This window comes from Furipterus horrens, unplaced genomic scaffold, assembly GCF_987537825.1.
Source record: "Furipterus horrens unplaced genomic scaffold, mFurHor1.1.pri manual_scaffold_4, whole genome shotgun sequence".
Taxonomy (NCBI): domain Eukaryota; kingdom Metazoa; phylum Chordata; class Mammalia; order Chiroptera; family Furipteridae; genus Furipterus; species Furipterus horrens.
In genome coordinates this window covers 177012103-177084191 of record NW_028327174.1, presented here as the reverse complement: position 1 = coordinate 177084191, position 72089 = coordinate 177012103, and the positions used below count along the sequence as shown (strand labels likewise).

The 72089-nt window shown below is 40.5% G+C and overlaps 1 protein-coding gene across 1 annotated transcript; it reads right to left on the bottom strand.

Moving 5' to 3' along the window:
- Positions 1 to 14001: 14001 nt before the first annotated feature.
- Positions 14002 to 62812, bottom strand: TGFBR1 (transforming growth factor beta receptor 1). The gene is made up of 9 exons (XM_090274487.1): positions 62608 to 62812; positions 40265 to 40510; positions 36953 to 37183; positions 31854 to 32084; positions 25801 to 25968; positions 24988 to 25144; positions 22999 to 23123; positions 21796 to 21926; positions 14002 to 18431 (listed from the first exon to the last, which is right to left on the bottom strand). The coding sequence occupies exons 1-9, from the start codon at positions 62693 to 62695 to the stop codon at positions 18306 to 18308; spliced, it is 1503 nt and encodes a 500-aa protein (XP_090130613.1). The 5' UTR covers positions 62696 to 62812; the 3' UTR covers positions 14002 to 18305.
- Between the last annotated feature and the right edge of the window lie 9277 nt (positions 62813 to 72089).

Genomic DNA, 72089 nt, shown 5'->3' with positions numbered 1-72089 from the left:
AAGTTTTCCGAGGTATAATATAATCCCAGTTGGTGGTCTTGAGGAATCTGGCCTGTAGGATGTTCTAAAAAGTGTGACCTTTGACATGTGGGCAACACTGAGCCACTGACGAGTGTGACATGATAACATATGAGTTTAGCAAAATCACTCTGGCTGTAGGGAGGTAAGACTGCAATTTGTCACAGCTAATGTAATGGCAGTGGGAAGACAGAGACTCCTTGGAGATTGAATGTGTGGGGCTGAATGATTAACTGATTGATTGGACATGAGAGATGGGGGGAGGGATAACTCCTGTGAGCATGGCAATACTTCCAATGAGATGGAAAGTCCTAGGGGAGCAGCAGACAAGGGGAGGAAAATGAGCTCATTTAGAACGTGGTGAGTGTGCGATGCCTGTAAGACTCCCAGGTGAGATGTCAACCCGGGGGCTGGACATGGACTGGATGCTCAGGAGTCAGATCTGGGCTCAATATAGAGTCAAGAGCCATCTTCTTCTTCTTCTCCATCATCATCATCATCATCATCATAATCATCTAGTTGGTAATGGAAGCCACCAGAGTGGCTGGGGATGCCCACGGAGAAGGCACGAGGACCAAAGAAGGGGCTGAGGGAACAGGCAGAAAGAGATGCCCACCTGCAAAAGGAAGAGAGGTTTCTCAGAAGCCAAGGGAGAAGGAGTGTCAGGAAGGAGGGAGAGAGTGATCCATAGAAAATTTCGCAAAAAATAAATAAATAAATAATTTAAAAAAAAACCCAAATCAAAACCATAATTCCTGGACTTAGTAACAAAGAGGCAGTTTTGAACTTAGGCGCATGTGAGAGCAGGTGGGAGATGAGGATACGCAATGGGTCAAGATGGCCGTTTTGAGAAGCGGGCCACCAGGATGGAGGTGGGTGCTGCAGCTGGAGCGCTCTGGGGGAGGTCAGGGCCATTCTAGGATGGAGTCACATGAGAGTATTCCAGCGGAAGGGAGGCATCCAGGAGAGTGAAAGTGTCAAGTCAGAAAGGAGAGAGAGAAGAGCAAGATCCCTAAGAGGGCACAGCTCAGAGCCCAGGTTGGGTGCTCAGGGCACCTCTACAACTAAGGGGCAGCCCAGGGACAGGGAGGCTGAGCCTCAGCACGGAGGAAGGGAAGGCAGGCAGCACCCACTGATGGTCTGTATTATCTTGGGGAAGGAGGTGATCAGGACCAGGATGGACCAGTTAGGGCCTAAAGCCAAGTCAGGAAGCAGTATCACAGTCACTGGAATGGAAGGGAGAGAGGCGGCCTGGGCCTCGTGAAAGGACTGCAGGCAGGTGGAGGCCCAGCGCACGTGACAGAGCTGCCTCCTGACCCTGTGACCTGGGCATCGCTCTTCCTTCTTCTCAGCTTCAGTTTCCCATATAGACAACACGATTATTTCCAGGGATCTCTAAGGACCCCAGTCCGTGAGGACTTCTTCAAAGCGCAGTTTTACTTAGTGTGCTTTTTATAACCTGAAGTGCTGGGGCAAGGGCTGGGGGACAGGGGGAGCGAGAGTGGGTGGAGTTCAGGAACACAAGGTGAAGTTAACAGCCAGCCTCTCAACAAGATCTGAATGCACAGTGTTTCCTGTTAATTAATGGCTTCTTTTGAGGTTATTAAGTTAGACTGGGTAGGTGTGTGGCCTTTCTTTCTACTGCCCTTCCAATTAACAGGCACTTTGCTTGGTAAATGTTAATTTAGAGTAATTGGGCGTTTGGAAGAGGGAAGTGCAGGCAGGGGAAAACAATGATCCCTTGACTGTAGGTTAATTGCTAGTAAGTGTTGTTCCCGCAGCCCTGGTTGCTGATGATTAATGGCCTCGCCAGGCTGAAACCCCAGAGGGTTGGCAGAGGCCTCGGCAGGCTTAACCCCTCGGTGACTGAGATAAAGGCAGAGAAAAGTCACAGTGGGTCTTGGTGGATTATGAGCAAGGCTTGTGGTGGGCTCCTGTCCTGTGAAACAGGCCAGTGGGATCTCTTCCCACTACATGTTATGAGAATCAGGTATCCATCAGGATAATGATGGCAAAAATGCTTCATTCCACGGATACAAAGAATAGCTAAATGGACCAGTGATTATCTGTTCTCCGTCAATCACTTTCAGCTCAGTTAACCTGTACCAGTCAGCTGGATGTGTCAAATTGGCCAGGCTACAATCCCCAGGTACTCAAATGCTAATCTAAGTATTGCTGTGCAGGTATTGCGTAGATGTGGTTCAAGTTTATAATTAGTTTGAGGGGGACTCAAGAGTTGGAAAATTTTAGTTTAGGTAATAGCTAATAAGCTTAGTGATCAATGTATGTAAAAAGCTGTTGTTTCAGGAACTGGAGATGTGACCCACCTTGACTCCAGGAAACCATAGCAGTTCCACCTTTGTGTCTCAGGGGGACCGCAGGCAATCAGGATGGAATCCAAGCTATTGTGCTCCAGGGTGAGATGTCTGCTGCCCAGGGCACAGATGAAGGGATGCTGCAGCTTTTATCTGATTAACTTTTTCCCTGAATTCCAAACCCCTTACCTACACTTTTCTTCCCGTTGTAAAAATGGTGGGTTTAAAATGGAATTTAAGACGGTTGGTTAGGGCACATAACCTGCCATCTTATCAGATCACTGGCCATCTGAATAAAACACCCATAAAGATTCAGTGCCCGTCTCTGCTTATTGGGTCAAGTAGTGACAGGCAGCATGAACGCCGGCTTTTCTGATTTCAAGCTGACTCTGAGTAAGAGAAATTATCCTAGGTAATCTGAGTGGCACTGATTCGAATAAGTTGAAAAGCTTTAAGAGTGAAGTTGAGGTTTCCCTGAATAAATAAATTCCACAGTGAGGAAAATTTGGAAGACACAAACTTCACGATACTCTGGTGGCCAAGACCCTTCCCCCCCCCCCCCCCCCCCCCCAGGAAGCAGTCCCAGAGCCCCTCAGCTTCTTTCTATTTGCTCTGAGACTGGTCCCAACCACCTTACACACAAGCCTCCCCTCCCTCCACCAACCTAGGTGGATTCCTGGCTCCTCTCTTCTTTTTGGGAAGGGCAGAGAGTTCAAAGGAGATGCTGTCCAATCCCCAGTGCTTTCTCTCACAAGATCAGTTCAGGGCACTGGAACCCACCCTGGGGACATGGCAGTGGGGGAGGGGAAGAGAGGCAGAGAGAAGAGAGACCATTCAAAAAGGCCTTCAACAATCAGCTGTATTCTTCAGCTGAGATACCTACTTTCAGGGAGTCCATAGTTAGCACAGGACTATGGGCGCACTGCACAGCCACCGGAAGCAATTCCCGGCGTGTAGAGACCCCAGAAAGATAAAAGATGGGAAAGGAATGAATTTACCAGACCTTCTCACAAGGAGATTAGGCAGCGTGGCTGTAGCATTTCAATAAATCTCTTTAGGTGGGGAGAATTGAATCCTTTGAGGGACTTGCTTGAGTAAGACACTGTCTCAGGTGGAGCGAGTTGGCTTTCGTTTTTCTGAAGGGGTAGAGGCAGAGCTCAATTTGTCAGCACAGAAGAGAAGCTGAGCTGAGAGCCGCCACCAGCAACCCTCCTTCTCCAACAGAGCCTAGCCTCTTCTTTAGAGAGGAGCTGTTCAGCACAGCACCGTTTAGGTAAAAACGGAGAGGGGGCTACAATATGTATGTGTGTGTTTTCATGTGTATGTGTATGTGAATGTGTTACAGAGTGGGGGTATCCAAAAACCCCCAGAGCCTGCAGGTTGGGGATGGGGAAAAGGGAACAGCTTTTAAGATGCCTTTGCATGATATGGCTAGAAGCTTAGTATCTCAGTTATGCAAATGGCTTTGGTTCTTCCAAAGCCCCAAGAAGATGGGAGGAGTTTTGACCATGGAATGGTGCAGAAAGAGCATACAGAGCCTGCGCAAGGTTCTGTGAATGGTCAGAACTGGTTACCGTGCCCACTGCCTCAGAGGACGCAGTCAGGGGTTTAAAAATAGGCAGAAGACATTTTAGCTTAGCTGGGATCTCCATGGGGTTTTGAGAAGGGAGAATACCATGGGGCTTTGAAAGGGCAAAGGGAGAACCATGCATGATCCAGTGCAACATGGCATATGTTTTCCTGGACTGTTATATGAGGGCTGATGAGATCGTACTCCAGATCCTGAAAGAGGTAGTTGAAATAGATAAGGGATGGGGAACTTCTGTGCATGTTTTTGGCTTCTAGCCTTTTGGGGAGCAAGGGAAGTGCTGGGTCCTGTGGAAGAATAGGGCTCTGGGCTGAAGTGCTCACTGTCCTCCCCAGCTTGTAATATTGCAAATAAAGACCTGTTTTCCTCAACACTAGTTGTTGGGTTTTACACAAGGCGCCATGTGAAAGAACTCCCTTCCGCTCTGTAACAAATGCTCTCATGCATGTACCTATGTGTTTGTTCATCTATGCAAGAAAAATCCCTGCAAGGATCCAGTAATATGTTCTCATTAGTTACCTCCAGGGAAGAGGACTGAGTAGCCCAGAGATTATATCAGGTGGAGACCAGATAGGCTGCCATAAGAAGTGACCGCAGGATACAAGGCTTTAAACAAGGTAGCATTTCATCTCTCTCTCACATGCCAGGACTGGTATAATGGCGACAAAGTGGCAGGGACCCAGGTTCCTTCTGTTTTGTTGCTCAGCCGTCCCTACAGGGTTGCCCTCCTCAGGACGGACAAGGATGCCCCCCCTCCCTTCCCCGATTCCCTGCAACTGCACTCCAGCCAATAGGTAAGGGGAAACCCAGGAAGCAGAGGCTCATCCTTGCCCTTTAAGTGCTGAGCAGGCCGCCTCTGCTCACCTACCATTGGCCAGAATGCAATCACTTGGCCACACCTGGGAAGTGTCCTCCTTAGCCAAGCAGTCAGGAGCCCAGTTAAAATTTGGGGCTTTTTAAAGGAAGAACAGGAGAATAGAGATAAGAGGACAATTAGTAGTATTTATCTGAAATAGAATGAAAGGGATAGTTTCACTTTATCGCTCTGTCTTATACCTTTTAAACCACATGAATTAAGAAAAATATTTTAAACTTAAAAATATACTGTATTGGAAGTCAGAAACTGAGCACATACATCCACCTCTCCACTATACCACAGGCCCATTAGAATAAAATATAAGGTTTTAAAATATATATATACTTAAATTATATAGTGCTAGAAAACCAGAGAAGGGGCCAGCAGACCAGAAAGTCTGAGAAAATAGGGGAAGCCAGAAAGTAGATGGGATCAGATTGAGAAAGACCAAAGGTAAACCACAGCCCCAAATACCAGCCCTAAGAACTTCTCTTCTCAAGGTAACTCCAGAAAAACTGCAAACCCAGTGCCAAGTAACAGAAAGCAAGTATAGGCCACAGGGCAATCATCAGAATAATCGAGCAAAGAGTATTTGCGTATTCACAGTGACTGGGCCCGTGGGGCTCCCACCTTTTCCCTCCTCCTACCCCTTAGAATACCCTCAACCCATAAGAAGCACCTTTGCCTAGGACCCATAATTATTTTCCACAAAATATGGGTAATCTCTCTAGGAAGGGATCCTAATATGGATGTTGAAACTCAAGAGAGAAGTCAAATAGAAACTCAAAATTGCTCTAGACATTTATGCCAGACATATAGGGAGAAGGGGAAGGGGGGATGGCTTTGCTCAAGGGGAAAGCATAGTATAGTGCTCTCATTCGTTACTTAAGCCTCTCCTCACATCCACAAGTGGCAGGTGTAGGTGGGCATCCCCAGGCTGCAATCCAGAGGTGAGCCTGCTAACATGGCCCCACAGCCTATAGGAGCTTGTAGCCAGCCCTTCCCTCTTAAAGGGGGACGTCCGTCTCTCAGAGAAACAGGACTTACTAGCTATCTAGACATATTAATCCAGTCCTTCACTTATGAAAGTGGATGAATGGCCCTCCGTGGCCATACATTTGAGGGAAACCAATAGCATGAAAGAGGTAAACAAAGATAAATAAATAAAAAGAGCCATCCAGGAAAAACAGGACACAGTAGGAAATATTCAAGAAGAAAACTGAGTATCTTTGGAGAGATTTGAGAGGATGTTTAGCCTCTGAAACGAGGGCTAACTGCCATTGAAAAGGGAACCATCATGAATTAATTTCAAGAAATCAAGAAATCATTTCTGGGAATTTTAAATGACTGTCAAAATTAAAAGAAAAAATTCAGCAAACCGAAGGAATAATAGAATGGCCAAGACTAAAAACCAGACTTGTTATCTGGAAGTCAACAAAACATCCTGAAACACAGGGAAACCACAAAGCAGTGAAAAAGGAAAGAAAAGTCCAGAGACAGAGGAAAGTTCCAAGAGGCCCACACCCATCCCTTCCACAGGAGTTTGAGGAAGAACAAAGAGAGGGGGTTAGAAACTTTTTCTAAGCTAGGGGAAAACGAACATCTTCAGATAAGCCCACCAGGTACCAGGCAGGATAAATAAAAACAAGACCCAAACCTAGACACTTGTAGAGATTGCAGAACCCCAGGAACAATGAGACTCTTAAGAAGCTTCCAGAAAGAAAGAAAAAAAAAAAGGTCAACTACAAAGTAATGAGAATCTGACTGACATGACTTCCCAGCAGAAGTCCTTTTAAACCATGCCTTTAAAATTCCAACCACCTAATCTGGAATAAGAATTTGAGGCTAAATTATACTCCAGGCCAAACCAGCAATCAGTAAAGGGGAAGATATTTTCGGCTATGCGGAGAAAGCCGTGCGCTCCAATTTACAAATGTACTTGAGCAGAGCCAAAGGAACCTAAGAATGAGATTTCAAGGAACATGAAATTAAAACAAACAAATAAGGAACAGTGATAGCAGGATAAAAGTGAGGAAAATAAAAACAAAATTGAAAGATAGCTTTGGACCATGACGATTGTGGGCTAGGGTTAAGGACGTGGGATTATCTTTATTTCTCTATAGATCTGACCACATTTTGTTCTGCAGTGACTAGTGCTTCCATAACCACAATACGGTAAATGCTATTTTTATTAGGTTTAGGTATTCAGAAGTTCGCCTAGAAGACTTGACTATAGTTCTGGAACAGAACCTAGATAATGTAAACCGTCAAAATATGTTGCCGTGGAGGAATGCGGGTGATGGAGAGAAGCAGAACAGGGAGGTTGCAGAAGAACATGAATAACATGACCCCATTCACATGTTATATGTATGTTTCATGTACACAGTAAAACAGCTGGAAATTTTTCATTCACTTTTACTTTCTCCACTTCCACATCGTATTAGATATTTTTTTAGTGTTTTTTTTGTTGTTGTTGTTATAAGCATGATCACTTTGGTAATTAAAAAAACTTTAGGATACTAAAGAGTTACTTATTTATGAGCCTGCTGAGGGGTTGTAGGGTTTTGGCAAGGCCCCGAACAACAAACTGATTGAGTTTACATTTCGTGAAACCCATAATCTCAGGCTAGACAAAAACCTCAGCTGTTCTAAAGCTGATAAAAACAAAACAAATAGCAAAAAAATCCACCCACCTACCCCACCCCCCCAAAAAAATCAAGGGAAGATCAACACTGCCATCTACTGAGGATTTCTTGGAGAATAGACTGAGTTGGGAAGGCTTGTTTTTGGTTTATAAATAACTTTGCCTTTTGAGAGTGGCACAGACCGCGAATCTGCAGTATCTTCTGCCAGCAGCAGGGATCACTAGCAGTATACATAAGAAGTCAGGATCGCATGGACAGACGCTTGAGGAAGCATGGGCAACAGTTCACCCGGTCAAGAACTGACCCAAGGGACATGGTCTCCAATTTCCAACAGAGCTGAGGTGGGGCAAAGGCTTGGCGTGTGGGACCACTGAAGAGGTGACAGGGTACCAGAAAGAACCTTTTAGTGAGTATTGCTTTCCAAAAATAGCTTGTCCCCTGCAATAGTGAACACATCCCTGGTCTCTGAAAACAGGTGAACAGGCCGTGTAACCCTCTGTCCTGGAAGTTACAGAAAAAAGTGTCTGGGTTTCTGAGAAGTTAGTGCACATGGCTGTGGCATTCAACCAATGTCCTGGAATGACTCCGATGTAGCCAAGGTACCCACGTCCAAGAGGAACAAAGCTGAATCTGGTGTGCCACCCTGCCGAACCCAGCCTGTTTTTAGCAAGCACGGATTTGCATATCACACTACCCACCCTTAGGACACACTCCTTAAAAACCCAACCCCTGCCCTGGCTGGTGTGGCTCAGTGGATTGAGTGCTGGCCTGCGAGCTTGGGGTTGTGGCCTGGGTCCCCAGTTGGGGGTGCGTGAGAAGTAACCATACATTGATGTTTCTCTCCCTCTTTCTCCCACCCTTCCCCTCTCTCTAAAAATAAACAAAGAAAACCTTAAAAACAAAAAATACGCTCTGAAATCTAATAAACCAAATTCTTGTTCTTTTTAAAGTGAAAGTTGAAAAGACCAACATCCCAATAAGATCAAAGCAGACTCCATTTACTTACTGGTTAAAAAAAAAAAAGAGAGCAAAAAAATATATACAGTAGTCCCTCTCTATATCGCAGTTCACTTACGGCGGCCTCACTGTATCGCGGGATTTTTAAAAATATTATATTTAATTATCGCGGATTTTTCACTATATTGTGGGATTTTGTGGTATTGTATACTATGTTGTTAAAGTTATGTAGGTTTAAGAGTGTAGAATATGTTTAAGAACATAAGTAGTGTTTATAAAAGTGTGGAAAAGGTTAATAAGGGACTGGGAACGGTTTATAACTATGTGGGAAGGGTTAATAAAGCCTTAAAATATATATAAATACTAAAATAAATGTAAGGTTCCTTCGCGGATTTTCACCTACCGCGGGGGGGGGGGGGTGTCTAGAACATAATACCTGCGATAAGTGAGGGACTACTGTATATTGAATTACAAATTTAGTAGAACTGAAAAGACTTCCAAAATCTGATTCACTGAGCTCAAACTGGGCTGAGGTTAGGAATGTTGTGTTTAAGAATTCTCAGTGTTTTCATTTGGAAGGGTAGTGCAAGAAATAGAAGTGAATGATATGTACAGGGTTTGTTATAAAGTCAATGCTCAATACATACTTATTGAAATGGTAAGCAATATTCTTTCGCATTAAATAATTTCAATCCTAAAGTCCCAGACTTTCATCTTACTAAAAGGTGCTGGGAAAAAGGAACAAGTACTCATGGACATGGAGGGAGGGGGCTAAAAGAGAACTAAATAGTGGTGGAAAAAATACAATAAAGAATAAATTTTTTTTTAAACGTGCTGGGTTCTAGGAAGAGCCCACTGTTTTTTTACACGACATTAAGTATGAGACAAATACAAACTAATAAAAGGACAGTAGACGTAGTAAACGGAATAAGTAAAAAAAGAATCAATAGGGAAGCCAGAGATTGGTTGGGCAGGGAGTTAAGATATAAGGTCTCTAAGAAGACCTGCAGGGAAGCTGGGGGCTGAAGTGCCTTTGTAAAAAGCTTGCAGGCCCTCCATTTGGAGTGCCAGGGTGAAAGACTGCTTCCGTAAAGCAAATCCCCAGCTCCATAGCGACATGGGCAGATCAGTTAATGATCATTTAGGATTCCTTTAACTGGATGATCATTCACTCAACAAGCTCTTCCCAGGACCTGCTCTGAGCCAAACCCTGAGCTGGACAAGAGGTTCACAGAAATGAATGAGAGGTGGCCCTGCTTTGGGGTCTTCATTTCCAGCTTCGGAGGCAGGCCTCAGAACCATTCAAGGGCACAATTTATATGCGGGCCTAAAAGGAAGCATGTGCATGATACATGGCTTCATAGAGCTACACAGAGAGGACTCCACTAAGACATAGTGTCGTGCTTCTGACGGGGCAGCACAGCCAGGCCACACTCTCCAGAAGACAAGGGACCAGCAGGGTCAGCATCTACATTACTCTTGGAACCTATTTTGTTAGTCCTACATGAGGTGTTTGGAAAGGGGAAGTGTGACAACACCTGCTTCCTTCAAGGTGAAGAGGGTGAGTCTTATAAACCCCTTAACGGGGTTAAAATGGGAATGACGTGTAATTAGAGGATGAGCTAGTTATTTGGAAACACTTCGGGGAATCAGAGCTCTAAAGGAAACTGACAGGATGCGTGCAGGGTGGAGGAAATGGCATCTGAGAGGGTCCTTGGGGGTGATGCAACTAAGCGAGGCAGAGGAGGGGGAAGGGCAGGTCCGGCAGCCCGCAGAGCCTGAGCAAAGGGGCCAGAGGTGTGCTGGGACCAGAGGGACAGTGATTCAACACGACTGGGGGGGTGGGGGTGGCGTGTGCTGGGTGGGAGGAGTGGTAGAAGTGAGGTGTTTTTATTTAACAGATTTATTGAGGTATAATTTACATACTATATAATTCACCCATTGTATGTGCACAACTAATGATTCAGTAAATTCATAGCTTTGCATCTATCACCGAAAACCCAGTGCCCATTTGCAGTTTTCCCATCATGTTTATTTTACTTTAGCATAATGGTTTGGAAGCACATCCGTGTTACAACATATAATAGTAAGTAGTCCATCCCTTCTTATTGCTGAATAGTAAACCACTGAATAAATAAATATAACACCTTTAAAAAATCAGTTCACCAGCTGAGGGACATTATGATTGCTTCCATTTTGGGCTATAATGTACAATGCCTCCGTGAACACTCACCTTCAATTCTCCTTGGGGATGTATGTTTTCATTTTTCTTGCATCAGGGTTGCCATATTTGGCAAGTTAAAATACCAGACTGCCAGTTAAATGTGAATTTCAGGTAAAATTTTCTAGTACATATCATGCAATATTTGAGACATACTTATGCTAAAAAATTATTTATCTGAAATCTAAATTTAACTGGGCATCCTGTATTTGACCCGGCAATCCTATTGTGTGTAGATATATAGAAATGGAATTGCTGGGTCACATGATAGGTTTATATTTAACCTTTTAAGAAACTGCCCATTTGTTTCCCAAAGAGACTGTACCACTTTATACCTCAGCAATACTTGAAGATTCTAGTTTTTTCTTATTCTCACCAACACTTGGTATTGTTTATTATAGCCATTCTAGTAGATATGGAGTGATTTTTTCATTGTGGTTTTAATTTCACCAGTCGTCGGCAGCCGTCCGTCTCGATAGACGATGGTGTAGCTTCTTAAGGGTCTATCTGCACCGCCGAGAATGGCTGTGCAGTCCGACTCGGGAGTGACACGGTATCTGTCTCCTCCCGTGTTGGATCGACATCTTACGATGACGCTGAAGTGTCCTCTCCAGTGAAGCTGAAGCTACAGAGCCTGGGCAGGGTGATATGGAGGGTCTGCTGTTGCCCATGCAGCAGAGCCCCCCCTCTCTTCGCAGCTGAAGGGCCCAAGGGAAAGACGGAGTCAATACAGCTTGGCTTCAGGTGCGCCGCAGGAGTTGCCGGTGTTGACTACAACGTCAAACCGCCTTAGGGACTCCGGCTCCGGATTTTCTGTCGGGGTTTACTCCCTTGGCCTTTCCCCTGAAGAGGTATGCCGCAAGGCAGCGGAGGTTTTTTGGGGTCAGAGTTTTCCTTCTCTGATGTGCCCTGACTGGAAGATCGAACCAGCGACACTTAGCTCGCAGGCCGACGCTCAATCCACTGAGCCAAACCAGCCAGGGCTAATTTCACCAGTAGTCTTTAAGAAATTGTGTGTATTATCCATTCACATCTTCTTGAATAAATGTCTTATCAAATCTTTTGGCCATGTTTTAATTGGGTCACTTGCCTTACGATGTTCTCGATGCATTCTGACTAATCAGTCATGCATCAGATATATGATTTGTAAATTCTGTCTTTTGCTCATCTCTAAACAGTGATTTTAAAGCCTAGATTTTAATTTTGATGAATTCCAATTTATCAAATTTTTAAGTGGATTTTGCTTTTGGTGTCACATTGAAGTCTTTGCATAACTCAAGGTCATGAAGACCCCCGCCCCCCTTTTTTTTTTGCCATATTCTTCTTTTATTTTTTGCCTTCATTTGGGAAAGCTAGTTGTATCCAAACCTTGTAATGCTCCCAATTCATTATATGAAGCTTCCTGAAAGTATTGCAATAACCCTTAAGCACCCAGTCTCTTCATTGCTCTCGAGTTAGAGATCCCAAGCAGGCTTTAAAGTTAGATGTAGGAATATCAGACACGCTAGGGCCCATTGGGGAGAGAGGAAATTCACTCTGCAATTTGCAGGCCCTCCCTCTGAGTCACGACCCCAGGAGCTCAGCCTTTGGGAGCTCGCTGAAGGAGCTTCAGGGCAGCAGGCGTCACCTTCCCTACACTCCTGGAGGCCAACAGCTGGAAAAGGAAGCAAAGATCTGAATTTGGCACAGAAGAATCTTCTATGATTGTACCCAGGTACCCTCCCTGTTCAGGAACCAGAAAGGAGTGCACATGCAGGTCACCCATAGTGTTTCAGCTCTAGGTATGTCTGCTGCATACTGGGAACACCTACATTGTTCAGCTTCCCAGGCTTTATTTTTCTTCCCTCTATGAGGAAAGAGAGATGCTTGAGGTCTCACTGTCCTCAAGACAGAGGTGAACACTAAGACTGACTCTGGGGCTTGGCCAGCAGCCACTGGTCTCCCAAGCTATACAGCCTCCCAAATTAGAATTCCCAGGGCACATGCTGAGCTCTACCTTCTGGGTGAAAGCTCACAGGGAGAATGGCCAGTGAGGAAGAAGAGAATACCCCTGAGCCTCCCATGCAAAACCTGCCCTTTCTGGCCTCACCCTCAATCAAATCCACACCCAGTTCACTTTCAGGCGTTCCCTAAAGGAAGGATTGCCAGGCTCCTCTCAGTCCTGGGTACCCTCCGTAGGACACCTTCCAAATGGCCAACACCTGTCCTAGTTGCAATAATCAGGTGAGATGCAAATAAAAGCGCTTGGACAAAACTCAAATGCTAGGTCAATGACAAGCACAGTCATCTCTCACATCTGGATTGAAGTCTCAGAAGTGCATTTAACCCTGGCCGCTGTGGGTCAGTGGATTAAACGTCAGTCTATGAACCTAAAGGTCACTGGTTTGATTCCCGGTCAGGGCACAGGCCTGGGTTGCGGGCCAGGTCCCCAGTAGGGGGTGTGAGAGAAGCAACCACACATCGATGTTTCTCTCCCTCCCTTCCCCTCTCTAAAAATAAATAAAATCTTTAAATAATCATAATAATAATAATTTCACTTTTTCCAATAAAAGTTTTACAGAGGTGCCTTCTTTATTATAAAGAAAAAAATCCCTAAATCCAGTCTTTGAGTTGAAGTGACTAGTCTTCACTGTGAGAGCAAGCTAATCAGCAAAGCTTCTGCCAGAGTCTGCCAAGGGTCTGGGGCACCTCCTCTAGCCGAGTGCTCACACTCAGGACACTAACTGTTCACACCTACTCTGGGGGAGAAGGGGCTGGTTTCTGCAAATAAGCCCATCCTCACAAATCCTTAAATCAGGAAAGAAAAATACTCTTTCCTTTGAGTGTTGTGGAAAAACTTTAAAAATCAAAATAATACCACTTTAACACAAACTTAGCAAATACAGGACCACCTGAGTAACCAGAAGCAAAGCAGTTCACAGAGAGGCAGGTCCCATCACAGCCACTGACAGCTCCCAAGGCCCAAGCACGGGAAAGAAGCACTGTGCCCCTGGGCAGGTGAGGAGCACTGCACCTCTGGGCAGGGGAGCGTTTCTCCAACATGTTTCAATATTGTGATTTGTCCTGGGCAGTATCCACAGATTCTAGTCTCTGACTACAGCAACCAGTTTCTTCTTCTTAAGCTTTATTTATTAATTTTTAGAGAAAGGGGCAGGAGAAAGAGAGGGAGAGAAACACCGATGTGAGCGAGAAACATCGATCAGTTGCCTCTTGTACGCATCCTGACTAGGGACCAAACCCACAACTCGGGCATGTGCCCTGAGTGGGAATTGAACCAGCGACCTTTTGTTTTGTGGGACGACTCCTAATCAACACACCAGTCAGGGCTAGAGCAACTACATTTCATAAAAGCATGGCTCACTCTGATATACACATTTTATTTTAAATGATGCCACTAGCACTTGGGGAAAAAAGTAATTTATTTGCATTGTTTTCATTTTTCTACTGTAGTGTTAGGACTTAACATAAGTATCACTCTTCTACTTCCTATTTACAGTTCATTCAGAATATTACTACAAAGACAATATACATATTTTAAAAACTCATGGGGAACTGCAGTTTGTTTTTCTCTCTTCTTTAAGGTTTCTCAAAATCATTCAACTTAAAGAAAAATTTATATGGACATTTTCTGTACACATCTAAAAAGGCAGAGATTACACTGATAAAGCCAAAAGGATTTTGCACAAATACAATACAGAAAACAAAGTACAGATGATATTATTTGGGGCACAAATATAAACAATACAGTACCATTTGAGTAATGTAGCAACATAATACTCATACTTTACAGAAATAAAACTGCAAACCTGGAGAATGCTCTGACAAATATTAAACATATATACACAATGAGGTAAATGTACCTTGGTCTCTTGAGAGGTAATTTAAGTTTAAAGCAATTGACATTTTGAAGCATCTCCTTGACATACAAAGAAACATCAAACACCCTATTCCATTGGCACAATGTGAAAGAAGGATATCAAAACATGGTTCATGATATTCATTCACAAACCTTGTTAAAAAATAAAAACAAAGTCACTGAAATTCTTTTTAAGCTTAACGAAACAGGTTGAATATTATTAACCACCTTTTAAAAGTTTGCAATTACAAATAAGACTGCATAATGGGATTGAAAAGTTTAAAGGTAGTGACCATCCTCAGAATGTCCCAGAAGCCCCGCATTCCTAGACAGAGGACCCGAGGGTGTTCCGGTGTCCTAAACAGAGACAAGAAGCTGCAGTCTATATCCACAGCTATTCATAAGGACCCCAAAACGGTAAGAATTGACATGCTTTGTCAAGTTGTAAGAGAACCATAACTCAGAATCCCCATCATCTCAGAGCCAGAACACCACTGTGGTCAAGAGGGCAAGAAACAAAAACACCAGCTGACTTACAATCGCTCTTTCAGTGCAAGGATAAAAGTAAACTTTTATCTAATGGGACACTGATTCTGTTGTATATTTTAATTAGCACTTTGCCATGTTGTTTTACAAAATATTCTCCATGTAACAGTCCTCAGGTGTAGAGGGAAAAATGGAAACTCGTACATAAATTGCAAAATGGCCAAGTGACCACTTACATTTTGTAATAAGAACCGAAATTTGGAGTTCTTTACGGCCATGGCATGTGCACCGACTCAAGGCACTTCTTGAGCACTATTATTACAGCAGAACTACAGGCTCAGCTCTATGGACCTTACCCTGTCCTACAGGGGATACAACTGGCCACTGCTTCTGGCACGTCTTGCGCGACCTTGTCAGCCAAGGCTGGAGTCACTGAAGGGAAGCCAGCGGGGCCATCATCTGCCCAGTCTCTACATTTGGAGACCCCTCCCAACAACGTTCAGTGAATCAAGGAAATGCAAGTATGTCCCACCACTTCCACCAACCATTTTGCTCTAGAATCAAAGGCAGCTATTCAGTCAAAAGGCTGTTGGGAGGAGGGCCTGGGGGCAGGGGAAGGTCGCCAAGGCTATGGTCTCTGAGTCAGGGATCAGCAGGAAGACAGGCCCGGAGAAACAGGGCGAAAGTTACTAAAGGAAGGGCCAGGGACGTGTGTGCTCCAGGGATGCAGGTCACACCTCCCCCATCCCCATTCCTCTGGTGTACTGACAAAATGGATGTGGGCAGGTAGTTCAGCCAAGCTGAATCTTGGAAGGTGAGCATCTGAAGTCAGGCAGTATAAACAAAGGCCTGAGTTTCTAAATGACAAAATTAATACTCTAATCAAATTTAACAGTGGTTGATCTATTTCATCTTTTAAATTAGTTTCATTTTCAGTATTAGCCAATTGAAGTTTGTCAAACTGTCATTAGCCAAAAAAGGAATTAGCTGCAGTAATACGTAACCTAATTTAGAAGTAAATTCCAACGTTTTAAAAAATTCCCTGATTCATCAAAAGTGCATTTTATTCACTTAAGTATAATTGTAACTCATTCTTTGATTTAATAAAGAACATCTTCAGCAAAAATTGATTACCTTATATGAAAGTAAGAAATCATATATCACAACTTTAAATCAGACAAGAACTTTTGGTATGTTCTTAAAATTATATAAAAATAGTTTTAGTGATAAAATGCATTGGTCCCCTGGATTTCATAAAGAAGATCTGGTAGGCTTAGAAATGGCAAAGGAAAAAAAAGAAAAAGAGTGCTTAATCACAGAGCTAGAGATTATTAACAGGAAATATAACACAGTTATAAAAACAAACCTCTCAAATTCATATATTTGCTTTGATGAAATCATGGTAACTACAGAAAAAAAACTCAAATTTGGAGTCAAAATATTAACCTCTAAGCACATTTTCCCCGTGATGTTCTAAACACGTAACACTGACATTAAGTTCCTATGTAATGCTATTCTTTCTAAAATTACTTTGGTTTTAAGACCATTTAGTCTTTCAAATTGATTCTATGAATAAGAGATAAGACGTTGTCAGAGCGCAGCTCAGTCAGTGTAAATAGCCACTATCTCTTACTGACCTAAATACTGTAAAGGTTACTCTGACCCTTTCATTGGGAAACTGATAGCACTATGACATCACTGTCTTGCCTCACAGCTAAGATAGTTTGCCCCTCAGAATAAGATCACAGTGATAAAGAAAACTCAGAAAATTGTAAAAGCCCTACAAAGACTTTTAGCACTGGAAGTAAAACCCAGTTATTATAAGCTAGTTTCAACCTAATGTGAGAAGACCGTAACCGGTTTATTTTAAACATTTAATCTGACCAAAAACATCTGTAAATGGAGAATCTATATGCTTTAGCTACCACTCTTCCAAATATCAAGAGTGGAGTGAACCTATTATATAACCATGTAAATTAAGCAGTTAAAATATCTGCACACAAGAAGGAAAGACTGAATTAAAAGCTGCCTTCCTCAAAATGTAGTGAGACCTCAAAACCACACTAAATCTAACCTCAGTTACAAAGACAGAAAATCTGTTGAACAATGACTCCTAGGTAACAAATGTGACTCTTGCACACCTGTTATCTAATCAAAAATTATTAATTACCATCACCTTCCTAGAAAAAAACCTAGCATTTAACATTAACCATATTCTAACTTTAAATGTAATTCATTTCTTAAAAAAATAACACTGTCTTTGATCAGATAAAGAACAAAAAGGCTTATAGAATGCCACACAACTTTCACAAGCAGCTAGACACATTTTCCCTTTTAGAAAAATTAGTCCGTATGCTACAAATTTTAACTTAAAGTACTAGAAGCATCTAGAGGGACACTCGATGTTTTTTAAAGTATACTCAGATGACACAACTAATATGCAAAAACCTGATGTGAGACTATTCAAAGATGGCTGTGGCAACAATTTACCAGTTAATGCCACTTCATTTCCTTAGTGGTTAAGCACACTCTGGTAGGAGAAAGGCAGTTTCAAAATGGAATACCAAATGACATACCACAACACCTCTTCTCAAAAAACAAAACAGAAAAAATCTGGGTTACCAGATAAGTAAACGTTTTGAATTGAAACACTACAGGTTTTAACAAGCACAGGCTTTAAGCAATTCTACTCATGTCCATTAGACACAGAAGTGGCACTTACTGGTATAGTACAATCCCATTTTGAAGGCATGTAATGTTCCGAATATGTGAAAGAACAGTAATAGTATATAAACCACAACTGCATAAATTATGTTCCTCACTATCATATGAGGTCATTTTTAGACTCAAGATAAAGTTTTATAAGTGTTAGTTTTAAGATCCTGAAATTTATAGAACAGTACATTCAAAGTCTGAATCAAAGAAACTCTTTAGTGGTTCAGAATCTTCTGAGAATGTACTAACCAGGAGTAAATCACTTTCTTTAAAAATAAGAAATGCTTCGTATAACTTAGCAATCCACCTCCTTTACCCTAAAAGATGATCTTCAGCACAGCAGAGTTACCTAAAGTTAAGACCAGAATCATCTTTTAAAAAAAGTTGTATTAATAAAAAATAAAGGTAGACTACACAACATCTTGTAACTGTCCTGGGAAAGAAGAGTTCATAGTGCACAGAAAGGACCCACGTGGCTGTTTCCTGGGTCCAGAGAAATCCTGGGAAGTTTTAAATTGACCTTATTAACTGTTGCGAAAGGAAGTGATATCCTTCTATTCCCTCTCAGTGAGGTAGAACAATTGACCTCCCAAATGAGAACCCAGGAGCAGATGTGAAGAGGAGCAGAGTTCAGGCAAAACCACAGAGTTACATTTTGATGCCTTCCTGTTGACTGAGTTGTGACAAAGTTTTCTTAATCCGCAAAGCTGTAAGCCTAGCCGCTCCATTGGCATACCAGCATTCTCTCATGATTTTAGCCATTACTCTCAAGGCCTACGAGAAAAAACAAAATAATAATAATAATAATAATAATAATAATAATAATAATAATAATTAATGCATGCACCACTTTCCATTGATCTGGATAAGAATGTTTACCTGAAAGTTTTCTTTCTAAATGATGTATACATAAGTTTTCTTAATTTTTGTATGTGAGCATTATCTGTAATACCACATGACTAGAAATAACCCAAACTCCCACCAACAAGGTACTGGTGCCGCCAGCTAGAAAGCAGAGACATAGTGACGTACTCAGCAGACCTGAAAAGGCCGAAGCCTAAGCCAGAGCTGTGTAAGGCAGAGAAGGAAACTGATTCACACTGACACCCCACCTTAAACTGAGGAATCAACTGTGTCAAGTATCCTAGAGTGAAGTTTAGGTGAAAAATAGAGGCATCAGCCAAAAGAGTGGGAACCCCAGATACCTGCCCCTGCCCTACCCCAGCAAGACTAGAGGTTTGCATCTGAGAGTGTTAAGAGAGAAATTTCTGACTTGGGGAACACAGACGAGAAAGTTCCATACTGACAACACACTAAATGTGAACACGGTAGGCTTTCTCCATAAAACACAGGCAATAACATATACATACGCCTCCAGGCAAGGGACTAGAGTCTTCCCTGGGGAGTGAGCAGCCCATGAGGAAAGACCTGAAGGGACAGACGTCTGTGGTTCGCCAAGGAAGCAACCCGGTCAGATCGCCTTCAAGATCAGTCAGAAAGCTCCACTCAGCTGCATGAAGCTTCCTATAGGCTTTCACTGCCGTTTTCAAACAGAGTATGACTGGTCAGACATCTTGGAAAAGCATATAAAACGAGAAGCTGACACAAACAGAAAAAAGCAACTGAGAGAAAACAGAAGCCGTACACAGAGAAAAAATATTAATATTCTCCGAAATCCAAGAAAATATGGTATTGGATTATCATCAACTGCTTTTTGTTTCTTGCTTGACCTTGAAAAGACTTTACAGAAGTGGGAGATAAACTTGACTTTTAAAAAAAGAAAAGAAAAGCTGATAAACCTCTCAGAAAGTGGAGGAAAAAAAAGCAAAGAAGGTCTAATGTTGATAATCAGATTGGAAATAAGAGAGTAAAATGAAAGAGAACCAAAGAAATATTTCAGAAACATTTCTTAGATGTGAATATTTGTTTCCAGATTAAAAAGGACAAAGTTCCCATCACAGACATATATTCATTCAACAAACATGTACTGAGTGCCTACCATGTACCAGATGCCATCTAGGTGCTGGGGATACGGCAGTGGGCAAACAGACAAACTCCCTGCTCTCAGTAAAGCTTATTATATTCTACAGCAGCGGCCACCAACCTTTTTGACACTAGAAACTGGTTTTGTGGAAGACAATTTTCCCACAGATGGAGGTGGGGATGGGGACGGCGGGGGGAGGTGTGGGGAGACAGGAGGCAGAGCTCGCCTCTCGCTGCGTGGCCGGCTCCTAACAGGGCACAGATCCATACTGGTCTGAGGCCCGGGGACTGGGGACCCCTGTTCCTGAGGGCTAAAGCATGAGATTAATAAGAAAGCCAATCATGCAGGCTGCCAGCAGTAAGCACTGAGGAGAAACATCACTTAGGGAAGGAGATAAAATGTGCCAGGCACAAAGGATGGTATTTTAAATACATGGAGAGGTAACATCTCACTGACAAGGTAGCACCTGAGCAGAGACCTGAAGGAGGGGAGGAATTAGCGAAACAGGAAAGTGTGAGATCCAGGAAGGACTCACCACACAAAAGAGGCAAAGGGAATCCCAGGACCAAAGGTGAGGGACAGCCCGAGATGAAAGCGTACAGCTGGCTGAGTGAGCAACCAGTCTAGACTAGAAAAGGCCAGAAGGTTCTGTAAGGCACTTCTTTAGTCAGTTTCATATTCTTTTTTTAAAAAATGGGTTTCAACTATTGAGAGGAGATTTATAAAACCCTAGAAAAGTGAAAACATGAATTAGTGAGAAGTACACAGAAAACTAACAATATGGAGAAAAAACAGAAGTGACAGTGCTGGAATTAATTCCGAATAATATGATAGTAGCTGCAAGCTGCATGTATGCTCTTAATGTTTAGCTGCTAACTTTACTCATGCTTAAAAAGCCATCTACCTGTTCAAGAATAATCTGCTGTAATTATTGAGTGCATAAATACTCAAGTTTGTACTCTGCAATATTCAGATTAAATTTTTAAAAGACAAAAATCTAGCCCAATTCATTTATTAAACATACCAAGTCTTTGCACACATGAGATGTACTGTATCTAGGCCTAAGTACATGATTTTGTTGGAGGTAGCTAAGGAGCTCTCTTGATGTCAAAGGTTCTACTGAGTTTTACACTATTTTTATTTTATTTTTTTATCCTCACCCAAAGACATTTTTTCATTGCTTCTAGAGAGAAAAGGAGAGAAAACCATCGATGTGAGAGAGAAGCATCGATTGGTTGCCTCAAGCACATGCCTGGACCAGGGATCACACGTGCCCAGACCAAGGTGGGGTACCGAATCTGCAACCTAGGCATGTGCTCTGACTGGGAATCGAACCCTCAGCCCTTTGGTTGCAGGATGATACTCCAATCACTGAGCCACACTGGCCAGGGCTGAGTCCTACATTATTTTAAGATGTAAAATCAGCTACTTAGTGGCTAGCTTTTTATTCCCCCTAAAGCACAAAATTTCAAATCTGGAGGGAAATGCTCTGGCTCACCAATATTATAATTAGTAACAGCTAGCAATTAAAGTTAAGACTACACAGAATTTGTCTGATGAATTCTTTAAATTTACAACTATAAATACATTTCTAAACCTTTTTGTTAAGAGCTAGGGTTGAGAAGCTCAGACATTGCTGGGAAGCATTTTCCCCAAATTTCTGGTGAATGATCATACAGGCAAACAGATGAGTAAGATATAAAATCAGCGGAACCATCTTCATCATCATCTTACTCAAGGCTCCTCATTTTACAAAGCCACATCAGAGAACTGAAGTGATTTCCCCAAATGTCACTCTGAAACAGCATCCAGGCTCAGTCTAGAACACGTCTCCCAGTTCCCGTCATCCCTCATCCCACGATTCTGGGCCATCCTGACTGAAGGGAGGTGGTCATTTAAAAGGCAGGTGCTCTGGTTATTGGCAGATCTACACACTGTTCTGAAAGCCACTGCAAATATACTTCTTGGCCCTTTCAATGTGCTTAAAAATGAACATGAAAAACCAATTTGTTTTTTTTCCCCCAAATGGTTTAATTGCCATGAAAAAGAAAAGGGAATTCCTATGTCTGTTATTCTTAAAGAAAAGTAGCAAATTTCCACTTACTAAGCAGAAGCAGTTTAGAAAACTGCACAGTATCTAAAAGAAATACTCACTTCACAGCTCTGCCATCTGTTTGGAATATTTGGCCTCAACTTCTGTTCACAAACAACCTTTCTCATTTCTTCAACTGATGGATCGGAGGGTACAAGGTCATAATAAGGCAGCTGGTAATCTTCATGAATTCCTATATTGGTTAAAAAAAGAAAAAAGAAAATCTATTTTAAAGAATTTACTCAGATAATGCCAGGCCATTCTTTGACCAAACGGGAAAGAAGCACTTGAGCATCTCATTACAGGGCCCCATCACTCAATCAGGTAAGTGGAATGGGGCTCACGGCCGGTTCTGCCTCATCCACATCTGTGTCAACAACCCCCCTCCCTGAGGTGGTACTGGGCTCATACCCTGAAAGTAGATACTACTGTGGGATCATAAAGGCTATTCTAATGATGGTGAACTAGGAGCTTCGAGGACTAGACCGACATTTCCCCCTAGAACTCTCATGTGTAAGAACTGAGTTTTTCTTGTGAGGGCACAAGCCTCTCACTTGGTACAGGGATACACCCTGTATCACTGAGCTGTGAATCCTACAAGACAAGCCTGACGTGCAAATATCTTCCTCTACTTGCCTCTGTCAATAACCTGTCCTCTTTGCTACAATGTAGACATACTCTGTCCCTCACAGCCCAAAAACCTGAGACCCTGATCTCAACCAAGCATGGGCCCCCCAGAATAAGAGCCTTTCTCAAGGAAACATCCTAAGTGCTCAATCTAAAACTAAATTTAAAAGTTAAAACAAACTTACTTTAAAAAGTAATGTAATGGCTGTGTGACTGTACCGTACACTGTATACTAATTTCCCGGTTGGAGAAAATAACCACAATCTCAGGAGGGGAATCAGTTTGACCCAGGTTTGTGTTAGAAACAGCTTCCTGGGTGGCCACCCAAGTACCCATCCATTCTAAATAACTATATTTCAAGATAATAGAGGGTTTGTTTCTGATGCTTTCCAAGAATCAAGTGGAAACAGAAAAAGAATACACTAGGGTAAACTGTGCATCAGGATAAAGCGTGTCACATTGTTTTTCCTCACTACAGGTTTTAGCTCCTTTCTTTTCTTTGGCACTCTCCTGATCACCTGAACATGAACATGATTTCAGACTGTTGATGTGTATAATTTTACTCAATAAAAGGAAAGGCAATTCTGTTTAACATCTCTGTTCATGATAAGCTGTGGAAGAAAGGGGGAGAAACTCACCACCAATGGAACACCTTCGGGCTATTTCCCAGAATACTAAGCCCATTGCATAGATGTCAGCACGCTTGAAGGATTCAAAGTGTTTCATATTTATGGAATCATCTAGAACTTCAGGGGCCATGTACCTAAAAAAGAAGTCAGTATTTTATTTTATTGAATGGTGGCCATATGACTACTGAACCGTTTCATAAATTTTCTTTTACCCCTGAGAATTAAAAATAAAAGATTAGTATCAACTTTAAGACTTTTTTCCTCCTTCAGCATGGTTCTGTTGGGTTTTTTTAAAATGACTCTTCTTATAGAAATGTTCCCAAAGTACATAAACTACAAAGTGAAAAATCATTCCGTTACTAGCACACTGTTAACATCTGATAAATATGCTTTCAGACGTCTGTCTGTGCATACAGATACAATATTACATAACTGAGATCACAATAATGTCAACTAAATCCTAACTGCTATCTGCCTTATGATCTTAGTTTCCTTTGAAAGCCACAGCTAACAATTCTGTTATCAAATTTCCTAACATACACCACCTCTTTTGTCACATATTCTGCAGGGACCATATATTTCTTGAAGTCTCCTCTCTAAGAGAGGATAGAAGATAAGGCAAGGACAAATTTCAGAGAAGAAACTAATAGATTAAAATGAATGCCAGTCCTCCTATTGATGTCACATTGTGGAGTCCTAAAGGTTTTAAAACACTAGTAAGGTTACAGATTAGGACCTACAAAGATCTGCAAGGAAAAAGAAAGAATACCTGCAGCAACCACTGTCCTAGAACCCAGAGCTGAGAGTTCTGAGAGTCCCTGTTGAATCCGAAAATCCTGAATGCAACTTAGATAGACTAAAGCGTGGCTCTATCCAAGGCCAAGGTAGTAGTCTGAAAATATGTTGTGGCACCATGCTGTGATACAGAGCGAGCCTGTGTTCACAGGTTCAAATCTCAGCTCTTCAGCTTACCATCTACCCATAAGAGAGGTTGGCCACATTACAAAGCCTCCACGAGGAGCATGCCTCATCTGTGAATGGAGTAATGACACCCACCTAGTCAGATGCTTTTGCGGACTCATGGATTCAACAAATACTTACTGAGGCCCTACTATGTACCAGGCACTGTGATGGATGTTGGAAATACAGACTGCTTCCAAGCAGCCTGAAATCCAATGGAATCTACAAATAAATGGACATTTACACCATAACGTGTTAAGTGTTTCAATAGTCCAAGTTCAGCGTGCTATGAGAGCTCTTGGCAAGAACACCTAACAGTCCAGAAAAGCCTTCCTGTGAAGAAGAAAGAGTGTGTACAAGTTAGGGAAACAGTAGGGGAAAGTAGGCTTTAGGATACAGCACAGGCAGAAGTCCTAAGGAAGAAAGAAAGGTATATTTTTGGGAAATGAAAAATAGTTGAGATAGCTACAGTATGGCATTTGAGTTGGGCATTAAACAGTATATAAAAACTCATTAAAATGACTGCCACATAGCCCTTGCTGCTGTGGCTCAGTGGACTGAGTGTCAGCCTGCAAGCCAAGTGTCACTGGTTCGATTCCCAGTCAGGGCACATGACTAGGTTGCATGTCAGGTCCCCAGTTGGGGGCGCGAGTGAGACGCAACCACATGGTGATGTTTCTTTCCCTCTCTTTCTCCTTTTCCCTCTCTCTAAAAATAAAATAAACAAACAAATAAATAAATAATTTACAAAAATAATGACCACCACATAGTAGGTACCCTATAAACATTAGCTCCGATTGCTATTATAGTGAACATAACTAATGATACCATCTTCTGGAAGGGCCACCTTTCATCCACAGGAATCTTTTAAAGTCAGGTAACCTTGGGTTCAGAGCAGGCAAAACTGTAAGATTTTCTACCTGTGGCCAATCCAATAATAGTTTGAGTTTCAGAGGAGATACGTATATACAGGTGAGAAGGACAAGGAGAAGAAATTGCTGTCATAACATATTAAAGACTATTTATTTGTGAGTGTACCTTTTTGTTCCCACTCTGTGGTTTGGAGCAATATCAATTGTGTCTGTGGCTGAATCATGCCTTACTGCCAGTCCCAAGTCTGCAATACAGCAAGTGCCATTCTTTTTTACCAAAATATTTTTTGATTTCAAATCTCTGTGAGCAATGGCTGGTTTTCCTAAAAACAAACAAACAAACAAACAAACAAACATAACTGCTTAAAAGGTAATACCAATCACAATTCTTACCGTTAGATTCAAGTCTCTTCTCCTGTCCCAGTGTCCAAGCATTTCAGCCCACATCACCCACAATACCTGGGCTATAAAGTAACAACCTCGAGTGAATCAGGGAATAAGTGGATCATCCCTGGAGCATACAGTTATTTTAGTATCTGATATCCTAAGAATCACAGCATAAAAATTTCATAACCAAAATTTAGTATTTAATTTTCAACTGTAAAAGGTTCTCATGCAGTCTCATCTCAAAGTTAAATATAATTTTGTCAGATAGTCAGATAACATTTATATAGCATGCTAATACTTACAAAGCATTTTCACATTTCATTTGATGCTACACATAAAAAATACATTCTCTTAGACCTGAATTCTAAAATCAAGGTCCTCAAAACTCACAAGTAGGAAACTGAACTCACAAAAACATCAGTGCTGTTACAATGACTACAGGATCTCTGAACAAATACCCATATTCCTAACTCCATCGGAGATTTTCAAAAGATAGCATCTCCAATTAGGTTGACTTCTTGCAAAAGTTTTCTGAATAGACACTAGATCCATGGGAATCTGAAGCTTAAATCACAGGATTGCTTCAAGTTACCTTGGGTACCAACAATCTCCATATGAAGATGGGCAAGTCCACTGGCTGTGGACAGAGCGAGCTTTATCATTCCTTCCACAGTAACTGTGTATCTGTTCAAGTAATCAAAAAGGGATCCATGCTCATGATAATCCGACACCAACCACAGCTGAGTCCAGGTACCATTGTCTGCAAAGCACAATAACAATATTTCAGATGGGCTGTAGAACATTTACAACTTATTTGTTCAAAAATTTTCACTTTACTCTCTATCCCGAATCCCAGCTGCAATATGATGGAACTTTAAGTTTGTACATATTTCCTTGATATTTTCTTGTATTTTCAGTTTGTCTTATACTTTTCTGTACGTATCCTTTTGATCCTCAGAGTAATCCCCCTATTTATGAGATAAGGCTGGATGACTAATCCCCTTTAAGTGACAAGGAATCATAGTTCAAAGATGGTAACCTTGAGTCTACAGACCGCGGCAGAGCTAGAAACTCCTTAGTGCCTCGGAAAATGCCTGGTTCAGGTTAGGTGCTCAATGGTTGTTTCTGGAAGGATAGAGGGAAACAATGAAGGAGGGCGGCAGGAAAATGAGAAGTATCAGGACCCTAGTGTGGTCACAGTGGGAATGGAGTAGTCTGGAATAAAACTCAGAGTGAGATTTAATGAAGAAATGCAAGTTGTAATGACAGACTCGGTATATAATTCACAAAGATGCCAGACTCCAGGGTTTCCAGCTGAGAAAAACAAAACAGTGGTATCACTGACAATGTGGGGAGTCTCAGACAGGAACTGAAATGTCAGGAGAAAAAGCTGGGACTGAACCCCGTTTTACATACATAAGGTGATTTTGAACCTCAAAAACCAGGAATGCAGGTGCCAAAAGTTCACTTGTAAGCTGATACATGAATTTGCAATATGTTTTTCCATAGGAATCAAGGTAAAGGTTCTGTCTAGGCTGGTCCACAAAAGCCTATTTAGACCAGAAGTAGCTGGGAATACAAGAAAAACCATATGTTTCATGAAATTGTGAAGAAAAAAAAGTATTACGATACTAGGAGGCAGTACAATTCAGTAAAGATAGCACCCTGACGTCATTCTGACCTGACCTGCAACCCAGGGGCTGTAATTGACTCGGTGACCTCAGGCAAGTTTCTTAACCAATGAGCCTCCGTCTCCTTTTACGCAACAATACCTTACGTTCCAATACCATTAAGAAGATTTAAAAAATAGAATAACAGATTTTTTTAAAGCATGTAGTACAATGCATGGGACATTAGGACTTAAAATGTGCTGCTTCTTTCCTCATTAGTTATAAAACCAAAGAAAAAACCCAAATTGATCTAAAACAACTTTTATATTTTAAAGGTTGTTATCTGAAGGAAAGCAACTCTGATTAAGAGATTGAGGAAGATGTTTTCAGAAGATTCTGGAGTGGACTTCTGAGTCCCTTCGAAAGGATTTAGAGATTCATGATACTAGTTCTTTAAAAACTTGTTCTTCATAAACAGATTCTGTTCAAACCTGTACCTTTCCTTCTCCTTGAAACAGATGCATCACTAGCTCTATCTGCCTGCTTATTAACTATGATTGAATTCTGAAAGGCTCACAAATATGTAAAAAATTAAATAGGAACACAGGCGGATGGAAGAAAGATTTTTATGAGGTAATTGAAAAGAAAGGCAGAAGGAAGAAGGATATGCAAGAGTCTGCGCAGGTATATAAAGGGCTACCTGGGTAGAATTAGCTAAATCAGGAGGATTAAGATACAGAAGGGAATTGGGATGGAGGAGCTAGGGAAGAGCCAGCAAGGTCAGCTAGTTCCCATGGTGACCAGCAGATGACAGCACCAGCTTGGTGGCTGCCTGAGCATATTCAAAGAGAAAGCTCAGGGCACAGCAGCGGGGAGCATGTGTGTCAGTGTGTTTGCGACTTGAACATATGCCTGAAATATGCTGGGCGAGGGTGAGGTTTGAGCCTCAAAGTGCAGATTTGAAAGTCAGTACTACAATAGAGTTTGAAGCCACAAATGTAGGTAAGTTCTTTAAGGGAGCAGTTACTACTTGTAGAATTAGATCCTTCATAGAAATCAGTCAGGAGAGTTTCAGAAAACAGACAACTATTAAGAAATCGAAGTCTAGAGTCACAGAACACAATAAAGGTTTTTTACAAACTGGAGAAGCTAAATGATGTCAAAGACAGATGAAAATGAGAACTAAGGACTTGGTCAGACTAGGATCACTGCTTTTGTTTATGTTTTTTTTTTTTTTAATTCATTTATTGTTTTTCTATTACAGTTGTCTCACCTTTTGCCCCATTGCTCCCTCCTCCACCCACCCCTTCTCCCATAGTCAATCCCTACCCTGTTGTCCAAGTCCATGAGTCATTTATACTAGTTCCTCAACTAGACCCTTCCCTTACTTACCACCCACCCCACTTCTCTTCTTCCTCCCATCCCCCCTACTTTTGTTTATGTTTTGTTTTAAAATTAAGTAACATGGAAGTGGTAGCAGCCACTGATAATCACTGCCTATATCCATCACCGACTCTAAGTCACAAAAAAGAGAAAACCAAACATTATTATATGTCTCCTGACATGATACAACAGAAAATATACGATAGGAAATATTTTCGGGAAACCAATAAAACGTATTCAGTCTTAAATTCTAACTACCAGTTTTCAGATAATACAAGGGGCAACTTCAGAGATACTACAGGCCTTGAATTAGCACAATCCAGAATGTGGTAAGCCCTACAGAACAAACAATCTAGTTTCTTCAACAAATAAACTGTAATAAGAAAAAAGAAAAAAAAAGATGGAGAAGGAGCCTAGAGATTTTAAGAGACTTAAGATAAATACCAACCAAATGCAATGTGTGGACTTCGGATCCTAAAGAGAATAACCAATTGTCCAAAAAAAAAAAAAGAGACATTCCGGCCAAGATGGAGGCTTAGACGGACACGGTCGGTCTCCCTCTACAACTAGAGAGGAATACAACTACTTCAAAACAAAAGATAACTAGAAATTCCAGAAAATAAAATTACATGGAAGCCCAACGTACAAAGTTATAAACCAGCGGTGCTCTTTGGGCAGGTAAGAGCCAAAGGGGGCGGAGCTGTTTGCGGTAGCACCAGGGACAGCGGCAGGGAGAGCAATCCCAGCTGCAGTCGAACCCCGGCAGCTCCCGACCCCAACACTGGGAAGAGCAACCACCACATCGCCGAACGGTGAGGCCCAGAGGGTGGGAGGACGGATCCCGGTCTCTAGTGGAATAACTGCAGGAATCCATCTTGGACCCCCGCCCCCACACAAAGCGCCACAGCACAGCGAAATAGGTTGCTGGTCCGCCGCCGGTTACCGGGTAGTGACCACAAAGGGCCACAGCGCAGCAAAAAAGGTCGCGGATCGCCGCCGGTCGCTGGGTCGTGACGAGTACACAGGCACTGCCCCCTACAGCTGGCCCAAGAAAACAAAACGCATCTGTCAAAATGAGGCAGACAACTATAGAAATCCCGGTGGCGCAGCTCACCAGGCAACAAAAGAAGAACCTGACAGATGAACAAATAAGAAACCTGTCAGAGGCTCAGTTCAGGGCCATTGTTATCAGGTGGCTTACAGAATTAACAAAAGATCTGGAAAAAGATGAGAAAGAATTGAAAAACACTCATACTGAAAGGAACAAAACCTCATATGAGACAAATAGTGAGGAAATAAAATCCAGAGTTCAAATCAACAAACCAGAACATAGAGAAGGAACAGTCAACCAGTGCAGAGAGAAAAAACGGGAAGCAAGGAAAATGATGAGAGGATCAGAAACCTCTGGGACAGCTGTAAAAGACCAAACATAAGAATAATTGGTTTGCCAGAGGGCGAAGAAGATGAACTAGAAAGTGAAAAATTAAGTGAAAATATAATAAAGCAGAACTTCCCAAACTTGGGGAAGGACATAAACTTACAGGTCCAAGAGGCACAGAGAGTTCCAAAACAACTGGACCCAGGGAGAACCACACCAAGACACATTATAATCAAAATGTCAAGAGTTAAAGATAAAGAGAGAATCTTAAAGGCAGCAAGAGAGAAGAAAAGAATCATGTACAAAGGGGTCCCAACTAGACTATCAGCTGACTTCTCAAGGGAGACCCTGCAGGCAAGAAGGGACTAGCAAGAAATATTCAAAGCAATGAAAATCCAAAACCTACAACCACGAATACTCTATCCAGCGAAGCTGTCATTCAGAATAGAAGGGCAGAGAAAGTGTTTCCAGGACAAAATAAAACTGAAGGAGTTCATTAGATCCAAACCACTGTTATATGAGATGTTAAAGGGACTGGTTTAGAAAAAGGAGGATCAAAACTATGAACACTAAAATGAAAACTGCATCACAAGAAACAACAACAGAAGCTAGGGAATTGAAACAAAGGCAAACTAAATAGGCAATGAGAGTGGAAAAGAATTATAGGTATGGGGAGCATATTGGGGGGAGGTCAGCAGGGAGGGGGAAGGGGGAGAAGGAGGGAGATGATATAGGAATTAAGAAACATCGTAGGAGGGAATGGAATAGACAGAGGTTGAGAAGAACTATATGCACAACCAATGGACATGGACTAAAAGGGGGGGGGGACAAGGGGAGGGAGGGGGGCCACCGGGTGGAGGGGAGCAGAGGGAAGGGAAATTGGAACAAATGTAACACTGTAATCAATAAAACACATTAAAAAAAAAGACAACTGCAGAAATTTGAAACTGGATATTTGATCATATTTTTTAAAATGACAATGATAGCATGATTGTTTCATAAAAAGATCCTTTATAGTCTAAAGATATAAACTGAGAATGTTTATGGATGAAAAATATGTTATCTAGGATTTGCTTCAAATAATTTAGATAGGGGCAGTGTTGGTAAAATCGGAGATCATATATGATTGGTAGCGAGCTAATAATTATTGAAAGTGAATGATGGAAGTTCATTATATCATTCTTTTCAATATACTGAAAATTTTCTCTAAACAAAAGTTAGAAAAATAAGCAAGTAATAAATGCTTGTTGTAAGTAAATTGAAAATACAGAAAAGAAAAAATAAAAATTATAAAATCATTCATAGTTACCAACTGAGTTCAACAGTTAACAGTTTGAAGCAATAAATATTGCTGAAGAAAATGGGAAGGGACAGAAGGAAAAAGATGACTACAGTTCTGGCCAATCTCAAAAAGATAATGATAGCATTTTTTAAAAAACAGGAAATTGGGAAATATTTGATTCAGAGTGTGGATGACGAGAGCTGAGTTGTAACCTAAGTCTCTGACAGAAGCCATAAAAGCAGGAATTGTGGCGAAAGGTAGTAACTGAAGCCAAGAAAGCGGGTGAAGTACACTGTGAAGTCACTGCTCACAGGCACTGCTCTTCTGGACTCTCCACTAACAAGGCTTCCTTGGTATCTGGTCTGAGCCTGGTCCTCAGCACCTGCTGGGCCCCAAGTCCCTGAGCAACAAGCAAGGAATTGTCAAGGTGGTTTTGGAGAAACCATGTCTCTATTTAACTGAGGTTACTTAAAAGATTAGTCTATTTGGTCCCTGGCAACTTAAAACACAGAACACACTAGAAGTTACTTTGACTTGCCCTATAAACAAGGTCATCAGTATATATCAGAATACTCTAATGGCCAGGGAGCGATTAAATGAAGAACAATATCTGGGCTCTATCCTACATCAAAGTTTTGAGCAACCTGAGTTTATAACTTTTTTCTGTATCATGACTATACTTAATAACTAACTGTCCAGAAGCAAATAAAAGCACATGGCTTTTTTTAAAAAATTGCTCTTTACATTTTATAAAACAATTAGAGATTTAGAGGAACATGATGTTAAGGGTCAAGACCATCTTTAAGAAGTTCCTGGTCTTAAGAAGTTCCTGGTCCTAAGGGCATCTAACATATTCCATGTGACCAAATAGAGCTAACCTATATTAAACACATTTATTTTTCTCATTCAATTTGACAATGTTTAGTAGCCATATCTGTAAAAAGGCTTAATTAAATTTTGTTACACTCAAAGGAGAAGGAAATGTTACTGACCTTTATTGTCTGCTGCTATAAATCCCAAGATGTTTTCATGACGCAGCATCACGGTTTGATAAATCTCTGCCTCACGGAACCATGAACGTTCTTCTCTAGAGGAGAATATTTTTACAGCAACTTCTTCTCCTCTCCACTTTCCTCGCCAAACTTCTCCAAATCGACCTTTGCCAATACTTTCTTGTAACACAATAGTTCTTGCAATTGTTCTCTGAACAAGCAATGGTAAACCTGAAGATAAAAATAAATAGTATTCAATACAAAAAATCAACAACAGTATGGGTTTCCAACACCATGATAGGAAAGTAGAGCTTAACTCTTTTAAGCTCTTTTAACGAACTCACAATCTCAATGGGATAAAGACCACATCTGCAAAAACAGTAATTCATGATTAAAAGGCAAATTATAAGTACAATAAAAGAAGCCAAAAACTCCTGCCTAGCGGGTCAAGGTAGGCTTTGTAAGGTAAGCTGAAGTTTGACTGGCCTTCCAGAGGGATAGAGCCGAAGGAGAAGAGGCGCTAAGGTATTCAGCAGGAGGATATGCGAACAGAAGTAGAAGGAAACCAATGATGCGTGTTTAGGGAACCAGCTCAGATAAACGGAAAGGAGGTGCATGTAAGTAAAGAAGTGGAAGAGAAGGTAAGCTGTTACCAGAATATGGAGAGCACTAGAAGCCAATCTTTTCAGATTTCTGAAAAGAGGCCATGTACAGGGAGAAATAATTTAAAAATCTAATTTTAGAAAGATGAATCTGGTAACAGTTTTAAATTGTTTTAATTGTGGGAAATACTGAATACAAGACACATAGAAGTAAATGCTGGCCTTTACTTTTAACAAATCAGTAAAAATTATCACAGAAACCATTTCAAGACAGGCAATTTACTTGCTAGGAACTGGCTGCCTGGACAATGCTAGTGTTTTAACAACAATGTCTTGTAATTTACTTTGGTAATGGGACACTGGTACCTTTTTTTTTTAACCAACTGAACTTGCCATATTCCAAAACACATAATTTGAAATACTACCACACATATTTCATTACAGAAAAGAATTTACTACCTACACCATTTAAGAAACACTATATTTGGTACTATTCCAATTCACTTAAAAATCACATCTCCCATGGACTAAGGAATTGTCACCTAAAATACTGACACTGACAATTAAAATACCAGTGTATATCATGCTCTATACTAGAATTTATTTATATAATCTATTACATATGAATTTGTGTCAGTTATAACCTATATTCAGAGTTGCCTGCCAGATCAAATTAACCCAATGAAAATAAATGAAATCATCTGCTCTCTGGTTCCCTAATGTCAGATGCTTATAAATCCAAATGTCAAATCTTCAAAACTATCAGAAGTTTTTCTCTTTTCATTTCTAAGTTTCTCAAATGGGTCCTTTCCTTCCCTTGCTCCATCTATCCCAGAGACGGATTAAGGTCAGTTGAGGCCCTGGGCGCAAAAGAAAATATTGGGCCCATCAAAAAAAAAGAGACAGGGAAAATAAAAATACATATTAACCATATTGTATGCAGCGTAGTAATGAAACCAAACTTGGTGTCATCAGAAAAAAGTGTAAAGCTGGGGTTTTGCGGGGCCCTTCAGAAGTCAGGGCCCAGGGCGCGCACCTGGTGTGCCCGCGTTAAATTTGCTTCTGATATCCTCCCTATCTTCTACAAAGTAGTGAGCAGTCTAAACAACTGTTTTTATGTTAATGAGGAGACTGCTAACTAAAAAAAAATCTGTGAAAAATCCTTATTTAAATCAAGGAGCTTGCGTGTATGATGAAAGATCAAGTCCTAATTTATGCTTTATTTAGATACTAATTTACTAAATTATCTTAAGGCCACACCATGTACTGAAAGATTTAAAGTATACTTGAGTTTATTTCAGGAGGTTAATCTGGAAGCTGGAAATCAAGGAATAAAGAAGAAAGGGGAATGGTGAACGGGCAGTCTGAAAATGCCTGACAATTCAGGACTCATGTAAATAATATGATCAAGAAAGGCTAATAGAACAAGGAAAGTGTTTGTCGGCCCTGTCACCCCTGGATTCTAGACGCAGACCGAAAATTAAAAACCACATCTAGATTTATTATAGTATCTATATTCGGAAGCTATAACCTACATGAATACCTGAACATTTTAAAAAAGTAATAATTTTCTTCTAAAGACAAAAATAAACAGGTCTAATTTAGATCTCTATATTCTCTGCTTGACTCTTCCGTACCTTTAGGACTGCTTGAGAGAAATTTAAGTAGGGAAAAACCTTCACATTAATGAACAGAAATAAGACCGGAATAGCGCGCACACATTATAAGAGACCATAAGCCTGAACACGACATGAGGAACACTGATACAAGACTCAGTATCTCTCAAAAACTGGCACCCGTGCGCACGCTCCCACCACTTAATGATCTAATGACAGCTTAAATAGAGGCACGTGCACAACCTGGGATTCCAGTGAATGCAATGGGGATTCAGTCAGTTTAAGGTTAGAGCTGCAGAGCCCAGCTCTCCACTGTCTTCCCTCCAGTTCCCAAGTCAAAAGCAGTCTTTGTGGTAGATAGGGCCTCTCCTCAATTATGGTCATGGTACTAAGTAATAAATATGTAAATTCACGATGTAAAATGTTTAGTTTTACCTTTTCCTCAATGAGTGAGAGAACTAAAAAGGGCATTGTGTATAGACATTTATTTTATTTTTTAAATTTAATTTTTATTGTATTTTATTCCCAATGTATGGACATTTTATTTACTCACAAGCATGAGGCCAGTGCATGAGGTGGCATTAAGGTTTTATAATGAATAGAAGGGAAAGAGATGGCATTTTCTACTATCATTCAACAGACAAAAGCTTCTATATAGATAAATCAGGAGGCCATTCAATGAGCTATGACAGGGAAAAGAGGCCTTAAACTAAGCCTTTCTGTACAATGCAGCAGATGGATATTGTATGTCAGATTTTCCTTCCAAATGTCCTTTCAATAATGGTAACACCAGTCATTTGGACATACCTTTACCATTTACCACATGTTTTCACACAAACATCTTTGTCTCATGTGAACCTCATGATAAGCCAATTACTTTCATTTTAAAGATAAAATAACTCAGGCACGAGACATCGTCTAAGCTGCCCCAAACCACAAAGCTAGCACACAATGCAGGCAAGTTTTTGCAGAGCAAGGCACAAAAGGAGAGCAAGAAGCTTTCAGACAACAGGCTCTGATTGTCGATGCCTCTAGAAATATAGATAAAATGGAAAAAAAGAATAATCCCATTCTTTACTTCATGTCTGTATCTTTAAGGTAAATAAAATGTGTTCTTATTGGAAAATCAATTGCCACCCAGACAGCAATTCCTTTTGATCCTTCAAGTCGGCTTGTTCATCTTGAGGTCTCATACATATCACTGTGCCAAGTGGCATGAGCTGCTTTGATTTCCTTGCGTGTAAGTTTGGCAACAACAGAACAGGTCCAAGGGATTAATTCCAAATGATTTGTAGCCACTTTGATTTCCTGTGACTTTTGGTCTTTGCTTGTCATAGTATTTTGGTCCAGAATTACTTCTAGAAAGAGCCAGATCTTTGGGAACTCTGCGGACTAACTCAGAATCATGGGAAAGCCCAGGGAAGCCCTGAAACCATCTCCATTCCTCTACCACTCCTGCCCAAAGATTGTCACATCCTCAGTACTAAGGCCGCTCTCTCTCAATCCAACGTCTCGTTGCCTCCTTCCTCACAATGGTCTCAGGGGTCCCCAAAGGCTGCTACTCTAGGAGACCTGGGCTCCAGGGCAAGCCTATATGTGTCCTAGAAGTCAGGGACAGAACTCATTCACTTAATATATATATAGCCAAATTCTACAGAATACTTCAGGTCATGAAATAGGTTTCTTCCTATTAAATAAATGAACAGATATGCACATATATCAATATATGTTAATGTCCTTAAAATAGGCATTTGTCATTGCATGAACTTTATTACTAGATGTGATTTTGTGCACCAAAGTCATGTTCTTCCCCCAGTTACAATTTCTGCTTTAGTGTTTCTTTAGTTACTTGATTTTAAAATTAGTGAACTTTTCAAATCTTCATTTTTATCCATAAATGTAGCCTTTGAAATTGATTTATACTTTTCAAAGGTCAGAGAGTATATCTCATTTAAAAGTCCTAACAAGCCACTGTAAGTAGTACTGCCAGTAGTATCTGTTCTGTATTTCTGATGTGGAAACAGAAGTCCAAAGAAGACATGGTTTAACCAAGGTCAGAGAGCCAAACCTATGAGAATGCTCACACTGGAATCCAGATCTCTAGATTCCTACCTGTGTCAAATTACAATACTGTAAAAGATAGGGGTCTCCCTCTTTTAGTATCCTTCCAAAGCAAGAAGAAGTAAAAAATAAATCCCCTTTAGTTTAAACATAAAGCACTGCTATGTCAAAATCCACTTCAGGGGATTATGTGGCAATTTGCCAGTCTATTTCTGATCCCACAAAAATCACCAGACTGGAGAAAAGCAAACATCACATACAGGGGCCATGGATTCATAAAGCTATATTAAATAACAAGCTGATTAGACTTTTTCCTGAAGTGAGAAAATGGCTAAAAATTCATAACTTTAATAAAAAATTAGGCCTGAGTGAAAGAAACCAATGTCATATGTTAAAAAAGTATGCAACCTTCACAAGTTGAAGCACATTTTCTGTCCTGCCTGTCTTCAAAGGCAAGAATAAAGCTGTTTAACAACGCTAATAGAATGGGTAGCGGCACATAGCTTCATCTACATGAGAATAATTCTCCTTTTTCTTACTACTTCATGGAGTCGTGAGAAGGTGAGAATGCTTTGAAATTTACACAGACAGAAAGCTGACGCAGTCTTATTTCAGTAAAAGTTAAGTTCTAATCTGTCTGTACTAAGCTAGGCTTGGTCAGATATAGACCAAGCTTAAAGACCTTCATTAGGCTGAAAGCTGGAATAGCATTCACGCTACCCCAAGTTTTAACAAACTAAGCCAAGTGACTTAGCCAGCTAATTAAATAATATAGTAAATTTAAAGATTTCTTAGGGAAAAGAAAAAACAATTACATTACCCGATCCAGACCCTGATGTTGTCATATCATAAATTAAATCTTTTAACGTAGTGCCCTCTGAAATGAAAGGGCGATCTAATGAAGGGTCCTCTTCATTGGGCACTCGGTGGTGAATGACAGTGCGGTTATGGCAGATATAGACCATCAACATGAGTGAGATGCAGACGAAGCAGACTGGTCCCGCAATGACAGCGGCCAGTTCAACGGGGCCGAGGCCAGGGGACGGCTTTTCTGAAAAAGGGCAAGTGAAATAGACATCAACAACAACAAACACACTAGGTGACACCCCACTTTTCTAATCCTCCACGTTTCCTGTCCTTGGCCACCACTGCCATTAGTCATAGAGCCTCATTACAGCAGCTCATGGGGCTAGAAGCCAGAGCAAGTGAATCATTCCATTTCCTCCCATGGGCCTTCCGTTTATGATCACCAACTCAGTCAACATTTACTTATTCTTCCTGCATTTTTCAGCCATCTAAATAAATAACAAAACCAGCTACCACCAATATTTTAGAACGTCCCTATTTATTGCTCTCAGATCACCAAAAAAGAGAACCAATAATCTGGACCAACTCCCATTACTGTCTTCTTAAGTCTTATTTTTAAGTAGTTCTGACTTGTGTTCTTATTCCAACACCAATATATACGCTCACAGCAGGGGGAAAAATGTATAAATAAAATGATCAAAAGTTAAACAATTATATACAGTCTCACTCCTCAAAACAGTTCACATTTTAGTATATACAGGTATATAAATATTTCCACCACCAATTTTGTTCAGGCAAAATGTATTTTTTGTTTTTTATAACAGAGTTTGCTTGTGTATAGTTTCTAGTCTATTTTAATTGCTTCAGCTTTTAATTCAAGCATTTATTTTCTTATAACCTCTTTTAATAATTACTGTTTTACGCTGTTTCAGAAAGACAATGATTACAATTATTTTGGCATTCATCCTGCGCCTTGCTGGCTCACCTGAGCACACCACTATTTCTTTAATAGCACATCTTCCCTGTTCTTGACATCTTACTTGAATTGATTTCTTATGACACAGAATTCTAATTCCAGTAATTTCTTTCAGGAAGAGTACATGGGTCCTTATACACTGAATATTTACTTATCTCAAGATGCCCATTGTCTTTATATATGAAAAATTTTGGCTTGTCTAAAGAATTCTGAGTAACAATCACTATATAATGTTCCACTGCCTTCTAGTTTTGAAAAAAAGCAGAAAATTTGAACATTTTTCCCTTTTATAGTGAATCAGTGTTCACTTGTGCTGAATGTATATACAATTTTTTCTTTATTATTTTTTTAATCCTCACCTGAAAATATTTTCATTGATCTCAGAGTGAGAGGGAGTGAGAGAGGAAGAGAGAAAAACATCAATCGGTTGCCTCCTGTATGCTCCCGGACAGGAGATAGAACCTGCAACCTAGGTATGTGCCCTCACTGGGAATCAAACCTGCAACCTTTTGGTGTAGGGGATGACGCGCCAATCAACTGAGCCACCTAGTCAGGACTTTTTCTTTATTCTTAAAATTGGTATATCTTTCATTATATGTATTTTATTAAGTATTTTAAAATTAATTTTGCATAGTTTTCTTTTCTCTTCTGTCTGCTCTTATGTCTTTTTTTTCTGGAATCACCTAGATCTGTCCTCTGTATCTCTTAATTTGTCACCAACTGTCTTTTTCTCTGAATTGTAACACAACTTCTCAAGCTTGTCTTGCCTTAAGCTTGTCTCACACTTGACTATATAATTACAGTATCCAGTCTACTGTTTCACTTTCCATATTATATTTAAAAAATAACTCATCAATCAAGCTTTTCATCTGAATGCAATCTTTAACAACTGTGAAATGTTCTCATTTTATAGTGAACAACTGAAAACAGACCTCGGTCTGTCTGAACATGCTTCCCTATCATGTGGTAAGTCTATCTAAAAAAGGACAGCTACCCTGATTTATCCAGTTTGGTTTACGTCTTTTAAACCACTGAAGCTTTTCATCTGGTAATTTCTTTTTGTTGTTTGCGTATCAGGGACCTGGGGATGAGGAATTTATGTATTTTTAGCATTAGAAATAAAGTGAGTCCTTCACAAGGTTTTGTGAGTTTCCATTCAAATATTTCAAGTCCAAACAATGGAAATGGAAAATTCTGGAATTGCCATTTTGTCATACTAGAATTGCAGGAGCTTACCAAAGCCAGAAAAATTAGTCTGACAGAGCCTGGCCACAGGGAGATTCCCTCCCATGCTGCAGGCTCAGTTTTGCTTCACTGCTATCACACGCACCAGGGGAGGACTGCCTCCCTTCTCTAACTGGGGGGCCTGGCCCTCTTCCATGCTGAATTAGCATGCTGCCTGGACCAACTGAGTGGAAAGTGAGCACCATGTCCTGCCCACCAAGAACTGACACTGGGTGCTTCCTAAAGGAGGACTGAGAGAGTCTGCTCCTCAAGCCTCACTCCAGCGCCTCAGCTTATGGTATGGGCAGGACTTTGTAAGAGGTCCTTTTCGTATGATTAGTTAAGTTTTCACTAGTCTCAGGTCATCTGCACTATAAATTGCAAAGTTCCTTCCAAGTGTAAGCATGTGAGTAGCATTATTTCATTAATTCTGCTAGCATTAATACAGGTCCCCCTATTTTTATACTTCTTTGATTATTACAGTAGAGATTTGGAATTTGAGGAAAGTAACAAGAGTTAAATAATGTTCTCAGACTGACATCGTAAACCAGAACCTTAAAATCAATCCAATCCTAAGAGTTTATCCTTGAAATTCACGGCTTTGCCAGGACATTTTAAAATGTAAACTGTGGTGATGGACCAAAAACCTAGATATCATATATAATAATTTAAACATAAAGATCATAAGGCAAGGTGAAATTACAAAATGAATGCATTTGGACTGTTTAGTGCTCCTTTCAATTCCCACCCAATATTGATTGTTTTAAAAGGCTAGAGCATTAAACAAGGAAGAGGAAGTTCACTGTGAGGACAAAGTATGACATTCCGAGGGCATGCTGCTGCAGTGGGCTTTGTCAGAATTCGCTTTTGAAGAGGCTACCACTTCAGGCACAACAGACCTCATAGAAAGTCTATCATGGAATCACCTTCTTGAACAACACACACCCAGGAGTCAGGACTTGGCCTCTTATAATTCTACAATCACAGACAAGTTTCTTCTTGCCTCTAAATGAAACAAGCTGGGGGAGACAATTTCTAAAATCCCTTCCAGTTCTAAAGTCAAAGTCAGAGTCTAAGAGCTTTTCTGGTAGTACCGAGACAAAAACATCTTATACAACAACTTACCAAGAGTTGGGAGCTCTATTTTATTGCAGTGGTCCTGATTGCAGCAGTATGTTGTAGTAGCAGACCCAGTTTTTGATGATGGTGCACATACAAATGGCCTGTCTCGAGGAATTAAGTCTTTTTCAGCTATACACATGCTAGTGTGTATAATTTTGTCTGTGGTCTCCGTGACAGAGACAAAGCAGAGCCCATCTGTGACACAAGTAAAATTGTCTTTTGTGCAAAGGTGACAGAAACACTGTAATGCTGGAAAAAGAGAACAAGATTTTATTAGAAAAAATTCTCAAGGTTAACACTTTGAAGTTATCCCACATTCACTATAAGTCATTCCTGATCCTATTATAGTAATTTCTTTGCAATGTTCAAAAAACAAAACTCTCTGTTACTTTTAGGAGTTCCAAATCCTGCCGAGAAGCACACATACGTCGGAGCCAAATATGATGAAATTTGGACCCAGGTTTCTTCTAAAACGTTTTTGCTTCCAAGTATAAAGAAATTGTTACATACAATTTCATCAAGGTAAAGGCAAGCCTTTGCCCTCCCATATGAAACAAAGTACATTTAAATTTGTACTGGTTTTACATATTCTTATTAGCCCAAAACTATTCATTCATATACTCCCCCATTGGGAAGTAATGTGTGAAAACATTACAACCTTCCACTAAAGGCTGGAAATGTCATTTGGGTGGATTTATGGTGACGGAGTAATGGAAACAGATTTGTATGAAGCTACTTTTTTTTCTTGTACAAACCCTGAGAAAGACATTTATCTTCTAGCCAGGGTTAAGGCACTCTTTCAGTAAGCCAAGGAGACTGTACAAATAACAATGCATATATGCTCTAACACAAACAATCTGGCTATAGAAACGATTGGAGGAACACCAATCATGCCCACTTGTATCTCTTTGATCTTTATGACTCAACTCAAAGAGTGACTTAAGGGCGTTTCGCCTAATTGTCACCAACATCCTTCTATATACACACACAAACATGCTCTCCAACTGTTAATTGCTCCCCGAAGCACACAATGCTTACTAGAATTGCTACTTTTGTTTTTCTCTCCCCTATGAAACTAAGCATCTTTAGGACAGGGACCAATATTAATAGTTCCTATAAATCCACATTTAGCATTAAATCTGGTATACAGCAGCATTCAAAAATACTCATCAAGTGAACAGGAGAATAGGCACTTATATTTCACTATAATCTCATGAAATGGCAAAGCACATTTCTTAAGACCAATCAAACTTCCCAAATTACTTGTTGGCAAGAAAAAAGGAAAAGTCCAGATATTTGGAATGGTAATCTATGATGAGACCAAGGAAGTCTACTATATCTAGAAAGAGTGGCTAGGCAGACAGGCAGGCCAGAAGAAAGCTAAGTTGCTGTGTAAGGAAGGGTTAGCTCAACAGGCCTGAGGTGCTCAAACCCTGCACACTCCCTTCCCAAGAAAGGCTAGTCTTCGCTCAGAACTGGCTCTCGGCCAGTTCCTAGGAAATGAGCTGTGAACCTTTGAAATATTCTCCGTGATAAGAATGCTGCTAAGCCTGTGTGACTGGGCCCTAACAAAAACCCTGGATACCCAGGCCATGGGGAGCTTCCTTGGTTGGCAAGTGCTGTCACACCACTGCTGAGCTATGGAGTGTGCCCGTGTTACTGCCCTGGTAGAGGGCACCTGGAAGCTTGCACCTAGTTTCTCCTGGGCTTTAGCCTATGTGCCTTTTCCTTTGGATGCTGTTAGTATGAATCTTTCCATTATAAGAAACATAACCATTAGTGCAACAGCTTTTCTTAATCCTATAAGTCCATCTAGCAAATCATCATGCCTGAGGGTGGTCTTGTAGACCCCCAACTCACTTGCTAACTCCACATTCAGGACTGTCAGGAGCGCCTCAGGCAGCTGCTCCTTGGTTGCTGGCTTAATGAGCACACCTGTCTATTATCTTTACAGATCAGAAAAGTTTTTCCTTAATCATTATTAAAATTTTTGTTCTTTCTTCATAGACAGTTCAGCTATTTGAATGATCTCTTCCCCAAAATGAACTCACTAAAAGTATAAGAAAGAGACACTATCATAATCTGACATGGAAAGCCTGTTAATATACAGTAATTACTCGTGAGGTTTGGTGGTGATTTTAAGTTCCTTGGGTATAATTTCCCAAGGAGGGATTCTGAACCAGGAATATCTGGACTGGCTTCAGAGGGACATGAATCCCATAGAACTGTAGGCCAAATGTTGTGTGTATTTGCATTTTCTTTTTTTAAGATTTATTTATTTATTTTTAGAGAGAGGAAAAGGGAGAGAAAGAGGAAAAGAAACATCGATGTGAGAAACACTGATCAGTTGCTTCTAGCATGCCCCCCTAATGAGCGCCAAACCCCAATCTAGGCATGTACCCCGACTGGGGATGAAACCTCACTTTGGGGGAAAAACACCCAACCAACTGAGCCACACAGGTCAGGGCTGTGTTTGCATTTCCAAGGAGGTTTATAGCTTTCAAAAGGACTAGGAAGGGGTCTGTCACCCACAGAAGATTAAAACCACCACCACAGGAAACTGTCATCATTCTCTCCTGAATCCTCCTTACTCATAAGTAGTCATTCAACCAAGGTTTTCTAAGCATTAGCTTTTTTATCAGTTACTACACCAAAAGCTTAGTATACAAAGATTAGTAACTCATGATCACAGCCCTTGAAGAGCTCCAAAGGCTGGTGAAGGAGAACATTACAATATACTGTGGTCATTGCTATATATAAAAATTCTGCCATGAATACTCTCCCAGTTGTAAGACCTTCACAGCTCCCTTAGAGTACATGAAGTAATGTTTAAACATTTGGTCTAACAATTAAAAATTTTACCTTTGGGTTCCAATTTACCACTCACATTACAAATGCTACCTAGGGCCACACATGTCTTACCATTATTGATAATCATATCTTTCATGACCTTGGTCTGAGCACATACTCTCTGCCTAGTTTAAACCCACCCTCTAATCCTTTAAGACCCTGTTAGAACAAGATCTTTTCCATGATGTGCTCTAACCCCTTCTCCTACCCTTAAGACATCTGGGCAGCTCTTTTCACTAAGTTCCCATAGCACTCTTAGTATACCTTTAGGATAGCACATATCAAACTATTTATAGTTTGCCGTTAAATTGTCTCTCATTACAATAAGAATGACCATATTTTTTTGTTTTCTCATCTTTGAATCCTGGACTCCTAGACAGTGATCAGAAAAATATTTGATAAAGCAGTGTTTCCCAAACAGGAGGTCACAAACATATCAAGAGAAAAAGAGAAGTCTAAGAATTGTGTACAACATACTTTTTAACATTTAATTTAAAAGATAATCTAAAATGAATGATAAACATTCTGGATCACGAGTAACGACCACCTAAACAAGTCCTGTCAGCAGGCCTTCTCTGCTGCTTCTTCAGTTATGTGAAGATCTCCTTCAGGTCAAATATCCTCACAGCACACTGTACAAGCGAAGGCTTAATATTAATTGTAGTTGAAAGAGTGACAAACCAGAGCATATGGCAATATAGGCATGGCGCAGTCAAAAGCCAACAGCTAACAGCCAATACCACATATATATGCTACACACATTACATGGGTCCTATCTTGGCAGCACAATCTGCAAAAGTTCATTAACAGCAAATGTAGTAAGTATAAAATGACATTTTTCCATTCTCACTCCAGCATTAATTGGTTTAGAGAACCATTTAATAAAGATTTCAGTAATGTCATAACATTAACCTCATCTTCAAACCAGCAGACAGCTCATTAAAACTGGTATTTGAGGAATGCTTGTTGGCAAGATTATCCTACACTTGCAAACAGCCTTGAAGTCACAGATACCACCTTGCACAACATAACTTATGAGAATGGGCACTTGCAGCTTTTAGTATCACTTAAATTAAAATACAGAAACAGATTTCAAATAGAATTAGACCTCAGGCTATTTTTTTCTACTGTGAAACCTAAACATCATCTGTGATACTGAATAACTGTATTAATTTGGATTTTGTTGATTTTGTAGTTGTCTTTGTATTAAATTGGTTTATAGTTGTAAATGAGCCAAAAACATAAAGCTTTTATATCTAGTTTCATGTCCATACAATTTAAGTAACATTATGAGACATTCTGTACTCTTCCCTTCAAAGGGGTCAATATGGCAAATTTGAGAAATACATTGCTAAAGGACTTTTTGTAAGTCAGTAAGAACAGATCACTATAAACAACATAGCACAGACTTAACCAGAAAGGCAAGACATGATGTAGTTGTTGCAACCTATGCATGTGGCAAACTTTGCTCTTCAAGAAAGGTGCAATTCCTTTACTCATCACTTTAATTATTCACACTGGTCCCTTGCCTACAACTAAAATTTAACTTAAACTCGATCCCTATTAAAATGTCTTCACAAGATTTCATTATGTTTCATCACTGCAATGAAAAGCTACTGTGTTCACTGAATTATCACAGTCTCATGCTAGGAAATAAAATTATTAGCAGTAGAAATCTCCAAAGATTGCAGAATAAATCACAGAATTCTCAAAGTCTGGAGATGTTGGTGTGATGTTAAGGGCTATCAGAAACCAAACATCTAGCTGTCAAAGGAAGTGACAACAGTAAAAAGAGACAACAGGACCCTTGGAGTCACCGTCTTCACTGTATTATTGTATCAGAGTCATAAATAATAAACCCCAAGTTGAGATTCTGGCTCTTGGTCCTAACTATAATGGAAATTTCCACCATTGCCTTATTTCAGTGTGTCTGGAGGTCACACATCAAAACACTGTTTCTTCTACCTAATGCCACGGCTACCAATGGTTGATTCACAAGCCCATAGCCCTGGCCGGAGAAACGGAGAGGTAGACAGCCTGTGGGCAGTATCTAGAACAGACGTTTCTATGAGTCTTGCTGCTTAAATAAAAATTAGTACCAAAAACCTTGTCTTGCCAGGCCTATAGTGACCGTCTCTACAACTCTCCTGTTTTTATGAATACACTTCAACACTTTTCCTTTTTTAACTCTTGTTGTTTGTCTCTCTATCCTTCCATCACCCCATCAAGCCCTTGATCGAAACATCTCGTTGAAATTCACATGCCCTTCTGTTCAATTCAATGGTCTTTGTGACACACTGACACACCTTTCCTTATTAGTTTACATGACACTACCCTTCCACGTTGCTGCATCTCAGATCTATTTATACATCTCTAAACTTCCTGGCCTTGCACTTGTGCGCCAAACTATTTTAACTGCCTTCCAGGAAACACTGCTGGGCTTGTCTTTTAGTGCAAAACCAACATTTTCAAAATCAAATACAGCACTATTCCTTTAAGAGTGGTATCTGTAATTTAAGGTTAAAAAAAAACAAAAAAAACAAAAACCCTCTTTCTCTTACCACACCTAGGATAGTACAATTGTCCTTGACTATACAGTATTTCCAAATATTACAAATATGCACCAACAGGCAGGTAAAGGGCCTAACGTGCACAACGCCGTAGCTACAGTCTGCTTAGCTAGAGTTAAAAGCAGATCACACCATTGTTGGCAAAGGCAAAACTTAGAAGTTATAACAAATCCTTTCAGGTCCTAATGTCAACCCTTGTTACTATCTAGTCTTTCCTCCATTCCAGTTCCTCTGAGTAACCTGCCTTCCCCTCTTGTCTCTACCCCCAGCACCAAGTCCCATTTCACGGATGCCTGTCCTCTCTTCTCTTCCCCTCTCAGAAGAGTGCATATACCATATTGGCTACGTTCCCTTCTTTTTAAAAAATATCTTTGTAAACAAGGCCAAAACCCTGGCCACCAACTCCCTCCAGCCTACTGCCCTGGGTTTTGTTACTCAAAGGACTCAGTGGTTCTTCTCCACTCCACCCCCTTGGGTGACCTGCAGCAGCAACGTCAAAATACTCCGCACCATTCACTGTGAAAGTGAATCCTCCAGTAACATTTCACTCCCACATTTAGAGCTTCTAACAAAAAACTGATTTATCCAGACATTTCTCCAGATAATATCATTTACTTCTGCTACCTTTAAAACACTTAAGAAACATCATTTTTTTTTCATTTTTAAGTAATTTTATTGATTATGCTGTTATTGTTGTCCCAGTTTTTTCCGCTTTGCTCCCCTCTGCCCAGTACCTCCCTTCCCTCCAGTAATCCCACCCCCCTTAGTTCATGCCCATGAGTCATGGATATAAGTTCTTGGGCTTCATCCTTTCCTATATTATTCTTAACTGACCCGCAAAAGCATCATTTATAATTCAACACACACTTTGATCTTAGAAGAATGGGGGACACTCTTAAATTCTCAATCACTTGTTTTTCCACAATACCTCCATTCTCTAGCCTCCTAAGCTCTATGGAATTAGCTGATATATAATGTTAACTGTTTTTAGGGCAAAGCACACTAAGAATAAGCTGCCTAAATGGCAAGATGAGATTTAATAGGGGCAATTAATACAAAGGCCTTCATTTATGTTCAGTATCAAATAAACTGCACAAGTACAGGATAAAGATTTGCTTAGCAGATTTGGGGAATCTGTTTAACAACAGATTTTTTAAAAAGTCAACAGCATTTACTGTTAATTGTAGCCATGGTGATGGGAGAGACAGAGGGAGAACTGGGCACCAAACTGCACAAATGCCCAATATAATAAGTAATCAGTAAGTGTTACTCAACTATCAATCTGCCATGTAAATATGAATTAGAGATTCAAAGAATTACTAATTCAACAGTTTGAACTGAAAGGTCCCTTAGCTGTGGGGACAAGCACCTCATTTTACAGATGTTGCGACTGAGTCAATTATCTTAACCCTATACTAAATCAAATCATGAGGTCAGGATGTGGTAAATTTTGTTTCATAAAAAATTATTTCCTAATTATAGTGGCTCCCTACAATAGAATTGGCTGCCTCAGAAGGCTATGACTTCTCCGTCATTAGAGCTATTTAAGCAGAGGCTTAATAACCAATGGAATACACCAAGTAGGTAGGGATCTCCTACACTAAACGAAAGGTTGGTCTAACACTCTATAATCCTTTAAATAGTAGGAGTCTATTATTTTACAACTTACATCAAATATTAAACCATCCATGTTTTCATTTTTTGACAAAGTCAACTTAACATCTTCAAGGTACAACAACTACAGTAAGGTACCTCATTTTTTAGCTGTTTATTTCTCTATTTCCTCCATTAAACTGTGAGCTTCAGGTCAGAGACTGGGTTAATGCTTTACGCATTTCTGCATCCCTAGGCCCTAGCCCTGGCATACAGGAGATCCAGTAATGTGTTTCTTAAATAGCCAAGAAACACCTCTTCAGCATGTGAGTGGTTGCCATCACCAGGGTCCTCAGTAAAATGGCCAAGCAAGCACGTTTTTTCTTTTACCCTTTACTACCTTTATTTTTAAAGTCCTTTCAGCTTTCCAAATTCACACTTAGGTATCCCTCAAGCCCATTTGGGGTGAAATGTCCCACTGTCCAGAATAAGCTACCTTCGAAATTACAAATGAGCATACCCTCTGACCCAGAAGGAATGTAGCCTATAGACACACTTGTACAGGGATAAAGTGACTTACACACATGGTTATTAATTTCCTAATGGTTTATGCTAGATTGTTCCTAATCTTTCCTATGCATCTAATCTACTGATAGAACTGATAAAATAAATGATGCACCACTAAAAAATGCAAGACCATCCAGGTACCAAAAAAATGATGTTTTCTATATATGAATGTAGACTTAACCCCCTGAGATGTATTAAATCAAAGTGCATGGTGCAGAACAGTATCTGATATAGTAACATTTGTGCTAAGAAAGCGAGGGAGGGAGAGAGGGAGAGAGGAAAGCAAGGAAGGGAAGGAAAATGCATACACATACTGGCTTGTACATATTACAAAGTATCTCCTGGAAGGATATATATTTTTTTAAAATAGGTAAGAGTGGCTTCCAAAAAATAGGTAACAGTGGTACCCAAAGGATAGGGGTGGGAGAGTTTTTACTATACATTCATTTGTACTTTTGAATTTTGAAAAATGTGAGTGCATTATATCTATCCCAAGTTACAAAAAAATTTTAAGTGCCTCTTTACGCTCCAGCCCTTTTCCCTATAGTGTTTTCAAAACTCCAACTCAGGATTTTTACCCTATGGAGTACAGCTGCTTCATGTAGATTTTAAAATTTTTGTTCTTTCTGGAAAATAATTTGCCAGAATACAATGAGAGCCTTTAGAAAGCCTGTATCTTTCAATCCATGATTTCTACTTATTAGAATTTTGTCTAAGGAAATAGGAGATGAGATCAAAAGATATACGCACACAAATATTCATTACAGTATTTTATGGCTGAAAAACAATCTATATGAATGACCATAGGGCAATGACCAAATTAAAACAATAATAAATGGAATACTACAGAGCCACAATTCCATCTCTAACAAGTGATCTTGTTTTTGTTCCACTTTGAGTTGAAGAAGGCATGTTAATATACAGAGCATATGCGTGTACTCTGACTTAACCTAGCCTCTGAAAATAAATGAAGAAACTTTTATTTCTGATAGTGAATGCTAAAACAATAACTGAATTTCTTATTTTCCCCCAATCTAAACACATTTTTACACAGTCATTAGATTTTTTATGTTGACTTATAGATATCACCAAGAGTATGGTAATCTCATGGAATTCATAGATAAAGAAACAAATTCAAATACTATCTCCATCAGTTGGCTTCTAAGTAATCCTGAGGCAATTGTTAAACTTTTATGACCCTGGTCCCTAAATTTATAACAGTAGCAATCTCTAAGGTTTGAGGGTTAAATAATATAAACAGAATACTTAGCATAGTGCCTGGCACATAACAACATACTCAAATATTCATTTATGTACTCATTTAACAAGTATTTATCACCTGTTCAGGAGCTGGGCAGAGAACCAGGGTACACCTTTGTACAGATCTAGGAGGCAACATGGACAGAATATAACATAAACAGGGTACTCATGAAGCAGTGAACATTCATGGAAGCTATTCTTTCTCCATTCACAGATATCCATCCAGAGTCTTTTGGCAATAGGACTGAACAGGGTTAGCCCAAAAACTTCACTGGAGTAGCATGAGGGGTACCTACAGGAAAATAGATGTTCTGTTCCAACCCAAATTAGTAAAGTGCTGGCACACATCTAGTGTGTACATTTATATGTAAATACCCCTAATACTTATAACTCATTAATCATAAAATGTTCCTGGTGGAAGGAACCTAATAATTACCTGATCCTAACCCCTTAGTTTATAGATGAGGAAACAGTGCTCTGAGAGTTACAACAACATAATCTAGATTTATTCAAAAAACACAGAAAGAAAAAAAGGACTACTAGATCATCTCTGGCCATCTTCCCCAAATAAGACAAGACATAGGACTCAACCCTCTCCCTTTGGGAAAACAAAAGTGCTCCAGATATTGTGACTTGGTTGCATAGATACTGAGGTCTACTGATGAACCTAAATGAAAGTGGCAGATCATTCTGGCTAGGGGAATGAAATAGAAAGTGTGGTAAGAAAAGGAAGTGGTAACCATCCACCAGCTGCCTTTGAATTAAGGGCAGAGGGGAGTTACACCTGGGCCAGCAAACAGCAGAAGAAATACTGGAGCCACAGATGAAGAAATTAGCTGATAGCGCTGTGCAGTTAATACTTTCAGAAGCAGAGAGCAAGGCCTAAACACCTTTTACCAGAAAAGAACAGAGTATGTACCCTGTGTAGAGAGAAAGAAGACACCTTTAGCAGGACAGAGATGATTAGGAGGAAATTCCTACTCTCAAGGAGTTCACACTGCAATGCAGAGAACAAACATGCCAGCGATAAAGGGAAATGCAGACAAAATGCAGAGCACATAAAGGGAGACTTCTCTCAAAGGTTAACCCTAAACCGAGGCTTAAGGCAGGCTAAAGAAAGATGGAAATTCACTCCAGGAAGATGATATACAAATATATTGTACTCAGATTCAGGAATGAGGGTTAGGCAGTTTAGGAAAATAGAAACAGATTACATAATCATCTTGATGTAAGCAAAAAAAAGAAAGAAAACTGACAAAACTCAACACCCATTCACGATAAAAAGAAGTCATTATGTCAAAGAGTCATCAACTTTTCTTAAACCAGCAATAAAGAAAAAAAAACCTCAAAAATTCTCAAAAAGATACCATTTACAAAAGCATTAAAAAAAATAAAATACCTAGGACTACAGTATTCCCTCACTTATCGCGGGTATTACGTTCTAGACCCCCTGCAATAGGTGAAAATCCACAAAGTGGGAACCTTACATTTATTTTAGTATTTATATATATTTTAAGGCTTTATTAACCCTTCCCACACACTTATAAACCGTTCCAGTCCCTTATTAACCTTTCCCACTCCCTTATTAACCTTTTCCACACTTTTATAAACACTACTTATGGTTTTTAAACATATTCTAGACTCTTAAACCTACATAACTTTAACAACATACGTATACAGTACTGCAAAATCCCGCGATATAGAGAAAAATCCGCAATAATTAAATATAACATTTTTTAAAATTCCACGATACAGTGAAGCCGTGATAAGTGAACTACGATATAGAGAGGGATTACTGTAAATCTAACAAGAAATGTTAAGGCCTTCACAGAGAAAGCCTCAAAGCACCACTCCACTCTGCTATTTTCTGCTCCACAGAAGCCAACTGCACTGTCTGCTCTGAGCTTAGTCTCCTGGTGCTCAGCTTCTTGTCACTCCCACCCCTCTGTAGAACAAGAAAAAATTGCCACCAAAGTGAGAGGTCTTGTCCAGTGCTGGGCAAGGAGACAGTGAACTGTAAATAGGGTAACAATATCCTTTATCATCCAAACCAAGACTCCTGGACTGTCCTTAATAATTACACTGGGACAACAGGTGTAAAAAAAGAAAAATTACTGAATTTGGCCAAAAGAGGGATGATATTGCCAGAAATCTCAGACACTTGGTGAACCACACATATAGTTACACAAGCTTTAATTTTTTTTGCCTTTCCCAGTCTGTAAAGTTTATCTTCCTTTTCAAACAAAATATCAAAGCAAGCAGTTCAATTCTGGTTGCAGTCACCTACAGGAACATAGCTGAATTAAACCAAGCAAGGATATTAAAGCCCAGCCAAAACAGAGGGATGTTATAATATTTATATTTTCATAGTATTTTTATATTCTATAAAATTTCTAACCATGGGATCTATGGCCTCCCTTGGGGCATAAGTATGCAAGCATCTAGTGTCATCAGAACTCCTTTCAAAGGAACACATACCCTTTAAGACTAAACGGTGTATATAAAAACTGGCATTTGGGATGCACTGTAACCAACCTAATCCAGTTTTCAGAACTCAAAATCTAGATATCCAGAGGCAGCATTAGGAATATGGGTTTTGAATTGCTTGTAGCATTGATGCTAGCATTCTGGTTACTGAAGAAGGCCTCCTAGTTGGGTGTTTTAAGAGATAAAGGTCTGCCAGGGCTTGATGTTACTTATTCTTTAGAAAATTGAAAACAAAGCACAGAATTATGCAGCATATGTATATGCAGCATAGACTTATGACATCTATACACAAGTCAATAATTAGGCCCTAGCTATGGTTTATAATGGTTCATAGGTGATTACATCCATTTGCTCCATGAGACTTTTTTCCCATTCCAGGCTCTCTAAGCTAAATTAGATGCAAACACCCAATCACTCAGAGCAGCTATTTCCTTAGGGCACACCATCTGCTTGCAATGCACAGCTAATTCTGAGTCTGGGGGTCCTTAAAGAGTACCCCCTATGTTTCTGCTTGATTCCTAAAAGCCAATTTACTAAAACTCCTCCCTCCTTCTCCTTTTCCCGCCATAAATAAAGGGAAGGCCAGATCTGACAAAACTTAAATGGGAAAGAGTGGAAAGGCCCTAGCTAAAAGAATATTTTTATGGCCATTTTGTTTAAAAAAAGAGGGGGGAGGCAGATTAGATAGAAGAAATACCTGTGACCTTAGGGAGAAAGGCTATGTGAGAACAGAAAAACTCAAGCTTAGAAATGCATTAAAAATAGATGAAAGAGAACAGAAGTAAAGTTTACCATGGAAAAATAGAAAGCAAAACAACAGAAAGAAAAAAAATGAACACTTGTTCCTAAGAACGTGATCTACAAGTGCTAATTGTGCTAACTGGCTCGTTTTTTGGTGGATCAGGGAATTTCAAATCTGCAATGCACACCTCTCATTCATTGTTTTTTTTAAACGAGAGAAAAAAAAAGAAAAGAGAAAGTCAAAGAAGACTTGTGGCTCTCAGTACCGGGAGAATGTCCAGGGGAGGCCCTAGATCGTGCGCTCCCAAAGGCTCTGGCTCTGGTCGCTGTACTGCCCTTGGCAGTAGCCAGCACTGCTGCTCTGCCTGTTTAGATCTGTAGCAGACACATCTGGGGTACACAGACTTTTTTTCGATTCTCCCTTCCAATACTTTATTATGAACATTCCAAACATTCAGAAAACTGACAGAACTGCGAACACCTATATATACCCACCTTCCACCTAAATTCTATAATTGTCACTATTTTACTACATTAACATTATCCTTATTTATCCACCTATGCACCCATCTGCTACGGGCCTGATTTGACAGTATTCACCCATAAATTTAGGTGATTTTTAAAGAACTATCCTCCTTAAAAGAGGCTTGAGTCAGAAAAGGGATGCTAAATGAAGTTCTAAAGTAAGGAGGAATCCAGATTCTTTTTCAGTCACTAGCTGAATTATTATCTTGATTATCCTTAAATACCACATAAGCCCCAATTTCTTCACCTGTAAAATAAAGTCAAATGAAATAATAATCGTGATCCCCTTTGTTATGGGTCTTCCTAGTCTAAAAATTCGGTAATCCTGTGAAAAATTATTTTTTTTGTAACAATTATCACTTACTTTGTGCTTTCTATGTGCCAAAGTATACCACAAGTTTTATGTGCACAATTGCATTTAAGCGTCACAAGTCCCTTAAAATGTCTGAGACACCACATTCAGGAAAACTATAAACTTTTTAGTAGCCTGTAGCTCCTCTGCGGTTGCACTTCTTCTCGCACATTCAGTACTCTTCACTAGCATCAATTTTACATTGCTTTGGTGGAACTAGATGGAACTAGCAATCAGAAATCATCTTTCCTCATTAAGACACATGAGCAAACTCTGGCCCCTGGTTTGTAATTTCTTCCAAATGTGGAATGAGATAAAATAGCTACAACTACTTTAACTTGTTTATTTTGGTAAAATAATTACATATAATTATAGTTGAAGGAAATCTACAATACACAATCTTGGTGTTTTTATTTAAATCTGTTGCAGATTGAATAACAAAATTTAAATGTCAGTTTTTCAACTGGAGAAAGTACTCAAATCAACAGCCATGTGCTAAACAAAGAGACTCAATTAGAGCACATTATGGTTCAATTTGGAAATGAATAATCAAGTAAAAAGAAAAACAACTCGCATACATTGTGTGTGTTTGTACAGATGAAAAGCCACAGTTACTGCTTTTCTATCTCTATATTCCTCTTCAGGTTTAACTATCTCCTCCATGTTCAGTGCTACTAAACATGTGTACATATTGGTCTTCGCTTCTAGGAGAAAAAGCCATTTACTTGTTTTTGCTTTTTTCCATGGGAGCTATTTGTATTTCAATGCATATTGAAAGATCTTATGTTGTAGAAATGTAACAGGATGCCAGCACAAGGTGTCCTAGAACTATAAATATACACTATTATGTAATCAGTGAGGTTCATACCTAGGAAATCTAGATGGAATGATTATCCTGAAGCAAAGTGAACAAAAATAAGGAGGTTCAGCCATGTTGGTTAGGACAAAGAAACATGGGAACAGGCTTAAACTAACTCAGTAACTGCAGAATAAGAAAGGAAAATGAATCCACACAAGTCATGGAGAGTGATGAGCCTGAATCCTTCACTTTATTTTCCAATGCTCCCTACACAAAGACTTCTACAATGGATTCTGCTCAAGAGCAGGGAGAAACCTCATTTTCCCAATGCGATCAGCTGGTCTCTAACCAAAGAATGTCCTTCATGGTAACATATGTGAGTATCTTTTATATAACTATTGGGGTTACTATGCAAGCTACATATGGTAGAGGCACTCTTTCTGAGTACATGAAGTCATCATTCCCAACATCCATGACCCACACAGGAAGCAGCTTTTCAAACAGGAAACCCAAGCAAAGACACTCTGGATCTTCTTGCTGTCTTGTGCCTGTTTGCTGAAAGGTGCTGTGCACCTTTAGTTACAGCACCCAGATGATGACTGCCAAATGGAGACAGGCCAAAAGATAAGGACAGGAGGAAAACGGCTTTGTAGGTCAGGTTGAACAGTTTCATGTTTCTCTCTATTCATTATCCTCTAGCTTTTAGCAAAGCTCGATTTAAACGTTCCAGCCTTACATCAGCTGTTCCCTTGGCACTAGGGTAAGACTAGCATGTTCATACTTGGATCAGAGCCTTAGAGTGCAGAAAGAAAATGGTAGCAGCAGTTACTAAATTGAACTCTTAATACATGTTAAAGAGGAAGCCTGAGAAAACAAGAATCAGGGCTGCCAAGTCCAGGAACCCCTTACCACTTGGAGATTCTCCCTGCATTGCTATATTCCTACTTGGGGCTCCATATTATAAAGGAAGATGGCAGCCTCCTCATGAATTCTCAGTAACAGGTAGTGAGATCTAGGCAAACTATCAGGTTCCCTCGTTACTCTCACTGTTAGAAAACTCTGAGCTAACTATTGTGCTCAACTATTAAAGCTTTCTCCTGCTATAAGTTACAGATAATTGTTCTCTTTCTTTTCTCCCTTTACTTATTGGTTCTTATCTTTCTGATCATTAGTTTTGGTCTAAAATGTTTTTATTTCAAGCTTCCTAAATCTCGTTTTGAAAAATGGCCAGAATACATAACCAATTAATGAATAAATTTTTCCCATACAATAAGAAAGTTACAAAATAGTGATCATCTCAAAGCCATAAATGCTAGGAAGGTTGAAAGTCTGTATGCCAGCTAAAAACAGTGAGCAAGGAAGCCTGGATTACACCTACAGTACAGAAATCTAGAGTGGAAACAGAATTTGGAGTGAATCAATCTCAATCTCCCACCTAATGCAAGAAATTCTTTCTACAACCTCTCAGACAGAAGGCAATCCAGCCTCTGCCTGAATGCTTCCAGTGACAGGGAACAGCACCTTATCATGCTCCACTTTATGACAGTCCCCACTGATAGAAATCCTTCTTCCTTCTTTAATATTGACTGAAATCTGCCTTTCAGTCTACCAATTAATTGTAGTTCTTCATTATATACAATATATTTCCTCTTCCAAAAGACATTCCTTCAGTTATTTAAATATATAATTCCCATTGATTATCTACTGGTATCAGGCTATGTGCTAGGTACTTTATAAACACTACACTACCTTCATAACTGTCATTTAAGTTATGTGTTATCCTCCTTTGAAAAGTGAGTCCCAGAGAGACAAAATGATTAGAATCTAATTCCAAACAAATATGTGAGGCTTCCTATCACTATTCCCATAAACAAAGATTTTACTAAATTACTGGCAACCATGTCACATGATTTGAATGCCTTCAAAACTGGAAGAAAAACAGATCAATCCAAAGAGAAGAAAATAAAGATGGTCTAGAAATACAACTGTACCAGTATTTGATCCATGGAGAAAAACGACACCATGAAAAACATTTAATAAGACAGCCATCAGGGAGCCCCAGGAAAAAGTAAAGGTGAGCTGATGAAATCACAACCCTGACCTGAAGCCAGTGGTGTAAATGCAGGCCAGGAACCAGAGCAGATTCCCAAAAGGTCAGTCATAATACTGCAGAGAAAGCAGCACAGCCTAAAGGCTAATTTCAGTACAATCAGAAGATCACAAATAATTCTGATTACATACTTCTTTGGTGTTGGGGTTGGGGGGTTGGCAGCAGCAGGGACAAAGCATGGACCTGAAATCTAGGAGGGAAGAATAGCACGGTGAACTGAGCAAGGTTCCTTATCTAAGCTAGAAGTTCGGGATCAAAATAAATACTGCTCCACTTAAGGTGACAAGGTACAGAATCCAAAAGGAAGGGAATGAGGTGAAAGGTGAATGATGGTAGTCATTTCTTAGCCTAAGGTTTTCTCCCATTTCCAATCATGTTCCAGTCTTATATCTGTTTGATTTGAAGCAGTGTCGTCCTTTTATGAATGTATTTATAATTAAAACATAAAAGACAAAATTTAACATCTTTAGATAATGTAAGTGAGCTGAAAAGAACCCTGGGTTAGAACCAATGTCCTAAAAATCTAGTTATCTTCTAAGCAATGGTCACCTGGACCTAGGAACAAATGGGCTTAAAGATAGTCTTTTGGAAATTACCTGGAAGATAAGTAAGCTTTTGTACTATTATATAGGTACCATACAGGCTTGGTTATGAGAGTTAAAAGAGATAAGGCAGGTATAATGTTTGGCACATTCTTATATTCCTTTCAGACTGATAAAAGAGTACAAGGACCACTGAACCTTCAAGAAATGTCAAAGCAACCTCTGGGTATACCCTGTAAGTAATAATTTTCTTTTGCAAGTCATATTATTTTTTTAAGTTAGAAATCATTCTTTATAATATACAATGCTCTCAGATTGCCAAAAGGAGAAAGCAACTTTACAAATGGCCAGATCTAATCTATAACATTGGACCCATAAAACCAATCAAACTTACTTCACTCACTAGTGTCTGAGAAAGTGTTATATCTAAGGCAAAAACCTACAAGTCAACCAGTCATTAGTTCATATCAAAAAGGGGTAACCATAAGAAACCTACCAGCATTATCTGGGCCAAAACCATACTGAATTTAATTCAGAGCAGCAGCAAATCTCAATGTTTATGGAGACTGCTTGGATTTGATATTGAGAGAATTCAGTTAAGAAAGGCATTAATTGTTATCCTAAGTATTAAGTTATGCTGGGTCAAGATAGACCATAAATTCTGAAAAGATTCCAAGTTTTCTTGAGCCAGTTCTGTGGATCAAAGCATGAAAATTTCTGAGAAACATACCAGCATCTGCCCTCAGTTCCAGGCAGAAAGCAAAGATGTGACCCAATCACATAACATCAAACCAGTCCATCTGTTCTGAGAACCTGCATCACGTAAGCCACCACCAAGAACAGCAAAACACATGTGGTTTGTCAACATGTGCATGGGGGCTCTGTGGTTTGAAAAGACGTCTTTTCTTACATCAAAAAGGCTATCCACAAGACAATGGCGTTTTCAAAACCCATTGCATTAGACATGAACATATCTGAGGCAACATAATGGTTCAAGAATGGTGTTTTCAGATAACTATTTCAAGTAGGCCTAGAAGAACCTTTCATAAAAGGCCCTCCCCACAGGAACAAGATTTGTCTTCCTCTTGATTATTCTGATAATGTTAGTTCCCCATTTAATTTCAATAACAAACTATATCATCTAAAATTCTAAACCTAACCTCATACAAGGCCTTTCAATTACACCCCATTCAATTAATCTCAAAACTGTTTCACCTTCTTTGAAAGTAAGATAAGCCTAATTTTCTGAACCAATAAGCACTACACCAGGACCTTTTATCAACAATATGAAAAAGATATTGACCTTCTCTTGAAGGCTTTATAATTTGTAATCATTCCCCTTCCTTCCCACCTGCAGAAGTCACTTTTCTTAGGTTCTTTGAAATTCAAGATCACTTAGATAAGGCATTTTGTGGTAGGCAGTTAGACAAGAGCAGAGCAAGGATGGTAGGCCTGGTACAAGGTCACCAGGGCTGAGCCCCGGGTGTCTAGCAATGGACAAAACTAGGAAAACAAGGACCTCACCCCCAGGATAATCTTTCCTCCCCTAGTGTGTCCTTGGTCATTCGGTTTAGACCCCTGATCTTTCATATCACTGATCATGCGGCCTGGACCCCCCCTTGCTGTCGCTAGTCATGTGGGTTAGACCCCCTTAGATGGGGAATGAACAATGGGACTGAAGAACAGTCCTTAAGCATTAAGCCCCCAGGACAATGAGGTTCTGACCCACAATAAATACATCTGGGCCTCAGTTGGTTTCAGCTCCAGTCCCAGAAAAGCGGCAAAACCGAACAAGCTAAGTCATGGCTGACATCAGGACCAGGTGCACTGACTAATGCCCTGGTGTCGACCAATCAGTGGAGACCATGACCCTGAAAAGACACAACTGGAAAGCTGATGCATTTTTTATTGAGATTCTCTCTTAGGACAACTCCTGAAATCTCCAACCTTAAAAGCCCTTAGGACAGAGGATCCAAGAACTCTGTCCCCTCCCCTCTTCTTTCCTCCAGGCGTATTACCTTTAACCCTTCTTCTCTCCATAGTGTAACTTGTTTCCTGAGCTCATTCCTTCTACAGCTCACTTCTGCCTGAGTGCCTTTCTAAATAAACTTTTCCTTATAATTTGAATCTTGGCTCCAAATTGTTTCTTAGCCAGAACTCAAGTACTGAGGTTGCTGAATCAAGATCTGCCCTGACTCCACCAGTCCAACACCTGGTGCCGTTTTCACAGGCAACAACTCCATTAACCCTACCCTGCCTACCCTTCAAGTCCTTCATATTTTAAAGTGCCACAGAGGGCACAAGACTTGGAATCAGAAAATCAAAGTTCCTGTCTCAGTTCTGCCTGACCCTGAGATATTCACCTTACCTCACTCAGTCATGTTTTCCATCTGTAAACTGAAGTGACTACTGACTTTCACCTTAGAATGCCTAGTCCTAATGGGCATCCCATATTATTCTCCCTCGCTTATCCCACTTAGAATACCTTTCTTATTTGTTTCCAATCACATATTATAAAGGTTTTAGAACTCCAAAAAAATAAAAATAAAAAATAATAATAATTATGGTTAATACATACAAATCACAGTTTAGAATAAGGAAGTTAACTCTAAAGAGGAACTTGCCAGTCAGTCAATAAATGCATTGGTTTCTCTGCTAGAGTAGGCCCAGAGACAGCTGGGGGACAATTTGCAAGGAGATCTGAACACTCATCAAATCCCCCTCTTTGCCCATTGGAATTCTAGCCATCCTTTAAAGTCAATTTAAGTCCTAAAGTGTCCAGGAAACCTTCCCCAATCACTTCAGCCTACATTAATCATTTCCCTCTTTGAATAACGATACCTCTCTGCAGGGGGTAAGGGTGATACCAAAAATATTTAACAACTGGCATCACAGTGGTAGCAACCAATTAGAAAGGATGTCTGACCAATCAAAACACACATGGTCAATGGGAATTGCTGGCTGAACATCAGACCTACCTATTACTACCAATACCAACTAATAACCTCAAGCCCCAACACATCTTTCTTATTTGATCTTCATGATCTCATGAATTAGGAAAAGTAGGTATCATCCCATTTTCTGCATAACTAGAGGTGAAGTTGGTAATAACCAAATCTAATAACCAACTGTTTCTTTCACTGCATCATATGACTTGTCCTGAATATTCTTTGTATTATCAATTAATATTGCATAAACTATACTTACTTATAACAGTATATTACATGAATGCTTAGTCAAATGGAATTCATTTAATCAACAAGCATTTAAGTGGAAGAGAATATAAAACACAGTGCTAGGTTCTGAGAGCATAAAGAAAAATGCATAATCCTGGCACTCTGGGCAACTACAACATGTTTAAGAATATAGTTAAATAACAGTGCAGGATGGCAGAAGTAGAAAACAAAACTCAAAGTGCTATACAGTTCAGGGAAACTAGAGTACAGGAAGTACAGGGAATCAGGACTGAGAACGTCTCTCTTCACACTCCCAAAAGGGGAAAAATTAAGTATGTAGTGAAATGGCTGCAAAATCAGGAGTCAGTGAGAAAAGAGAAATCGCTGGAATTGAGGGTTTGCAATAGTGAGAAGTGCTGGATACTCAGGGATGGCCCCAATCATAAGCCTCAAATGCTGTTCTAAGTACTGAACAGAAATGGAAAATCTTGTAAAACCTGTGTAGGGATGATTAAAGAAGATTAGCTTGGGAGTAGCCTATAGAAAACCCTAGAAGAGAGAAACACTGGAAAGCAACTGGATTTGAGGGATAACACAGGCAGGACTAAATGGATGGATGCGTACAAAGAAAGGAAGAGACATTCAAGAGGTATTAATATAAATACGAGTTGGGTTTTACACATTTTCAAAGAAAAAAGATATAAATGGCAGAAAGGAAGCAAACAGCATTTTCACATGAGATATACATGTAGACTTAGTGGTACTGAACTATGTCCTAGGGACAAGGAGCCAATTTCCCTAGAGAAATCTATGTTGAAGAGAGCAGAAACTGGGCAGAGAAATACAAAACTGATACCCAGACAATAAGGAACTGCAAGCTCTTAAAAAGGAAGCCAAATTATAAACTTAGGAAAAGCACTGAGCTTCTTCAAAAATGTATGAAAGGGTGGACTGGAACATCAGCATAACCAGCAAGGGCAGGCAATCCAGTTGATTCTATACTTAAGTGTATTAGCACCCGAATCAGCTTTGTATTACGTGCCTGTAAGCTCCTCCAGAGCCTGAACTACACAATGTTCTGTACATCAATTACTCTGATACTTGAATCCATGAAAACTTTGTGCGCTAGGCTAGGGGAAAAGGAATGAACTGTTATTGGAGTTGATAGCGGTGTGAAAATATAATTTTTGCTTGAGGCATAACCGTATCGATTCTCCCACCTGTCCACACATTAATCTTGCCCTCCTCCTTAAGCCAATGTCAAAGATCTACTGCGGCCCCTAATGTAGGCACAGTGTAGAGGGAACTCCAGGAATGTACTAGGAGTCAGAAAGCCAATTTGATTTTCAGATTGTGAATAATAAAGATCAACTGGTCATTAGAGGGCTGAAAAAGCCAAATAGGCTAAGCCAGTTAGGTGTATATACTAAGGTATAAAGGCTTTGGAAACACAACACTGGGTGCAAATCCTAACTCCAGCTCTTAGTAATTGAGAAAAACAAAACAAAAGCAAAACAAAACCTCTCCACCCCTCATTTTTTCATGTATAAAATGTGGCAAATGCTACTAGCCCTGAGGATTCAGGTATGAGGATCAGATTTTGTACTTTTTATGCATCTATATCATAGTAAGTACTTAGTAAACAGTAGCTCTTAATACTAATTGGCACCCTCAGGCCTCAGTTTTTGCCTTTGAAAATATCTAGTATTTAATTTCAGAAACAGAAATGTGCTTTCGCTATATTTTAGTTGCTAATACTAAGGCTCTATGGTTTAGTTTTTAGTATTAGAGTTTGCATGCTAACAAAGTTTTTCACTGCTTGGTGGTAGGCAATGACCCAGTAGCTCAGTTCAGATCTAATACTTTGGCAAAAAAAGCAAATATTCTCTCTTGAAAACCCACTACACAGACGAAATGATTCAAAGTCTCACTCAAGGAAAGGAACCTCACTAGCGATGTTCCTTCTAGGAAATAAAAGTGTTTGATCAATTCACAGCGCCATTCCCATTCAAACATTCCAAACCCCGCAGAGTGAACAAAAGTTCAACTTTCCACTACGAAAACAATCTGTAGCCTTCTGGTTACTGGATTCACTTTAACACTTCCCAGACGCACGAAAGAAACATTCCGCTCATCTTCGTACCTCCTGCTTCTCAAACAAAGCTCTCAGCTCCTTTTCCAAAGCTACTGCTGGCTGGGGAAGCAGCCCCTCTCGGCAGGGTCGGCCCTGCTGACCTGGGGTCTCAACCACACGTCGCTCCCTCCACCGCTCCGGGAAGCCCTGGAAGCTCAAAGCTCACACAACGCGCGGGAAGCCCCCTCCGCCCGGGCCCCGGGAGCCTCGCGCACCAGCCCACTCAGGGTGGGGTACCCGGAACACCGCCACACAGCGCTCTGGCGGAGGCCAGCCTCACAGCCCTCGCCCACTCGCTCCCCAGAGGGCAGTCCCCGACTGCGGACCGCTTCAGCGACGCTACCTTCCCCGGGGAGTCAAAAGCGGGATCTGCAGCCGGCTGCCAGGCACATCCACCCGCACTGGGACACACGCCCCCGCCCCGCCTTCCCGCCCCGCCCGCGGATCGCGTAGCGACGGCCTGGCCAGAAGAGCGGGGCCCTGGCCCGGGCGCCGCCACCTGCGCCCCCGGCCCCGCGCCATGTTTGAGAAAGAGAAGGAGTGAGCCAGAGACCGGGCCCGGCCCGCGCGCCCCGCAGCCTCCCGCCAGCCCCGCAGCCTCCCGCCAGCCCCGCGGCCGCCCGCAAGCCCCACAGCTCACCCGTCGCCCCTGGGACCAGCGTCGCGGCCACCACCGCCAGCACGAGTAGGAACAGTCGGGGACGCGGAGCAGCGGCAGCTGCTTCCATGGTCCCGCCGCCACCGCCTGTGGCCCGGCCCGGCCCGGCAGCCGCCTTGCCTTTGCAAGCCTCGCCCGCCTCGCCTCGCCTCGCCCCACCTCCCTCGCCGCCGCGGCGGCCTCGCTTCGGCCCTTTGTAACTGCTCGGGGGCGCGCGTCCATTGGCTGCAGAGCTCCCGCCGGCCCCGCCTCCTGACCGTGTGCGAGCGGCTGAGCGGGACACAGCCCGGAGCCCCGCCTGCGGGTCCGCTGGGCTACCAATCCAAAGCCGCGGGCGCTCGGTCTCTGGCCACGCCCCCAGACTCCCCGGGGTTCTTGTAGCCAGACCCGTGCCCCAGCCGGAGTAGCTCCGGGGTTGCTGGAGACTGAGTAGGGCCAGGTTGCTAACTAGCCCGGGCCATCCCAACAACCGCAGAGGGCCAGGGCTGAACGATGGGTGTGTCTGGGTGTGAGTCGCTTTCGGATAAAGTCTGTGGCCACTGGACGTTCTTTTCTTCTAGCCTCCTCTAGATACCGGAGATCTGGTGCTGATCCCAACACAACCAGGACTCATTCACCCAGATCCGCAGTATCAGGCAGGCTTCAACTTGCCCGCCCCAGGTCAATGCGTCAACTTTCAACAGCTCCTCCAAGATCCTTCCTCTGTGCCCTTCATATACGAATCAATCTCCTGTTTCCTCCCGCTGTCGGCATTTACCCCCAACCTAGGGAGCCCCCTCCCCCCGCCCGCTGCCGAATTCCAGACCCAGCAAATCCCCAAATCTTGCCCTCAGATACCAGCCTCAGACGTCAGATCCTGAGATCAGACACAGCCATGAATAGCCTCCCGCCTCCCTCCGTAACTCAGAGCAGACCCAGAACGGGGTTCCAAACCACACTCCTTCCCTCTTCACCCCTGTAAGATTCAGGTGGGAAAGGGAAGGTATCCACCTCCGCCTCCAAAATAGGATTCCCCTTCTTAGAACGCAGCACCCCCGGGCGGAGGGGAAGCCTGCACAGTAATTCTGAGGTGTCACTAGAAGCCCGAATAAACTCGGCTATGTTTTCATTCTGAATTTCTGATTTACTGTGAGACTGTGAGACGCTCCACCCACCTTCCCTCTGGGCCCCCAAAATGAGCTCCAGATCTGTAATTTCTCCTGTCAGACTAGTTCACTCTTCAGACACAAACAAAGCCTAGGAGGCTGTAACAATGAGCAGAGAACATTTTTTTCCACAGAAACTTTTAAGGAGAAAACTTTATTTTCTGTGTGATTTGGAGATGGAATGAAATAAACCTTGGTAGTAGGAATCAGAACCAGCCCCCCCAGTATTGGTTTGTAAATTACTTTTACCTGCCTGGGAAGATTTCCCTCCTGCACTGTAGAGGGGCAGGGTAGGGGTGTTGGAGCTGGGATCTGAGACTTGCCCTATTCCCTTGCTGGCTAAGACACTCGCTTGAGGAAGTCAGTTAACCTTCCTGAGCCTCCATTTCTTCATCTGTAAAATGGAAATAATATCTACCTCCCAAGATTAGTGAAAGAATGTAAGATATGGGGGTTCCTCCAGACTCCTGACCTGCTCCTCTCCTCTGGACTGGTAAGGGCCTGGTGTACAATGAACAACCTAACAAGGAATGCAGCTATTGCTAAAACCAAGAGCCGCCTGCTCTCTGGGGCTGCTGGAGACGGTCAGCAGCAAGCTCTCCTCTCGATCCCTGCGGCAGGCAGACCAAGTCTGGAGAGACTGCTTCTGGCAGGCTCCAGTCCCAGTCTGCTGTCTCATTTCCAGTTTCTTCAGTGGAGACTTGGTGAGCAAGTCAGGGCCTGTGACAGCTGAAATCTCTAGACTGCTTTTTCACTGCTCTGTTCTCAATACCATACATAAGAGATACTTGTATGAATGAATGAATGATTTGGTTCAGGCAAGTGACTGTTTTTCTCTCATCATTAGGCTCTTCATCTCTAAAATGAAAATGTAATAGTACTTACCCCATTTATAAATTTAAAAAGAATTGAATCACATGAATCACATGTCTTGGGCCACTTAAGTGACATAATATGTCTGGAACAGTACTGGAACATAGCAAATATTTAGTTAATGTCATTTCCTTTGCCCACCTCCCTCCAGCTCTATATGATTTTAATCCACATTCATGTTCATGGTAGTCTGTACCTTTTTTTATGGAGAGCCTCAGTTAATCAGTGTTAGGATACCTTCTATGACACACTTTCAGTTCCTTAACATTTTCCGTAGAATTGAGTATGTTCATTAGGAAACTGAGGAACAGGAAAAAGAAACAAACTATTTTTAATTTTTATTTTCCTGATATTAGAAGAAAATTTCCATGAGCCACAGATCCATAAATAAACTACATTAAAAAGGAACGATAAATTGTGAGTTTAAAATTGTGGTACTCAAACTTTAAAATGTCTTTAAATTACCTGGCGAGCTTTTAAACATGTAGTTTCCTGGGAGTCAGCCCTAGAGAGTCTGCTTCAGTTCATCTGAAGCAGGTCCAGGAGTCTGCTTTTGTAATAAATAACCCAGGTGATTCTGCTGCAGGTGTCACCAAGCCACACTTCAAAAGGCGCAGTTTATAAAGTGTGACCTTAACTTTCAGCCAAGATGGAGGCATAGACAGACATGCTGCATCTCCCTCCACAACTAAGAAGGAATACGACTACCTCAAAACTAGAAACAACCAAAAGTTCCAGAAAACCAAAGTGCATGGAAGTCCAGCAAACGAAGATATAAAGAAGAAATACCCATCCAGACAGGTAGGAGGGGCGGAGCCCAGGCAGAGAGAACACGGTGTGGTGGCGGCAGCAGCAGCAACAGCAGCAGGCCGGAGGAAAGCGCAGTTACACATTTTAAAAAGTCAGGAGGGACACCCGGGGAGTATTCCCAGCTCCTCACCAGAGCAGCTCACTGTCCCAGCTCCGGGGAAAATCAAGCCTCATTGCTTCTGACTATGCAAACCAGTGGGGTTTGAGACCGAGGCAGAAACTGCCGGTCTCTCAGCAGAGTCCGCTTGTTTAAAGGGCCCCTACAGACCTAGAATATCTGCAGACCCACCCACTCTGGGAATGATGGCCAGGGCAGCAGCTAGAGGGGCACTGGTCCAGTGCAGAAGTGGGAGAGGTGCCTGGAAAAGGGGCGAGTGCTGGGCAGGTGGCATTGTTCCTTCTCAGACCCCTACCCCGCACACAGCGCCACAAAGTGGTGAAACAGGTCACCTGTTACTGACGAGTCCCTAAGGCTCCGCCCCTTACAATGCAGTAGGAGTCACAGCTCTGCCTGGGACACAGAAGCAAATAAACACAGGAGACTTCTGGTCAAGATGGAGGCCTAGACTCACACGCTCCGTCTCCCTGCACAACTAAGAAGGAATACAACTACTGCAAAACAAGCAATAACCAGAAGTTTCAGAAAATAAATGGAAGTCCAATCTATGAAGTTATAAGGAAGTGGTGCTCATCCGTACAGGCATGAGGAGGGGTGAAGCCGAGGAGGAGAGGTCAAGCTGTGCTGTCCGAGGCAGCAGCAGTGACAGTGGCACAGACACTGGTACTTAAGAGGAGGCGAGAAACACCTGGGGAGCACTCCTGGCTGCAGACAAGACCCGTCAGCTTGCGATTCCAAAGCCAGAGAAGGCAGATCCCCCATTGCCTTGGACTGTGAGGCCCAGTGGGGGTGGGGACAGAAGAGGAGGCACCTGGTCTCTTAGCGGAGAGTGAATGGCAGGAATCCATTTTGGACCCCTACCCCCACAGAAAATGCCCGGTTGTGACGAGTGCCCGGGCCTCCACCCCATATAGTGTAGGAGGTGTGATAACCCTGCCCAGGAAGCAAAGGTAAACACATAACTGTTCAGGATGGCACAGATCATGATAGAGATCCCAGTGACGCAGCTGACCAGACAGCTAATTTCCACTCTAATGAAGCAGCAGATAGGAAATCTTTCTGAGGCACAGTTCAGAGCTTTGGTTATAAAAGTGCTTACAGACCTAACAGCAGATCTTAAACAAGACAGGGAAGGAATGAGGACTAGTCCTGCTGAAATGAACAAAAACACATATGAAACTAGTGGTGAGGGAAAGAAAACCAGGGATCAAATCAACAAATCAGAATACAGGGAAGGAACAAACAGTCAACCAGTGCAGAAAGAGGAAATGAGAAGTGAGGAAAGTGAGGAGAGGCTCAGAAACTTATTGGACAGCTGTAAGTGGGCCAACATCCAAATCATAGGGCTGCCAGAAGGTGAAGAAGAAGAATTAGAAATGGAAAAATTATGGGAAAAAATAATGAAGCAGAACTTCCCTAACTTGGGAAAGGAAATAGACTTACAGGTCCAGGAAGCACAGAGTTCCAAAACAACTGGACCCAGGGAGAACCACACCAAGACACATTATAATCAAAATGTCAAAAAATTAAGGATAGAGAATCTTAAAAGCAGCAAGAGAGAAGAAGAGAATTACATACAAAGGGGTCCCAATAAGACTGTCAGCTGATTTCTCAAAAAAAAAAACAAAAAAACTCTCCAGGTAAGAAGGGACTGGCAAGAAATATTCAAAGTAATAGAAAGTGTGACCTTAAAGTTCAATAACTAAAAACGCACCTTTTTGAGAAAGGGTGAGCAATGGAAGAAGCTTCTGGCTTTGGAGGCCTGTAGATCCCAGTTGTAATTTTGCCATTTACTAGACCTAGGATCTGCACACACTACTTGCTCTTTCTGAAATTTCTCATCCCCCAGTGTAAAGTGGGGTAATGACTCACATTTTGTTGTAAGAACTAAATGAGCATCTGCACATGAAGAATATGTCATAAATGTTAATTCCCTTTACAGTCTCTACAGGTTCTCAAAAAGGCTTACAGGTGTCTACTCTAACATTTTGATTTTAAGGGGAAAAAACTGAGAACCAGTTCCCAGCTCATCAGCTGCAGAGCCAGGATTAGGAGGCTCTCACACCAATGCTTTGCTCCCTGCATAATACTACTTCTCAGTCTTTGTGACGGCTACATTGTTTCCTTTTCCTTTTAGATTATTCCATTAAGTAAAATGTTTTCTTCCATGTAGAGAGCAGAGACTAACTGCTAGTTGCCTAACCCATATCTCTTCTTACATTCACTTTATAACGATCCTCATTTCCTTTGGCAAAGCAGTTCACCTAGCTAAGAATCTCAATTTCCCAGGCTTCAGGCACCTAGATGTGGCCACATGACAGAGTTCTGGTCAGTGAAAACATAAGGAGAAATCTATCAGGTAGAGCTTGTGGGAAAGATATTGTTTTCCCTATGAAGAAGAGAGACTCAGCTCCTCACCTTAATGCCCGGAAAACGCTTGCAATGCTTGGAGATGCAGCAGCAATCTTGTGAACTTAAAGATGATGACGTCCATAATTAGAATTAGTATAGAGAAAAACGGATGAAGTCTTTGATAAATTCCTTGAGCAACTGTATCAGCTCTAAAATGCTTATCCCTGGAGTTCTTATTATATGAGAAAATAAATGTTTTTTTTTTTTGCTTTAAACTTTAGACACTTCAATTCTAATCATATGCTAACTATTGTTCTATATTTTATTCCTATATTATTTTTTAACCCACAAGATATTATTGATTTATACCATTATTATCTATTTCTAACTCAGTGCTCTAACTGAATGAAAAAACACCTCAAAATTTAGTGGCTTGGAATAATAACCGTGTATTATTTGTCATGAGACTGTGAGTAGGCTGGGCAGTTTTTATGGTCTAGGGCAATTTAAGTCGATCTCAGCTGAGCTCACATATGAGTCTGCAGTCAGGTGGCAAGTCAACTGGGAGCTGACCAGATCTGTAATGGTCTGGAGCAGTTCCTCTATGTGATTTTTCATCCTTCAGCAGGCTAACCTGGGCTTGTTAATATGACAGTTTAGGAGGGGGCCAAGATAATGAATGGAAGTTCACAACTGGCACATCATTTCTGCCATATCCTGTTGATTTGCACATGAATTGGATCAAGGCCAAACTCAAAGAGTGGGAAATAGATTCCATCTCTTGACAAAATCACATTGCAACGGGGAATGGAGACTAAGAGGGTTAGTAAGCATGACCATGGTCATTTTTGCAAACAAGTTTTACCACTTTTTCTGTTTTTTTTTTTTTTTTTTTACCTCTGGACTTTTCATCTCAGATCACTTTCATTCTGCCTGAAGTATACCCTTCCGAATTCCCTTTAGTAAAAGCCAACTAGAGGCAGACAATCCTAGCTTTTATATTTAGTCCTTATTTTTAGACAGTGTTTTCACTGGATATAGAAATCTGGGTTGATAATTGTTTTCTCTCAAATATTGAAGATGTCATTCCACTTCTCTGACTTCCATTGTTCTTTATGTGAAATCAGATACTAATCTATTTCTCCTTTGTAGGCAATCTGCCTTTTCTCTGCTTTTTGAAAATAGACTTTATTTATTCATTTTTTTAGAAATAAGATGTAAATAAATAAAAATATTTATATTTTAGGTTCACAACAAAATTGAGCAGAAATTATAAAGTTCCCATGTAGCCCCTGTCCCCACCCATGCACAGCCTCCCATCCCATCAATATCACTGACCAGAGTGGTACATTTGTTACAATTGATGAACCTAAGTTGACACATCATTATGACTCAAAGTCCATAGTTTACATCAGAATTCACCCTTGGTATTGTACATTCTGTGGGTTTGGACAAGTGTATGACATGTACCTACCTTTATAGTATCATACAGAGTAGTTTCACTGCCCTAAAAATTCTTTGTCCTCAGCCTACTCATCCCTCCCTCCCCAACCCTTTTAAAGCACAGATGTTTTTTTACCATTTCCATAGTTTTGCCTGTTCCAGAATGTCATATAGTCAGAATTACACAGTATATTGCCTTCTAAGATTGGCAATATAAGTTTCCTTGATGTTTTATCATGACTTGATAGTTCATTTCTTTTTAGCACTCAATAATATTCCATTGTATAGATTTACTACAATTTATTCATTCACTTACTGTGGGACAACTTGGTTAATTCCAAATTTTCATTACGGTAAAACTGCTATAAATATTCATGTGCAGGTGTTTGTATGGACATAAGTTTTTAACTCATTTGGGTAAATACCAAGGAGTACAATTGCAGGATCATCTGATAAGAGTATGTTTAGTTTTATACGAAGCTATAAAACTATCCTCCAAAGTGGCTAAATCATTTTGCATTCCCACTAGCAGTAAATGAGGGTACCTGTTGCTCCATATTTGACTGCATTTATTTATTAAGTTTTCCATCTCTAGAAGTTTCATTTGGTTCTTTAAAAAATTGTCTGTCTCTCTTCTCATTAGGTCCACAATTTTCTTCACATCCCTAAGCACAGGAAGTATACATATAATAGCTGTTTCGATGTAATTTTTAGATAATTCCACCATCTTTGTAATTTCTGGGTCTGCTTCCATTCACTGATATTTTGGGCTCTTATTGTCCTGCTACTTCTTATCTAGTGATTTTTTATTGGATGCCAGACATTGTAAATTTTAGGGTGTAGAATGCTTAATTTTGTTGTATTCCTTTAAAGAGTCTTGAACTTTTTCTGACAGTGAGTTAGATATTTCAGGTTAGTTCAATCCTTTTGAGGCTTATTTTAAAATTCTTTTAGGCTAAGTCCAAAGTAGCCATTATTCTAGGACTAATTTTGCCTCACTTGTAAGGTACGGCCTTTCTGGCATCTCTGTTAAATACTCTATATATTTAACAAGGTCTCTTTACTCTGGCTGGAGAGAACTCAAATGATTCCTGACCTAGTCTGAACTCTGAGAATTGTCTATTTTATAGCTTCTCAGTAATTTTTCTTTCCTCCAAAGTTGTTCTTGCTGGCTTTATGGGATTTCACTCTGTGCATGCATAGATTAGTATTCAGTCAAAGACTCAAAGGGACTCCTGTGCAGATTTCTAAAACTCCTTCCTCTCCAGAACTCTGCCTTGCAAATTCTAGCAGCTGCAGGCTTCCTGAGCACTGATCTCTGCCTCCTCAACTCAGAAGGAACATTGAGCATTGTTATTCATTTGCATGCCATCTTTTGTGAGTGTCTGTTCAAGTCTTTTGCTGTAGTCTCTTATTAATGTTTTACAGGAGTTATTTATATAATCTGAATATGAGTTCTTTGCAGATGTGTGTACAGTAAATACTTTTGTTCGTTATTTTCAAAGAGCAGTAGTTTTATTTTTTTATTTTATAGTTAGTTCTTTTTGTGTCTGTCCAGAAAATATCTGCCTACCCTCAATCACAAAGATATTCTCCTACATGGCCTTCTAGCTGCTCTGTAGTTTTAGCTTTTACATTTAAGTCTTAAAGCTATCTTGAATTAACTCTTGTGTAAAATGTGAAATGTGAATCAAGATTCAATTTTTTCCATACTGACATTCAATCGATCTAGCATGATTTGTTGAAAAAAACTTTTCTTTCTCCATTAAACTACATTGGTACCTTTGTCAAAAATGATTGACTATATTTGTGGGTTTATTTCTGAACTGTCTTTTCCTTTACATTGGTCTATTTTTCTATCTTAATGCCATTATCACTGTCCTGATTACTGTACTTTATAATAAGCCTTAAAATTCGGTATAGTGAACCCTCCAAATTTGTTATTCTTCTTCAACATTATTTTGCCTAATCTAAGACCTTTATAGTTACTAGTAACTTTTATTGATAGTTTGTCAATATCTACAAGAATTCAGGGGAAATTGAAAATTTTATAATATTTATTATTCTAATCCATGAGCATGGTATATTTCTCCATTTATTCAGGTCTTTAATATCTCTCAACAATGCTTTGTAGTTTTTATTGAGAGAATTCTTTCATAACCTTTGTTAATTTATTTCTGGGTAAATTTTTATGTTTTTGTAATTGAAATTAACTTTAAAATTTTATTTTTTAATTCTTTGTTCTTTCTATTACATTTTAACTTCAATTATTTTAATTTTCATTTGTAGAAGTTCTATTTGGATCTTTTCCAAATCTTCTTGGTCTTCCCTTATTGTTCCTTGTTTCAAACCTGTTATTTTAATGGGTCCTTTTTAAAAAACAACATAGCAATCAGTTATTTCATAGTCATGTTTGCATATAAAAATTCCAGCATTTGAATTCCTATGAGTCTGTTTCTGCTATCTGTTGATTCTCATTTACAGTGCTCTTTATAAGTATGGTTACTCCTTATCGAAAGCCGTGCATTTTCCTTGTGATTTTAGTTGTGGAAATGTTTAAGGTCTGAGATAAAGGTAGCATTCTCTATTGAGGATTCGCACTTGTTCCTGAAACCTGAACCACTACCAGTCTCAGATTACTCTAACTTAAATTATTGGCTTGAGATTTTTGGTTTTTAATTTATTAGTTTATTATTTAGAATGCACAGGTAACATGAATTTAG

Excerpts from the sequence above, each read along its gene's own strand:
- TGFBR1 (XM_090274487.1), bottom strand. The coding sequence starts at position 62,695 with ATGGAAGCAGCTGCCGCTGCTCCGCGTCCCCGACTGTTCCTACTCGTG. Across the intron at positions 25,145-25,800 it reads GGAGATTGTTGGTACCCAAG|GAAAACCAGCCATTGCTCAC; the intron begins GTAACTTGAAGC and ends GTTTGTTTTTAG. Across the intron at positions 21,927-22,998 it reads CCGAAGGTGTTCCATTGGTG|GAATTCATGAAGATTACCAG; the intron begins GTGAGTTTCTCC and ends TAACCAATATAG.